The sequence below is a fragment of the Silene latifolia genome, chromosome 3 (assembly GCF_048544455.1).
Source record: "Silene latifolia isolate original U9 population chromosome 3, ASM4854445v1, whole genome shotgun sequence".
Taxonomy (NCBI): domain Eukaryota; kingdom Viridiplantae; phylum Streptophyta; class Magnoliopsida; order Caryophyllales; family Caryophyllaceae; genus Silene; species Silene latifolia.
The window spans coordinates 140,512,238-140,584,326 of NC_133528.1; the positions used below are offsets into that span (position 1 = coordinate 140,512,238).

A 72,089-nucleotide genomic window follows, 5' to 3' on the forward strand; every position below is an offset into this window, starting at 1 on the left:
CAGTCCCGTCTCCTCTAAATGCATGCAAAAAGGACGAAATGGAGCATGGTTTCGCTTCTTTCGTGATTATCCCTACGAAAAGGACAAAATACACCAAAGTAGCCAATTCGGGGCAAAATACTATAAAAACAGTATATAAATGCATAGAAATACGTGCTGAAATAGGCCAAAAAGACCGTACATTAGGCACGTATCAGAGTTCGAGTCGGAGTCGGAGTCGGAGTCAGAGTCGGAGTCTAGAGAAGTCATTAGAGAGTCTACTCCTGTTGTCATCCCCACTCCCTTCGTTTCTCCTAGCCTAGCATCGAGTAGTCACGGTAGTTCGGGGAATACCCCACCATCGTTCCTTTGCCGCCACCGACCATGGATCGGTTGGCTTCTTTGTTTCAACTTTACTCAAATCTTAATATGAATAAATCGGGTTCGCTTACTCTCTCGTGTTCTTTCGAGTGCAATTCTGTTTACGATGATACTGAGGATGACCAAGACCCAGACTTGACCGAAATACCTCCCTACGTAGCCAAAGAAATATTACAGGAAGGGGAAGGAGGACCAGTAATAGAGGACACCGAACCCATCAACGTAGGAACCGAATTAGAACCCAAAGAACTTAGGATAGGGACTACCTTGAGCTCTACCGAAAGGGCCGATTTCATAGACCTCCTAAATGAATTCAAAGACGTTTTCGCTTGGTCCTACAAAGACATGCCAGGGATCGACAGGGATATCGCCGAACATAGGATTCCGATTAAGCCGGGTTTCAAACCTATGAAACAGAAACTTCGACGAATGAGAACAGAATGGGCTCTAAAGATTAAGGAAGAAGTTGATAAGCAATTCAAAGCCGGGTTCATCAAAGTTTCCGAGTACTGATTTGGGTAGCTAACATAGTACCTGTGTCCAAAAAGGATGGGAGAATCCGTGTTTGTGTTGACTTCAGGGACCTAAACAAAGCGAGCCCGAAAGATGACTTCCCTCTACCTCACATTGACATATTGGTAGACAATACTGCAGACCACGCATTACTATCCTTCATGGATGGGTATGCAGGTTATAACCAAATCAAGATGGCCATGGAAGATATGCACAAAACCGCATTCGTCACCCAATGGGGAACATATTGCTATACAGTAATGCCATTCGGATTGATCAACGCCGGAGCTACATACCAACGCACCGCAACTACACTCCTACATGACATGATGCACAAAGAAGTTGAGGTATATGTAGATGACATGATCGTCAAATCCAAGGAAAGAGAGGGACACATTGCAAACCTTCGCAAGTTCTTCGCAAGGCTACGAAAGTACAACATGAGACTTAATCCTCAGAAATGCACATTTGGGGTAACATCCGGAAAACTCCTAGGATATGTCGTTAGCCAACGAGGTATAGAAATAGATCCCTCAAAAATCAAAGCTCTGATCGAAATGACACAACCTCAAACAGAAAAAGAAGTCAGGGGATTCCTGGGAAAGGTACAATACATAAGTCGATTCATATCGAAGCTTACCATGATTTGCGAGCCTATCTTCAAGAAGCTCAAGAAAACAGACCACACCATGTGGGATGATGATTGTCAAAAGGCGTTTGACCGAATCAAGGAGATATTGGCTAAACCACCAGTGCTCATGCCACCACAACGAGATCAACCTCTTGGTTTATATCTCACAGTAACCGAAACTGCCATGGGTGCTATGCTGGCTCAAACCGTAGGAAGTGAAGAAAGAGCTATTTACTACCTAAGTAAGAAATTCTTGGAATATGAGTGCAAATACTCGCAACTCGAAAAGACATGCCTCGCTCTTATGTGGGCAACGAAGAAGCTACGTCACTACATGCTTAGCTACTCCGTCAAGATATATTCCAAAATGGATCCAGTCAAATACCTCTTCGAGAAACCCGTCCTCAACGGACGTCTTGCAAGGTGGACCCTGATGCTCTCAGAATTCGACCTCAAATATGTACCACTAAAAGTCATAAAAGGTCGCGCCGCCGCCGAATTCTTCGCAGAAAATCCTATCAACGACGCGCAAACCATAGACACTTGGTCATTTCCCGACGAGGATATACTCCAAACAGACGTAGACTCGTGGGATCTATACTTTGATGGAGCATCAAACTTAAGAGGATTCGGAATAGGAGTGTTGCTCATTTCTCCTGAAGGTGAGCATACACCAATCGCTGTCAAACTCGACTTCGAGGTGACAAACAACGCTGCAGAGTATGAAGCTTGTCTCATTGGACTACAAGCGGCAGTAAGCTTAGGCATCAAAAACCTCCGAGTACATGGGGATTCATCACTAATCATCAACCAAGTTACTGTGGTCCTGGAAAATCCGCTTAAAGCCTCGCACCCTATCGGCCGGGATAGATCAAGTCGCTCAATTCTTTGATCACGTAACCTACTTACACCTACCTCGGGAGGAAAATCAATTTGCAGACGCTCTTGCGAAACTCGCATCTTTGATAAATATGCCAGACCACATGGTAGAAATGCCTTTGTGTATCGAACGACGGTCAGAGCCGGCTTATGTCCACCAAATCACCAATGAAGAAGAAATCGCACAGGAACCCTGGTTCCAAACAATCCTGAATTTCAAGCTTAATGGTACCTATCCACCGGATATGGACAAAAGGGGACAACGCGCTATACGCCTATTAGCTTCCCAATACATCCTGATGCAAGGAGAATTATACAAAAGAACACCTCTTGGTGTAATCTTACGTTGCCTTGATCATTCACAGGCACGAAAGGTGATGGAAGAAGTCCACGACGGAGAATGCGGTCCTCACATGAGTGGGCCTATGATGGCAAAGAAAATCACACGTTTAGGGTATTATTGGACCACAATGGAATCTGATTGCATCAAATACGTGAGACATTGCCACAATTGCCAAATCTTCGGGAATGTACAACATGTCCCTCCTTCGTTGCTATACACAATGACATCTCCTTGGCCATTTTCCGCATGGGGAATTGACATAATCGGAAAGATAACCCCAGCCGGAACAGGAGGTCACTGTTTCATTCTAGTAGCAATTGACTATTTTACGAAGTGGGTAAAAGCGGCTTCTTACACCGCTCTTACGGCTAAAAATGTGGCAAAATTCATACAGAACAACATCATCTGTCGATATGGTTGCCCACATGAGATCATCAGCGATAATGGGTCGCACTTCCAAGCCGAAACCGAGCAATTGCTAGCCAAATACAAGATTAAGCATCACCACTCTTCGCCCTATAGACCACAGACTAACGGCGCGGTAGAGGCGGCAAACAAGAACGTTGTCACAATTCTCAAGAAAATGACTGACAACTATAGAGATTGGCCAAGCAAGATACCCTTTGCTTTATGGGGATATCGTACATCAGTTAGGACACCCACTGGGGCGACTCCTTTCTATTTGACCTACGGCATGGAGGCCGTACAACCAATCGAGCTAGAAATACCATCCTTGCGTATTCTACTCGAAAGTCAAATCCCTGAAGCCGATTGGAAGAGGGATAGATATGAAGAACTCATCCTCCTGGATGAACGTAGGCTACGCGCCTTACATAATGTCCAAACATATCAAGCACGTATCAAACGAGCTTTCAACAAAAGAGTTAGGCCAAGAAACATCAAAGAAGGAGACTTAGTACTCAAATCGGTTAGAGCTCTTTTACCTGTCGACCCAAGGGGAAAATTCAAACCTAATTGGGCCGGACCATACCTAGTCAAATCCATACTCCCAGGCGGCGCGGTTAGGATCATAGACCTAGATGGGAATGAGTTTTCGAACCCCACAAACCTCGACCAACTGAAACGATACTATGCCTAGAATAGGACAAAAACGCGCCTCGCGTAAACCCATGTGTCGCTCTTGTGACACTAAATAAACGGCCCCTGGCCAAGCCGAAATAAGCTGAGTGTCACTATGCTCTTGCATCTTGACAGGACTGTCATCCTCATATCACCAAATAAACTGAATTCGCACCTTGAGAACAAACAAAAGCTCATGCTTATTTTCTATGTTCATTACAAGCTCTTGCTTCGAACAATTATTCTTTTACATTTACTCGAACTACGCGCAAGGGTTTGATTTCGCTTTTTTAAGTGAATACGTAGGCAATCCTTCACCGGATTCAACCCAATATACCTAAAATGTAAATAGAAGGACATTTGCATTGCATTTGAAATTCGACAAGAATAATAAAAGAAAATCACAGCGGTTTCTTAACCATTCAACCTTTTTTATTCCATTCATTTTCTAATAATAATAGTACGTTACATAATAAAAAAAAATAGAATAGGCTAGGCTAGGATTCTAAAAATCCCTCCTTTTTATTACAACAATAATAATAATAATCAAATAATAAATAAGGACTCGGGCTATTCCTCCATCTTCCCCTTGCCCTTGTCAGTCTTGTCATACTTCCTGTCACGACCTCGAGCTGGGCGCTCTTGCACCACTTCAGACCTAATCACCAACGGTCTTTCTCGAGGCCTGACTCTTCCATTCTTACCAACCACCATTTCCGCAACAGGAGTAGTCTTTGATTTCTTCGAAGGATGAATGACCAAATCCACTTCTTCTTCTCCTTCTGTCTGATGCTTCTCCTTCTCTTTCTCTCCCTCGCGCACCTTGTAGTCGACAGGCTCGCGTTTCCTCAATCTCTCACGCTCTTCCGAAGTCACAGCCTTTCTCCAGCTCAGATAGGAATCCGACACCCACAAAGCATTGGCGGAGAAGCTCAAGAACCACATGTTCCTTTGGGCCCATTTGATAGCCCACTCTCTTCGGCTCTCGGTGGTAAGCGCTACAGCAGTCTGCGGAACGGTATCAAGCCTCGGGATAGTCTGCTTCAGCCCAACCTGCCTCATCAATCTTTCCGGAAAGATAAATACCATGAACTCCAATCCCGGAATGCGCACGGACCTAGTGGGATCCAAAGAAGACACTCCAGTGACAGACTTGAGATGCCACCACGGTACAACCCACCTAATCAACGGGCCATCATCATTCTTCAGCTTGTTCTTCCAATAGTCACAGACCCGGGTGAAGTCCACCATGTACAACCGCGTCCTCATCGCAATCATACGGGAATGATAGGAAAGTGCATGAACTAGGGGCTCGAGCAGTCGGAGCCGTTCCATAAGCCAAACCTACCAAAAGCAGGAATTAGACACCCACCGAAAAAAAAAAAAAAAAAAAAAAAAAAAAAAAAAAAAAAAAAAAAAAAAGGGTGTCTTTTACCTGTAAGATGACGGGACTCCCCAAAAGTGGAAGATCGCGGTTGGATTTCCTATTATCCAAACCCAAGATAATCTCCCCTAAGCACAAGCAAGCTGGGCTCCTGCGCAGCTCCATTTGCTCAATAAGACCCAAAAGACGGGGATCGCCTCGCAAATCTTCGTCAACGTGTCCATGAAAGACATACACATGCAGCAAACAAAAGCCAAATGCTCTCCTCCTAGCAACATAAGAGACTGTGGGGTCAGCTCTGTTGATGAATCGGTCTACAAAGTCCAGCATTCTCACGCCTTTCGGGGTAACCAAGCGATCCACCTCGAGTCTAGTCAATCCAAGCAAGTCTCTGAATTTGGTCTTATACCCTTGTGAAGTGGAAGGAATAGCGGGTAAGTGCTCGGGATCCCACCCACCAATAGCAGCAATTTCCTCCGGAAAAGGACAAATATCACCACCTGGGAACGCGAAAACATGACAATTTGGGTCCCAGTAGTCAAGACAAGCATCCAAGAACGGTTTTACAACCTTAATGAGTTTCAAACTCAATAGAGACCCAAGGTTATGAGCACCCATATCGTGCTTCTCAACATTCGAAAATTCATTAGTCCATTCCTTCAAGCGGACCTCCAAAGCATTCATGATGACAAATTTTCTCTTAAAAATTTATTTTGGGAGTTTTTATGAGATTAACGGAGAAAAGACGGAAGAATTATATGATTTAAAGCTTCGTCGACGCTTCTATTTATACTAATTGCTGTTTCCAAAATCCGCCAGGAGAGACAAACTTGGGAACAGGCGCAGCTCCTGCTGCGCCTATTCAAAGCAACGCAGCTCATGCTGCGCCTATTCCCCAGACTCACTCTCTGAATTCCGCGTTTGAATCTTTCCTAATTCTATAACGAATAATTTCCTATTCCTACGGGATTTTATTTTGGTAAATACGAGCAATTTACCATGTTTCAAACTTCCTAAATTCGCGGGCACGCATTTCAAGGCGACGTCGACACCTTCGCCATTTTCATCGCACTTAATTCTTCTTTTTATTTTCATTTTAATTCATTTATTTATTCTTAGGAAATAAAATTTCACTTTAATTAAAGTTCATAAATTTCATTTTTATTTCATTTTAATTTCATTAGGAAATAATTCTCTTTTGTTTTCATTTCAACATTTTCATTTCTACACTTACAGATTTCTATTTTTTCTTTTTTTAGGGGGTAACCCTCCCTACCGTCCGGTCATTTCCGACAAAATTTTTGCATTTTTGCACTTTTTGTATCCTTTTGAGTCTCTTTTTTGCGCTAATTAAGACCATATGTGTATAAAATGTATGTTTCGCGTGATTTCCATGTAAATTTCGGCAGCATGACGGCGTAAACCGTTGTCTACCAAACCTGTTCAAGAATTAACCTGCAGGTACAAGCAACACAACCCAGCAGAAAAGGCACTCAGGCCATCATATATACAAATGTACAAGCAACCGGGGCTTGCGCCCGAACAAAGTCCAAAGTCCAATAACGGGGCTTGCGCCCCAAACAAGTCCGAAAACGTTCAAAATCAGATGTACAAGTCTACAAAACTACGCCAAACTACCGATGGACACCCTCCAACTCAGCAACCCTCGCCGTAAGAGCAGCAATCTCGGCGTCCCGAAACTCGAGCTCCCTTGACAAGCGAGCCGTCTCCTCCCGAGACTGGGCCAACTCTCGCTCCAGCTCGCGGTCACCCTGTAAAATAACAAATTGGCTCATGTCAATCATCTCAAACAAAACTGAAAATCAAAAATCAAAAGAAATCAAAACGGGGTTCATACCTGACGACCTCGACCACCGACGAGTGCCTCGATGGCGGTAGCTCGTAGCCGGTTGGCCACCCTCCATAGTGCCACGAACCGAGATGGCGCGACCTGCATTTCAAAAAAGAATTCTCAGTAAAGTGAGCAAGTTCAATCAAATGTGTTCTTACACGAAAGATATATAAGCTGGAGGCTCACCCTCCGAATCAGATGCTGCCAGTCGTCTAAGCCAGCATCCGTCACAGCTACGTCGAAGTCACGCAACTCGGAGATCGTCGTCCTCCCAGTCGCGTCAGTGTACTCAAGAGTCTCGGGGTACACTGGGGGCTCGACGCCCGCCGCCTCAACCTCCTGCAAGGACAAATAGCTCTCATTAATCGATGATCTTTCATCGTAATTCTCAAAATCAAATCAAGAAAAGTAAAAGATACTCACCACTACTGGCCAGTACGCCAACCTCCCGTAAAGGAACGCCGAGTAGTCCTCGCCAGGCAAAAGAAGGTCGTCGCCGCTGGCACCAGCCAGGTCCGCTCCCTCTCGGCCTCGCAGGCTCCCTGAACATCGTCCTCGGAGGGTCAATGGGAACCGTCAACGCGCCCCGAGAGCACTGACGAGCCAAACGCTCACCCAGATACCACACAGGACCCATCGACGTCCACAACAGCAGCCGACTCGGGCTCCTAGGTCGAAGGACCTCAGCGACAAAAGGAGGCGCTCCAGCGTACTCCGCCCAAGGTCTGGGCACCCACTGCGACAAGATAAGGCAAAGATCATTCCTATGGTCAAGTGAAAGCAAAGTACAAGAGATGTAAATACGAGTGGGATACTCACGCTACTCAGCTGAAGGGCGTTCACATCCCGCCGGTAGACATTGTGAGAAGAGCGCTTGCTCTTCGTCCTGCACATCACCCAATCCCTCACCACGGGATAGGCCTTCTCCAGCGGCTCTGTCCTCTTCGGCGCGAGACTCGGGAAGTAGGAGTACACCCATGCCTATAAAAGAAAAACAATCAATGACGATCTTTCGTATTTCAATAAAGAAAGGAATTTGCTTTGGAAGGTTCATACCTCCAACAGTAGTCCAGGTCCGACAGCGCCAGGAGAAGTCCCTTTCTCCATCAACTCCGGACGAACCATGGCCCTCATGAAGCGGATGAGGACCGCAAAACCAACAGTGACCCAGTCCCAGCGCCCTAGGGAGCTCAGGTCAGAAAGAAAGGGAAGAAGCTTCGTCGATAGCCTCTCGCCCTTGTCTCCGAGGTAAATCGAAGACAAGAACCACCAAAGCCACAGACGAGCCCTCGCTCACCAGACAGGAGGAGGAGAGATCTCCCTCCCATCGATCGTCACCAGCTCCGGGGTCTTCCCCGCAAAGTAGTCTCGGACATAGGTACTGGGTACCAAACCCGGCACTGCAACAGCCTTCGGCGACAGGTTCCAGCCGATCAATCTCCTCGCCTCGGCCGAATCCGCCCTCATAGCAGTCTCCGGCCACACCATCTCCTCGGCCCCGCACGGCAGACCGGAAATCATGCCGTAGTCCTCCAGAGTAACTCCCACCTCACCAAAAGGCAGGTGAAACGTGGAAGTCGTATCCCAGAATCGATCCAAGAAAGCGCGGACCAGGCTAAGGTTAGCCCGCAGCTTCCTCTTCACGATATCCCTCCAAACCTGAACCAGAGGACCAAACGCTCCACGCTCAATCATGGCCCTCTCCTCCGCCGACAGCCGCTCGTAGTGCTCCATCGCTGTCGTGTAACCCGAGAACGACCTGATGTTCCCGGCCTCCTATTATGATTTGAAACAAGGCTATCTTTAGTTTTGACTGAAATTTGCAAGAAGTTTGGATAAAAAGAATAAAAGAGAATAGGTGATGAGTAGTGAATTCTTATTTACCAAGCTCTTCACCGTCCTGTAGGACAAGTAACCCTCTGCAGCCCACACGAGGTGCCTACTCTCCCAAGTCTCAGCCCACGCAGGAGCTCCCCTCAGCTGACGACCTCCTCGCCTGACGTTGGCCCGCCTCGGGGCCTCCTCCTCCTCCACCTCCTCGTGTGCCTCGTCTCCAGTGGCCATCACCGCATCGGTGAAAGCCTGCTCCAAAGCCTCCTCGACCGCACTGGCGTCTACCTCCATGGAAGTCCTCCCGGAAGTGGAAGCCTCATCACCTGCAATATTGAAGTAAATTTAGGCCGCGTCACGTGACGACAAGCCTTGGTTAAGAAGTTTTCGAGCCTTCAAGGCCCTAAAAGCTGTCCTTTCTGGCCATCTTTGGCCATATTCCCGCCAACCCGATCACTCATGTGATAAATTGGGTCAAGTCAAGTCCAAGTCAAGGCCTAGTTCCGGGTTCAAGTCGAAAATTCGGCAGCATTTCGTTATAACGGCGATTATGCCCTAGAAAGGTGCCCTGAAAAAATTGTCACAAACCAAAATTTCGAAATGACAGGAAGTTTACCCATCATCCAAGGATCCCAAATATCAAATTTCGTCGCCAATGGACAATCCTAAGGCTATTTTCGAAGCAATTTACGGTTCAGCTGTAAAACCGTCTCAAAATTCGCTCAAGGGCTCAAAACTCGATGAAAATTCAAAGTAAATACATGGTTATGTTCCTAACATTGCCTACTATCCATTCCTAACATCAATTTGGCAAAGCAAATCCATTTGGGGGAAAAGCCCCAAATTTTCGATCCAAAGGGTCGAAAACCCTAGTTCTTGCGGCTCAAAATTCGACAAATACGGATGATTAATGCAAGATTAAGACACATACCTCGATTAGTCATGTTTAATGCAAGCTTTTGAATCCAACCTCGACGGAAATGGTGAAGATTTGAGAGAGGAATTAGAGGAAATGTATTTCGAAATAATGAAAAATAAACCTTCTGATTTCGCGTTTTTACGCGGAAATAGCCAATTTGGGGAAAAGACGCAGCAGGCGCTGCGCCTCTTCCAAGGGACGCAGCTCTTGCTGCGCCTCTTCCTTGTGTTCCCTCCATACGAATTTTCAAAAATTCGTTATGAGTTCGTTATTTGTGGACCCATTTGTGGTGCGCCTCTTCTTCAACGCTATTATATTCTTTTGGTCCGTTTCGACGATTTTCTTTCGTTCCGGCCCGCGTTTTATCCAACGCGACAGTATTTTGCAGTATTGTCCGAATTCATTTTATCCCGCGCAGCAGTATTTTGCAGTATTGCTCAATTTATTTTGTCCGGCGCAGTAGTATTTTGCAGTACTGCTCACTCAAGATTCCTCCCATGACGATCAAGATGTTCCTAGTCGTCAATATATTCCCCAGCAAGAGTTCGCTTGAGACCAACGCAAGCGGGTTTCCTCCAGCAGTTTCTACCGACGTCCTGCTGCTTCCAATATTTCTCGTTTCCCCGCGGAGTCCGACAGGGTGTCGTTCTCCAGAAGTTCCTATACCCAAAACTTAGTTACCTCTAGGTTGAACTTATATTTGACCTCCTTCCCGTCAATGCTTTCCTTTAGGGTCCCACACCCTAGCACCAATCCTTATATAACTTTTATGTCTTACCCTTAGCTCCCAAGCTCAAACCTTAGCTCCTACGTAACTCCGAAAGCATCTCGAGAAAGAAGTCTCAGGTATGGCCTCTTCTTATGGCTGGCGAGCCTCCTTACGTAGTCTAATGGACTTTAAACGACCCTCCCCGATAGTCAACAGTCTCTAAAATGTTCCCGACGACAGGTCCTTGGCTCAGACCCCTTGAGCCGCCTCGCGTCGCCATAGTCGTCAGGTTGTAATCTTCGATTGACCTGATGGCTATACTTTGACTTTCGCCTTGTCCAAGCCTCAGTCAAAGTGGGGGCTCTGTAGACACCTCGTTTCTGTACCTCCCGCAAACCACCCGGTGATGATTGGGCCGCATGTTTGATTCGCGGAACGATTTGTGTGATTCGTAAGATTATCGTCAAGTGTTTGCTCAAATATTAATGTCGACCTCTTAGTTGTCATCTACGTCCCGATACGGTCGTTTTGGCAGTAATTAGAGTACATTCGAGTCGGGTCAAAAACCGTCTCCATTTTTCGTAATCGTTAAATCCGAGTCGGAATGTTCGGAATGTTCGGATATTTCTATTCCATATTTCACAAATTTTATCTTTTGGCAAATAATATCCCGTAATATTCAAAAGATAATCGAATTATTTCCGTCCTACCATAACTCAAACACGGAAATCTTTCTTGAGGGGAAACCTCCACGGGAATGTAGGCAAAGAGCGCCTGCGCCTCTTCCAAGGGACGCGATGGGCTCGCTGCGCCTCTTTCCAGGCCCTTCTTTGCATGATTTACGTATCTTTTTTATATCTTTCCGAGATTCACTTCCAAAGAGTCTCCGAAACCCTATTCCTTCACGTGATTAGTATAAATAGGAGCTTTCGTTCCTCATATTTCTCACGCGAGTGTCCGCCCTTCTCTTCTCCCTTTGCATTCTAGACTTCGTTCTTACTAATTGGCGCCTACGTGCTTGGACTTCCGACCACGTAAGCTCGGATCTTTCCGGGTACCAGCCTCTCCGTTGCATGACCGACCAATTTGACCAACTACACCAACAATCAATTTAATTAATCAATCGTTTTCCTCTTACGAGGGCACTCTCTTTGCATTCGCGTCGAGCATTCACTAGTCGATTTCTTAGTTCATCTCGTTCCGTCAACATGTAAGTCTGAGGGTGTACAATTCCTCTTTTTACTTATTGTACTTTATTTATTGTAATCATCGTTGTAAGGTTTATGTCGAAAATACCTCATTAAAACCGATTTCTAAAACCGTCTTTAAAACCTGTTTTTGCGGATTTCCAGTAGACAGACGTCGAGAGAAGACGCAGCAACTGCTGCGCCTCTTCGAAGGAGCGCAGTTCCTGCTGCGCCTCTTCGTGAGGCTGCCGCAGTTCCTGCTTCTTTTCTTCTTCCTCGTCCTCTGTAATTCGTGTGTTTTCTTATTTGTTTTAATATATTTGTTTTAATTCGTTCACATGATAGTTTAATAATCATATGTATATTATTCATTCATCATTAACATGTTTTAATTATTCAAATCCGACTTAAATCCTAAATAATCAATATTTACGGGTTTTTCGTCATTTAATTCAACCCGGATTTTAGAGATTCAATTTGTTCATATTGGGTTTCTGGAATTCGTCATTGATATAATTTCCACATGTTCATTACATATTCATTGTATATTCGCCATATATCGTCATATCTAATGTTAGTTAAATTAATTTTAATAGAGGACTCATTCATTAACATCATTCATCCATGTAATTAATCCGTTTAATTCCGTCTCATTCATGTTTTACTGTTTTCATGACCCATTCATATGTAATTAACCTGTTAAATCACTTTCATCCGAGTCAATTATCTAATCAATCCATAAAATCACCAATTAACATTAACGATTTGCAGTTCCGGCTTCACAGCCAGAACTCACCCTTGGAACAGACACGCAAAGAATCGTTGCGCCTCTTCCGAGGGCGCAGATCTGCTGCTTTGTTCGAGATGGGTTCGTCCCGAACTCCGTTTCTGCCTTGACCTAGTTTAATTAGTCCATGTATTAACTAACTAATATCCGTAATATCGCTAATTCCTGTTCGTTAATTCGTTTGATTTTGTCCTTTTATTCTTTTATTCTTTTTCTCAAATTATCCGTTTTAAAGGTATTTTCGACATAAATCGCCTATCCCAATGTAATTAATGTAATTTTCATTATTGCAATTCATAGTTATTGTATTTCTTTCATTGCTTGTATGCTTTCACATGTAATTGAACATTAAATCCTACTTCGACATTAATTGTTTGCTAATTACGTGTTAACCAACTTAGTAAATCTTCACATGTTAGGATTAATCTATGGATGTTGCATTGCATGCATGTAGCCGACGATATATCAAGTACGAATAAACTCCCTAATCATTAGTAGAGGCCGCTATCGAGGCGGGCGGGATTAGGTGTTCGATTAAAAGAGCTTCCTAATACGTACCCTCACCCCTTACTCCAGATCTCCGTGAGCACCCGTGTTCATTGGCATCCACGAGAGTCATTCTAGACATAGAATGCTAAGGGTAACGATTGCTTAGTGTTCATGTCACTACTTTGTGTCTTGACATGACACGAGGTATTCGAACGGTTCCAATTTCCCATAAAAATTGGTGGCGACTCCTTACAAAATGCAAACGCTTGTCCCCGTTTCTCACCAAGCGCCCCCGTGGGCGGCCCGCTGTCCACAGAACCTCTCAAGAACCTTATCCAAATAAGACTCCTGACTAAGTGATAACGTCCGTCGTGATCTATCTCGATAGATACGGATTCCCAAAATGCGTTGTGCCTCACCCAGATCTTTCATCTGGAAATGGTTCTTCAACCATTCTTTAACCGAAGATAGGAGAGGAATGTCATTCCCAATCAAGAGTATGTCATCGACATACAATATCAAGAATACAATATTGCTCCCACTCGACTTGATTTATAAGCATGGTTCCTCGACCGATCGAATGAAGCCATACTCTTTTATCACTTGGTCGAAACGATGATTCCAACTCCGAGAAGCTTGCTTAAGTCCATAAATGGAACGCTTAAGCTGGCATACTTTCTAAGGATGCACATGATCTATGAAACCTTCGGGTTGCACCATGTACAACTCTTCCTCCAAATAACCGTTTAAGAAGGCGGTTTTCACATCCATTTGCCAAATTTCATAGTCATGAAATGCAGCAATCGCTAAGATTATCCGAATGGAACGTAACATGACTACAGGTGCAAAAATCTCATGATAATGCAATCCTTGCATTTGAGTGAAACCTTTTGCCACAAGTCATGCCTTATAGATATCTTGTTGCGCGTCTACAGAACGCTTTATTTTGTAAAGCCATTTGCACTGTAGAGGTTTTACCTTATGAGGTAAATCAACTAGATCCCATACGTTATTCTCATACATGGAGTCCATTTCGGATTGCATGGCTTCAAGCCATAGCTTTGAGTCGGAACAGGTCATAGCACCTTTATAGGTTGCGGGTTCATTACTTTCTAGAAGTAAAACGTCATTCTCCTCGACCATACCAATGTATCTGTCCGGAGGATGAGAGACTCTACCTGACCTCCTAGGTTCCTCTGTAACATTAACTGTATCATTAGTTGGAGGTACAACTTCCTCCATCCGTTCCTCGGTTGTTGGTTCTGGAATCTCCGACAGCTCGAAGGTTCTATTACTCGTCTTGTTCTCGAGAAATTATTTCTCTAAGAACGTCGCACTAGCCGCAACAAAAACTCGATGTTCGGTAGGCGAATAGAAGTAATGACCAAATGTTCCTTTTGGATAACCTATAAAGTATGTCTTGACCGATCGTGGGCCGAGCTTATCCTCGTGTCTCCACTTGACATAAGCCTCGCAGCCCCAAACCCGAATAAAGGACAAGTTAGGTACCGTTCCCTTCCACATTTCATATGGAGTCTTGTCGATGACTTTAGACGGACTTGGTTAAGTATAAGAGCGGTGACAAAAGAGCATAACCCCATAATGAATCAGGCACTACGGTGTGACTCATCATGGATCGAACCATATCAAGTAAGGTTCGATTTCTCCGTTCGGACACACCATTCAATTGAGGTGTTCCAGGTGGAGTTAACTGCAAAATGATTCCACAGTCTTTTAGGTGTTGATCAACCTCATTTGAAAGATATTCGCCACCCCGATCTGAACGGAGTGCTTTAACCTTTCTACCCAGTTGGTTCTGTACCCTATTCTGGTATTCCTTGAATTTCTCAAAGGACTCACTTTTATGCTTCATTAAGTAGACGTATCCGTATCTACTCAAATCGTCCGTGAAAGTGATAAAATATCTATAGCCATCTCTAGCGGTAATTGACATAGGTCCACATACATCCGTATGTACGAGTCCTAATAGGTCATTAGCGCGCATTCCAACACCTTTGAAGGAAATTTGAGTCATCTTGCCAATGAGACATGATTCACACGTGCCATATGTAGAAAAATCGAATGTGGGAATAGTCCCATTATCGACGAGTTTCTTCACGCGTTTCTCATTTATGTGTCCCATTCGACAATGCCATAGATAGGTTTGATTTTTGTCACCAACCTTTAATTTCTTATTATTCATGTGTAATACTTCCGTGGTTTGATCTAAGATATAATTTCTGTAATACTCCGTATTTATAGTCTTGGGGGTACTCTATCGAGTAGCCCTTACTCTGTCGAGTAAGGGTAAGTGGCAAAGCAAAATAGTTTCTGACCTGTTGGGCACTCGATCGAGTAGCTGGGGCACTCGATCGAGTAGGGGGGTACTCGATCGAGTACCTTGGGTACTCGATCGAGTGTCCGGTTTTACGGGGGAGTTTTCTCGGGTTTTGTAAATTACGCGATTAGGGTATTTAAACATATTCGTAATTGTTCTAAATCACTTTTTACAAAACCTAAAACCTGTTTAAGAGAGAAAGCAACTAGTTCTTCTTCCCAATCGCGTTCTTGACAATTCCCGGAGTTCAGACGGTCGGATTGTATCGTAGTTCGTGTCGTTGGATTCCTTGCGTCGAGGGTAAGCTTTTAATATAATTTCTATAATGTTTTGTTAAGATTGATGAAACCCTACTTTAGGAATTGGGGGTTTTTATGAGTAGTAATTGAATGGTAGCATCTATGTGTTGTATGGTAGGAGGAGAATTCGTAGAGGAGCCGTTTTGATACAGCTGTAGAAACCGTCTGCGTGTTGTGCTTTCCAGGTAGGATTTCCTACTCAGTATTAGTCCCATAATGGGATATTGGTGATGTGCTGTAATTAGTTATTTAATATGACGATTGTGATTGTGATTGTGATTGTGATTGTGATTGGTTTCTATGGCTCTCGAGATGCGTTCTCGGCTGAGTGGGGTCACTTGCGGGAGTGATCTCACGCCCTAGTTTCGCCCTTCGTGGAACCCGCCACGAAAGGGGATGTGCACATTAATGGACAGGGTTATCGCTCGTACGATGAGCGGGGCTTAGGTGGGAACGGCGCGGTCCCCCAGCTGGCGTGGCGGGTCCGGTGGGGATCGTATTGAGATGATGGGAGTTGGTGGCTTTGTGTGTGTGTGTGTGTGATTCATTTGTATGTTGTCTTATTATTGTTGTTTACATTGATTGTGTGATTAGTATCGACCCGGTGTTGTTTTGTAAACTGCGCAGTGATCCATTCGGGGATGGTGAGCGGATATTGAGCGGAGTAAAGAGATGAGTCGGGATATTTGGGATGGCCACGACATGACGATAGAGTCTTCCATTTGTAGTTTAGCATTTATTTCTATTTCGGTTGAGAACAGATAGTTTGGAATAATGTATTGTACTTTCAGTTTGGTTTCGAGGATTGTATCTATTCATTAAACTATTTATAATAAATGTTGTTTCTGTTTTGTCTATTTGATTATCATACCTCGGGCGACCGAGATGGTGATGTCTTCATACCTGAGTGGTCCTGGTAAGGCACTCGGAGTATGGGGGTGTTACAAATGGTATCGAGCGACGATCCCGAAACCTCGTAACCAATGAACTTAATGAACATAGGGAGTCAATTAAAATGAACCCGGGGTAGAAGTTGTAGGAGCTAGTGCAAAGGCTTGGGAGACGTCCTAAAGTCGCGGGGGTCGCCCTACAACTTTGAACCGGACACATGGGGGAAATGTGTGTGTTGAGTCATGTGTGTGCTTAGTAACTTGCGTAATAATGTGATGAATGTGTTGATGGTTGGATGTTCGAGTTGGAAGTTGATGAGATAAAAAGAAAAGTGATGTTATATATATATAGACATTGTTGATGAAATGATAGCATGATGGAATGTTTTATAACGTGGCAATTAATAGCATGATTGTTGTGATATAATGTGATTTATAAAGTTAGCATGTTAGTATATAACGTAATATGCGGGTAGCTCTTACGTATTAGTGGTACTTGATCGAGTGAGGCTGACTCGATCGGGTAGGTTTTTGGCGATTTTGAGTCCGAATCGCGTTTTAGCACTCGATCGAGTAACTAGGGTACTCGATCGAGTAGGTCACTCGATCGAGTAGCCTAGATACTCGATCGAGTGGGTTTGAGATCGAAGGTCCTGTTTGGTTCGGAGTTTGGGTACTCGATCGAGTACATGGGGGCACTCGATCGAGTAGCCCGTTACTCGATCGAGTGGGTTTGGATACTCGATCGAGTAGGTTCCGAGCAACACGTTTTTCGTGTTTTGAGGTCTAGTACGTGTGTTTATGTTTATCCCTTTCTTATATAGCTTCAAGATGCCGCCCAAGAGAAATGCTTTGTATGCGAGAGCTGAGCTTATGACTACGGACGACATCGTCAAGATGTTAGAGCACCAGGATGCTCTTACTGAGACCCTGAAGAGAGTGAATGAGGACAAGGATAAGAGTAAGGAGAAGGAGGTTGACCATGCTAAAGTCAGCCTCTATATTGCGAGGTTTAACCCGAAGGAGTACAAGGGAGTTGAGGAGCCTAACCTTCTTGATAGTTGGCCGAGGGAGATGGAGAACATACTAGATTTAGTTCATTTGTCCGATGAGATGAGAGTGGATCAGCCTGCATTCTATCCGAGGGAGGCGGTGGCAAGTGGTGGGATTCGGTGAAAGTGAGTGCCAAGGAGATATATACCAACCAGGGGTTACCCGCTATACCTTGGGAGGAGTTTCGTAGGGTCGTGAGGAAGGAGTTCGTACCGAACACGTGAGGAGTAAGTTGAGAGAGGAGTTCGACAAGTTTAAGATGACCGCCGAGATGATCGTGGCCGAGTACTACAGAGCGGTTCAATGAGAAATCTAGATATGCGGAGGATATGGGTTTGAGTGAGGAGAATCTGGCTTTGAGGTTTGAGAGAGGGCTAACCACGAAAATTATGGATAAGTTACCCGTGGGAGTCCTTGCGATGTGAAGGAAGCGTATGAGAGGGCGGGAGAGCCGAGAGACTAGTGGAGATGGCTCGGGAGAGGTCGGGTGGAGAGAAGAGGAAGTCGGAGAGCGAGGGTGGTGGCCAATCTAATTTCAAGAAAGGCAACCACAATCAATCTAAGGGATTTTCTTCCGGGTCCGGGTTTAGTTTGGAACTTCCTTTGGGCGAGGCCGTGGGAGTGTGAGCAATAGCCGGGAGTGACTCGCTTTGGTTGTGGTGGCGTAGGCCACAAGAGACATGAGTGCACGAGCGCACCGGGATCTTTTCGAGACCGCACGAGCTTTGCGAGCAAATGACCACTGGATCATGGCCAAACCGGGAGGTCGAGCTACCAGAGTGGAGGCAACCGCAACGGCGGTAATTCTTATCGGAAGACACCGACGAACAACAACAACAACAATCAAGGGTCGGGTGCTAAGCCGACCGCGTCGGCCCAAGATCTTGTCCGGGAGGTGGGGAGAAGACCGATGGCAAGTTGTTCATGATGGACAAGAAGGCGGTGAGGAGGATGCGCACGTTATCACCGGTACTTTCCTTGTTAATGGTATTCCTACCTTTGTTTTGTTTGATTCGGGGGCTTCTCAGTCGTTCGTGTCTTCGAGTCATGTAAAACAATTGGGTTTGAGAGTGTATGAGTCTGTTAGGGAGCAAGTTTTCATACCTTCGGGTGAGTCTGTATCGTGTGGGAGGTTGTTTAGAGATGTATCTTTGATAGTTGGGCAAGTCGATTTCCCTGTAGACTTGCTAGAGTTTCCTTTTAATGGTTTTGAGATGATAGTTGGGATGGATTGGTTAGGAAAGTATAAGGCTAAGATAGACTGTCATCAAAAGAAAGTGTCCCTAAGAGGTCCTAAGGGTGTTAGTGTGTCTTACCGTGGGTTTCTAGTCAAACCCAAAGTTAAGTTGATTGCAATTGTCACCTTGAAGTCGTATACGAGGAAGGGATGTCCTCCGATTTTGTGCCATGTGAGAGATGATCGGATAGAGAGCCGGCGATTGACGAGATACCATGGTGGGGGAGTTTGCAGACGTTTTTCCAGAGGAGATTCCGGGGTTGCCACCGAAGAGGGAGATAGATTTCACCGTTGAGTTGAAGCCAGGGACGGGGCCAATCTCTAAGGCACCGTACCGTATGGGTCCTAGGGAGATGGAGGAACTTAGGAAGCAGTTGGATGATTTGATAGAGAAGGGATACATTAGACCAAGTGTATCGCCTTGGGGAGCACCAGTTCTTTTCGTGAAGAAGAAGGATGGAAGTTTGAGGCTGTGCATAGATTAGGGAGCCGAACAGGTGTGACGATAAAGAACAAGTATCCTTTGCCAAGGATAGATGACCTGTTTGATCGGTTGAGCGGTGCAAAGTCTTTTCTAAGATTGATTTGAGGTCGGGGTACCATCGGGTGAAGATTAGAGAGGTGGACATACCGAAGACAGCTTTCACGTCGAGGTATGGCCATTATGAGTATGTGGTGATGCCGTTTGGGTTGTTTAATGCGCCGGCAGTGTTTATGGATTTGATGAATAGGATCTTCAGACAGTTCTTGGATCAGTTTGTAGTAGTGTTTATCGATGATATCTTAGTCTACTCTAAGACTAAGGAGGAGCATGAGGAGCATCTGAGGATCGTGTTGCAGACTTTGAGGGATCATGAGCTGTATGCTAAGCTGTCCAAGTGTGACTTCTGGTTGGAGAAAGTTGCTTTTCTGGGGCATGTGATCTCTAAAGATGGGGTAGCTGTGGATCCGGCGAAGATTGAGGCAGTGACAAAGTGGGAAGCACCAAAGAATGTTGCTGAGGTGAGGAGTTTCTTGGGTTTGGCTGGATACTACAGACGGTTCGTGAAAGATTTCTCCAAGATAGCTAGACCGATGACGGCGTTGATGAGGAAGGAGAACAGGTTTCGTTGGGATGAGAGTTGTGAGACGGCGTTCCAAACATTAAAGGAGCGTTTGACCACGGCTCTGTCCTAGCATTGCTGAAGGAGCGAGAATTTCGAGGTTTATACAGATGCCTCGAAGAATGGGTTGGGGTGTGTGTTGATGCAGAATGGTAAAGTGATTGCCTATGCTTCTAGGCAGTTGAAGCCTTATGAGGAGAACTACCCTACTCATGATCTGGAGTTGGGTGCAGTGGTGTTTGCTCTCAAGATTTGGAGACATTACCTTTATGGAGCAATCTTTAAGGTATTTTCGGATCACAAGAGTCTCAAGTACATCTTCACGCAAAAGGAGTTGAACATGAGACAGAGGAGGTGGATGGAGTTGATTGGCGATTATGACATGGAAATCATCTACCATGAAGGAAAAGCCAATGTTGTTGCTGATGCTTTGAGTAGGAAGAGTGTACATTCCTTGTGTACAGCTCTATCCTTGATGAGGCTGAGAGATGAGGTAGCGAGCTTTGGGATACATATGATGCAGAAAGGAGATGCCATGGGTGATATGACAGTACAGCTTGAGTTTTATGATGGCATTCGGGATAAGCAGGCTTTGGATCCTAAGATAGTGGAGTGGAGAGCTGGAGTAGAGAAAGGGACAGTGTCCCGGTTTTCCATTCATACAGATGGTAGCTTGAGGTTTGATGGTAGGTGGTGTGTTCCTAATGACGAGGAGTTGAAAAAGACAATCATGACAGAAGCGCATTGCACACCATATTCAGTTCATCCAGGTGGAGACAAGCTATACAAGGATTTGAAGAAAACGTTTTGGTGGCCTGGGATGAAGAAAGAGACAGCTGAGTTTGTGTCCCGTTGTTTGACATGCCAGAGAGTTAAAGGGGAACAGAGAAGACCACAAGGTAAGGTTCAGTCTTTAGAGGTGCCTGAGTGGAAGTGGGAATCCATTTCCATGGATTTCATTGTGGGTTTGCCTAAGAGTCAACAAGGTAACAATATGATTTGGGTGATAGTGGATCGTCTGACCAAGTCAGCTCACTTTGTTCCAATGAAAGATACATGGACTAAGGCACAACTGGCTATGGCCTATCGAAAGAACGTGCTGAAGTTACATGGAGTCCCTAAGGACATAGTATCTGACAGAGATGCGAGGTTTATATCAAGGTTTTGGAAGGAGTTGCAGGAATCGTTGGGAACAGCTTTGAAGATGAGTACAGCATTTTATCCCCGCGGATGGATGGGCAGACCGAGAGAACAATCAAGACCCTTGAGGATATGTTGCGAGCTTGTGTGATGGATTATGGTGGTAGCTGGGAGCAGAGGTTGGACTTGATAGAGTTTTCTTACAATAACAGCTATCACACTAGTATTGGTATGGCACTGTTTGAGGCTTTGTATGGGAGAAGATGTAGGAGTCCAATCTGTTGGGACGATAGTCTTTGGCGAGTGGTTTTGGGACCAGAGATGGTACATAAGATGGTGGAAGCAGTTAAGATGATCAGGGAACGGATGAGAGCAGCCCAGGATCGACAAAAGAGTTATGCAGATCTACATCGTCGGGACATAGAGTTTCAAGTTGGAGACAAGGTTCTTCTGAAAATGTCTCCTATGCGCGGAGTTATGAGATTTGGAAAGAAAGGCAAGCTAAGTCAGAAGTTTATAGGGCCTTATGAGATCTTAGAGCGAGTTGGGGAAGTGGCTTATCGTTTGGCGTTACCAGCTGCATTAGAGAGAGTGCATAATGTGTTTCATGTATCGCAGCTGCGGAAGTATGTGAGTGACCCATCACATGTGTTGGAGGCAGAGAGCTTAGAGCTGGATGAGTCTTTATCATATCTTGAGGTACCTAAGCAGATCCTAGACCGAAAGGTTAGAAAGACCAGGAGTGGTGAGACGGTTTTGCTTAAGATCCTTTGGTCTAACCACGAGACTGAGGAAGCTACATGGGAGGCAGAGGATATCATGAAAGAGCGTTACCCCTTCCTTTTTGATCAGGTATGTGTGGTTACGAGGACGTAACCTTGTTTCTTTTAGGGGGGTAGGAGATGATCGCGAGCAGTTTCTAAGAGTTTTATACACCTTTTTGTATGTCGTGTCGGTAGGTTGTCGGGATGAGTTGAGTAAGTAGCGTGTTTTATATTGAGTTTTGTTTTAGAGTTTTGTTTTGGTTGTTGAGTCGGGAATGTTTTGGAGTACCTTTGTTTTAGTAGTGGTTTGAACTTCGGGGACGAAATTCCTTTTAAGGAGGGAAGACTGTAATACTCCGTATTTATAGTCTTGGGGGTACTCTATCGAGTAGCCCTTACTCTGTCGAGTAAGGGTAAGTGGCAAAGCAAAATAGTTTCTGACCTGTTGGGCACTCGATCGAGTAGCTGGGGCACTCGATCGAGTAGGGGGGTACTCGATCGAGTACCTTGGGTACTCGATCGAGTGTCCGGTTTTATGGGGGAGTTTTCTCGGGTTTTGTTAATTACGCGATTAGGGTATTTAAACATATTCGTAATTGTTCTAAATCACTTTTTACAAAACCTAAAACCTGTTTAAGAGAGAAAGCAACTAGTTCTTCTTCCCAATCGCGTTCTTGACAATTCCCGGAGCTCAGACGGTCGGATTGTATCGTAGTTCGTGTCGTTGGATTCCTTGCGTCGAGGGTAAGCTTTTAATATAATTTCTATAATGTTTTGTTAAGATTGATGAAACCCTAATTTAGGAATTGGGGGTTTTTATGAGTAGTAATTGAATGGTAGCATCTATGTGTTGTATGGTAGGAGGAGAATTCGTAGAGGAGCCGTTTTGATACAGCTGTAGAAACCGTCTGCGTGTTGTGCTTTCCAGGTAGGATTTCCTACTCAGTATTAGTCCCATAATGGGATATTGGTGATGTGCTGTAATTAGTTATTTAATATGACGATTGTGATTGTGATTGTGATTGTGATTGTGATTGGTTTCTATGGCTCTCGAGATGCGTTCTCGGCTGAGTGGGGTCACTTGCGGGAGTGATCTCACGCCCTAGTTTCGCCCTTCGTGGAACCCGCCACGAAAGGGGATGTGCACATTAATGGACAGGGTTATCGCTCGTACGATGAGCGGGGCTTAGGTGGGAACGGCTGCGGTCCCCCATCGCGTGGCTGGTCCGGTGGACATCGATTGAGATGATGGGAGTTGGTGGCCTGTGTGTGTGTGTGTGACAGTTCAGCTGTATGTTGTCTTATTATTGTTGTTTACATTGATTGTGTGATTAGTACTGACCCCGGTGTTGTTTTGTAAACCTGCGGTGATCCATTCGGGGATGGTGAGCAGATATTGAGCAGGTAAAGAGATGAGTACTGGGATAGCTGGGATGGCCACGACATGACGATAGAGTCTTCCGCTGTAGTTTAGCATTTATTTCTATTTCGGTTGAGAACAGATAGTTTGGAATAATGTATTGTACTTTCAGTTTGGTTTCGAGGATTGTATCTATTCATTAAACTATTTACAATAAATGTTGTTTCTGTTTTGTCTATTTGATTATCATACCTCGGGCGACCGAGATGGTGATGTCTTCATACCTGAGTGGTCCTGGTAAGGCACTCGGAGTATGGGGGTGTTACAATTTCCATTCATGGAAACTGCTTTGCCATAAATCATTTTATTAAAAGAGAAAATACAACTATTATCCTTTATTGAAAATGTAAAACCGTCTTTAGCAAGTACGGAAACAGAAATAATGTTCTTAGATAAACTGGGTACATAGTAACAGTTATTTAAAGATAACTCAAAACCACTAGGGAGTTGGATTACATATGTCCCCTTCGAGGCAGCAAAGAACTCGTGCTCCATTCCCGACTCGCGCAGTCCACATCACCTTTTTCGAGAGGTATGATGTTCTTTAGGCCCTGCAAATGATTACACAGATGAGAACCACAACCAGTATCTAGTACCCAAGTTCCAAAACTTGCATGGTTAATCTCAATCATATGAATATAAGATGACATACCAACAGGAACGACGCGGCCTGCCTTGATGTCCTCACGGTAGACGGGACAGTTCCTCCTCCAATGTCCAGTCTTGTGACAATGGTGGCACTCTATGTCACCGCCCTTGCTCTTTGTCTTGCCCTGTGAGCCACTAGTCTCACCAGGTGCACTCTTACCGTTTCCTGGCTTCTTAAACTTTGGCTTACCTACAGTTAGGTCGCCATGAGCCTTGCCCTTACCTTTACCTTTGTAAATCGTGAGAACATCCTGCTTCACGCTCCCACTCAATTTCATATCCTTCTCGGTCTGTACGAGGAGGGAGTGTAGCTCATGAGGACTCTTTTTCAAGTCATTCATATAGTAGTTCGCCCTGAAAAGGGCAAAACCATCGTGAAGAGAATGAAGCATTCGGTCAATGACAATGCTCTCACTGATTTTACAATTCAGTGTCTCCAGCGTCTCGACATTCTCAATCATGTGAAGAATGTGTGGGCTAACCGGTTGGCCCTTCTGGAGTTTCGCATCAAAGAAGTGACAGGTATGCTCATATGTGACGATTCTCGGTGCCTTTGAGAACTCGTTAGTGAGCGTGGTGAAAATCTTGTTTGCACCTTGGGCAATGAAGCGTCTCTGCAAATTGGTTTCCATTGCAAAGATGAGTACGTTCTTTATCGCACCCGCTTCCATAACGAAGTCACTATAAGAGAATGACTCGTCGGCTTCTGCATTTGGGCCTGGGTTGACCGGTATTGGCTCAGTTAAATACCTGAGCTTACCGTCAGCAATGGCAGCATTCCGTAGTGCCGCCTCCCAGTCCGCAAAGTTGGACCCATCATTCTTCAGTCGCGTGGACTGATTCATTTGGTCCATGAACACTTTTAGCCAGGATGAACGATGTAGTGTGGCACTAGGCATTGGGATTGCGTTATTTCCAGCCATTTGTTGTAACAGTATTATTGATAATAAACGTGTTATACACTGCGAAAGAAGAATAAAATAATGAGCATGTGCATCGTTTTAATTTTAAGTCTAATGAGCTAATGTCATAACGCGAAGACTCAAAAACATTTATACAATTGACCTCCCTCAAGAATTATATAAATGACCCCAAGACTCAATTCTCTGTAAATTGATAAGCTAACCTTTTAGCTAATTCTACCGTTAGAATTCTTGGTCGATAAATTTCTGTAAATTCTATCTATAGTCCATCATAATCACGAGAAACTCTTCGGACTATGATGTTGAGGTAAACTAAGTCAACACAACTACTTACCCAACGTAGAAGGGGTCATATTAGGCCTACCGACGAAGAAGGGATTCATAGATGTTTGCCCTTATAAAGACTAATCTCAATTTCCGTTTTAGAGGAAGATCCCATCAACTTTATTTTAATTCATTTTAAGTGAACTATTATCTAGCATGCGAGAATGATTAAACTAAGGTGATGGCTTAAAGACTGTGACATCTGCATGTTCATGAAAACTAACATACAACCTATATGAGTCAATTTTCATGCATTTTAGTAGTAGGTGGTTTGGTTTTAGGCGGAAAATGATGCATAAACTAACATGTGAATGAAAAGCAATAAGAATGAAAAAACGTAAAAACAGTAAAAGTCCTAGTGTGGCCTTTCCTATCAAAATGAACAATAAATACAAGTTTGGAATCCATCCTTGGACCCGAGAAGCTTGTCTTGATGTTCCATCTTGATCCATGTAGCGGGAGTGAGCTTCAATCTCCATCTTTAGTCTTCTTTGAAATTACAATAAATAAAATTACATAATTGACCTATTAATTACATTCTAATTTCAAAAACCCAAAACTAAAATAAAATAAGGAGATTCGAGATCTCATAATTACATAAAAAAAATCATGTTTCCTTCATTACGAAAACATAATTTGACTAAGGCCACACTAAGTATTACAAATTACAACCGATTGCAAAAATAAATACGTAAATAAAATTCATTCATTCGATTCATTCAACAAAATTAGAAGCATCAACTAAAATAAATTAAACATACAAAACACAATGCATTAATTATGTTGATTAATTTATCCAAACCACCTATTCAAATTAAATTAACTGACAATTCCGCAATTTAATCACATTAATTTCATACTTAATCCATATTAAACTTGCAATATGAATTCTATCCGTCTAAATTTTAAACCGCTTTAAAATAACTCGGTATCTTTAAATTGTGAACCGATTCACAATAACTAATTGGCCAAAAAAAAAAAAAACAAAACCAATTAAAATTGGTCTCGGCTGAAAATAAACAACAAATTTTTTTTTTTTTTATTATTTCAGCTCCTACACGGCCGAAAAAAACAGCCTTCCTTTTTTTTTTTTTTTGGTAATTTAGGAAAAACAAAAAAAAACTTACCATATTTTTTTCTCGGCAATATGGCAAAAACAAGAAAACAAAACTTTCCTTTTTTTTCTCTTTATCGGTTTACCAAAAAAAACAAAATATTTTTTTTTTTCTCTCTACGGCAAACCCTAGAACCGTCCTTCCTTTTTTTTTTCTTTTGCGGCAATATGCCCTTAAACAAAATTTGATGACTAAATTGTTTACCTTTGCTATTAGAACATGATTAGCATATGAAATAATATACATGATTAATTTATATGCCAAAAAATATATAGCAAAAACAATCTTTTTATCATAAACATGACGATCCCATTTAATTTTAACTTAATCTGCATTAAATCAAAAACTACCAATTCTTCATATGATAATTTTAACTGATTATAAACTATAATATGAAAAATAAAATGGAAAAATATCATCAAACTAAAAGAAAAAATGGCACAAAAAATTTTTCCCGAACCAAAAAAATCGAAACCCTAAATTTTTTTTTCGAAAATTCTATTGTTCACATACAGATTTATGAAAATCATCAAGATTAAAATCGTGGCCTAGTGCTCTGATACCACTTGTGGGAAATAATCTGTATACTTCCCTTAAACTAGAAGGATAATAACGAGTTTAACAATGATGATCAATGGTCATAAACAAAATACATAAACAAAGTATAAAGGATTTAGAATTAACCTTCGGTCCTAGCAAAATTGGCCTAAGAACAATATCAAAATTGATATTCGCCTATTAGTTGCACCCAAGACGATCTGAGATATGCCCTTTGATTATGCTAGAAATCAATCTAAAGTTTTCTGTAAAATTTAGTTGTTTTGTGTTTTCTGATGAGAGAGAGGAGGCAAGGTCAAGAAAAAGTATTAGGGTAGAAATAATTCTCTCCCTTTCTTTTTATACAGACCGAAATTTGGAGTCAATTAGGAAAGGAAAAAACCTTCCTAATTTTCGGCCAAACTGACCGAAATAGGGAGTCAATTCTCCTTATTTTTGGTCTTTCCAAAAATATATAAAGTGTGTTAAAATCTCATCTAGTGAGGATCGAACTCATGACCTCTTGGCTTGTGTACCCTCACTATTACCACTATGACACATTCAACTTGTTGATATTAAATATAACTGATTATATTTATTTACGAATTAACAGATTAATTCGTCCAACCTAACATTATATACATTTAATTAAATATAACTTATTATATTTAATTTACGAATTGAAAGATTAATTCGTCTCAACTAATATTATTTAATTTTTATTAAATAATTATCTCATCAACACATTGACTAACTTTTTAGTCATATTGGGCATCAATGTAATTATATTTCTATAACCACATTTCTCAAACACATCCTATAGGTGTGACCTTTAGGGACCAGTTGATCACCGCCATATGTATGATAATAACGTCAAACTTTCTAGCAAGCCAACCGTTATTAGGTAAACGTTAATCAACTGATTAAATATACGAAGTATACCCTTGTGAACCTGTAAGAGATTTACAAATGTTATCACACTAATTTGTGGAGGACACAAGCTCCAACAGAAATACCTTATAAAGGAGAGCTTATATGGAAGAACAAATAACAAATAACCAAAAGCTTGAATATCAAATGCTTGAGAATATCTTGAAGTACAAAATATTGAAAGATTAACTAAGGGAATGCTTAACAAAATGTAAACTAAAATGAGAAAACTAATGAGAGAAATTATAATGCTTGAGGCTTATTGTAATAAACTTGGACGTAAAAATGAGATGCCTAAAACCTTGGAATACCTCTCCTATTTATAGGAGAGGAGAAGGAAACGTAAGAAACCAAAGGGCATGCAACCCCGATCGGGGCTGTGTGTTCCTCGGTTATTTGCCTTAATTCTTCTCTTAATTCCTTGGAGAATCCTATGTGGGTGATTAATTGTGCGATTAATCACCCGCTTAATGCTTGCATTTGGCATCTTAAGATCTTTTGGAATCCCATGCTTTCCCCTTGACTTTTGTCTTGCAATTTAGGCTTGACTTGGATGTTTGATCTCATTTGTATTTTGCTAATTGATCTAACAAATTCCCATGCAAAAATTCATGCAACTTGAGGCACAAAGTCCATGCAACATCCAATCCTTAGTCCATTTAGTCTTCTTTCCTCTTAGCTTGCAATTTCTAGTACTTTGTAGTTATTTTAGCTCCAAAAAGCTTATTCCCTACAAAATATGTCAAAGCATCCAAAACAACTAGAAATGCAAATATTAGCTATAAAACACTTAAAATAAGTGCTAAAGACATGTAAAATCAAGCTAATATAGGGGGTTAAAATGTATAAAATATGCACTTATCACCCTTATCTTCCAAACACCTCTACCCGACACTACTACCCCCTCTCCTTCCTCCCCTGTTTCTCCTTCCTCCCCTGTTTCTCCTACCTCTCCCACTGCCACTCCCTCTTCTACACCTGCCCCAACCGAAACCCCCACCTCTGTTCCTGCATCCAACACCGTATCCTCTCCCTCCACCTCCACTACAGTCCCTGCCACTCCCTCTTCTACACCCCCTCCTCCCCCTCCTCCCACCCGCACTATTCAAACCCGAGCCCTTAACAATATCCGTAAGCCCAACCCTAAATACGCCAAGGTAGCCACTGTGTCTCCCTCACACTCGCTCCCTACGTCTGTCAAACAAGCTTTGTCCATTCCTCATTGGCATCAATCTATGCTTGATGAATACAATGCACTTTCTACAAACAAAACCTGGACTCTGGTTCCTCCATCTCCTGACCGAAATATAATTGGGTGTAAATGGGTATTTCGCATCAAATATAATCCCGATAACTCGATCCAAAAGTATAAGGCTCGTTTGGTTGCTAAGGGTTTCACTCAACGTCCGGGTCTTGATTACTCAGAGACTTTCAGCCCGGTTGTTAAGCCTGATACAGTTCGTCTTCTTCTCTCTCTCGCTGTTAGTAATCGTTGGCCCATTCGTCAACTCGACGTTAACAATGCCTTCCTTCAAGGCTCCCTTACTGACAAAGTGTTTATGGCCCAGCCACCGGGCTTTATTGATAAAGGTTCTCCCTCCCATGTGTGTTTACTTTCCAAGGCAATTTACGGTCTCAAACAAGCTCCGCGAGCTTGGTACAATGAACTGAAGTCTGCCCTGCTTTCCTATGGTTTTCGCTCATCACCTGCTGATCCATCGTTCTTCGTGTGTTCTGTCTCATCCTCCCCCATTTATGTGCTTGTTTACGTTAATGATATAATTGTCACCTGTCCATCTCCGTCCTCTATGCAGAAATTTATCAATATCTTATCTGCTCGTTTATCTCTTAAGGGCCTCGGTCCCCTATCTTATTTCTTAGGTGTGGAAGTAATGCCCAACTCTGATGGTCTATTGTTTACTCAGTCCAAGTACATTCTTGATTTGCTGGAACTTCATAAGATGCATGAATCAAAACCGCTTCCGACTCCTATTGCTTCCCATCCTCCCTTGCGTCATGATGATGGTCAGCCGCTCTCTCCTCCTCATGCTACTGATTATCGTGCTGTTATTGGTGGACTTCAGTACCTCTCTCTCACTCGTCTTGATATTTCCTTTACGGTAAATAAACTTGCTCAATTTCTTGCTTCTCCCACAGATGTTCACTGGTCTGCAGCTAAACGGTTGCTACGCTATCTTCATGGTACTGCACATCTTGGCCTTCAATTATATGTTAACTCTCCCTTGCGTCTTCACGCCTTCTGTGACGCGGATTATGGTGGGGACAAGAATGTTTTTGTTTCCACCTCCGGTTATATTGTCTATCTTGGTCGCAATCCGATTGTCTGGTCTTCTCGTAAGCAACGAATTGTTGCTCGCTCCACCACTGAAGCCGAATTTCGTGCCATTGCGGATGTAACATCTGAGCTTGAATGGGTTCACTCTCTCCTTATTGATCTCGGCATTTCTTCTTCTTCCCCTCATGTCATTTATTGCGACAACCTCGGAGCTACTCATTACTCTGCTAATCCCGTTTTTCACTCCCGTATGAAACATGTTGCGATTGCTTTTCATTTTGTTCGGGAGCGTATCAAATCTCAGCAGTTGCGTGTTCAACATATTGCCAGTACTGACCAGCTCGCTGATTTGCTCACTAAGCCTCTTCCACGATCTCGGTTTGTTGTCTTATGTTCCAAGATTGGCCTGTCCTCGGGGACGTCCATCTTGCGGGGGCGTGTTAGTAAATAATATATTGTTCATATCTTTCCGTATATTTGTTCCTTGATCGTTACTTCGTGTATCTAATTAGTTTAGGTATATTTTGATTCATATATTGTCTTTCCTAAATTCATGTATTTGTAAACTATATAAGGTTGTATTCTATTGCAATAATAATCGTCACATTCAAAAACCAATTCTCTTGTTTTCTAACGGATAGCTCATAAATACGGTTATAACCCGAATATTTAGGCCATAATTTTTGGAAATGGATCCTCTCCATTTCCTTTCTCTCCATTTCCTCTCACAATCTCTTTAAATATTAATATCCCCTTTCATTCTCATTTTCTTTTATTTTTATGCGTAAATTTAGAACCGTTAGATATTGTCAAAATACGATCCAGACCACTAATAGGAACTTGTCTCTCCATTTCTTTTTAGGAAATGGAGAGAAATTGTGCCCATAATTTTTACAGCGGAATCTTATTCGTCGATCATTAATCCTCTTAATTAATTAGGAGAAGCGTCGCGAGCGTCTCTTGAACGTAAAAGAAAAAGTCTCTCTACAGGAAGGAGGCGTCAGCTCAATATATAAATAGGGGCCGAGACTTCGATTTAGTATAAACCGGATATCAAGCCTTCAAGGCAACAAGAAACGAGAAACAAAGTAGTTGCATATTTGCATATAGTAGTACGAATTATTTAATTATCCGCAAGAGAAAGTCAGAAGGAGAAGATCTATAGCACTGCTCTTACGTTATAAGTTATCAGTTTCGTGAAGGTAATTATTTCCTCAATTTTATTTCCATTTCTCAAAATATATTCCCTCTGTCCCGGTCATTTGTTGTCTTTTTTCATTTTGGGGTGTTTCAGTTATTTGTTATCCTTTCTATTTTAAGAATGAACTTGATGAGTAATTTGATCATTCACATTCAATTTGTTCCGCTTGTCATTTAGTTATTGACCTTTTCCTCTTTCCTTGGTCTTTGTGCCAAAACGAAAGGACAACAATTGACCGGGACGGAGAGGGTATGACGTAAAATTTTAAAAGTGACGATGAAGAAAGATGGAGGGAATATCATACTCCGTATTTATGATTGTTTTTCTATTGTTACTGGATACACTCTATCTATATATATACTATCCGTCTATAATTGTAGACGGATCAAATATCACATCAAGTTGGATGTCACCACTTTGTCGTAACTGATGACATATTTTACCCGTTTATACTTTAGATAGATATACCGTCTAAAGTGAGACTAATTAATATACGTGGGTTTTTGATAGAAGATTGAGAAGCTTTTAGCCTATTGAGACTTTTTAGTATGTTTGACTAATTAATATGCTGTTTTGGGTGTTTGGTAGACAACATATTAAAATAGCATTGGGTGCAATCTACTATTTTCCATTATGTAGCTCGTGAGCACATATTCACTTTACTAGATTCTAAAAAGAAATGTGTCAACCATTACACATAAATATAACAACCTATTAACTTAAATCCGCTAATTACAAAACACTTTTACTAACGTGGTGGTAAACGTTAGATTGGTAAATTTTCAGCATATTCAAGACTTTTAGCATGTTTGACTCACCAATCTATTAGTTTGAGTGTTTGGTAGATGGTATATTGAAACAATAGATTGAGGCGTTGTTTGGTAAACAACATATTGGCCAATTTTTGGCATATTCAAGGGTTTTAGCATGTTTGACCAATCAATATGCTAATTTTAGTGTTTGGTAAACAACATATTGAAACATCATATTTGGGGTGAATATGTTGCTTACCCCAGCATATTGGTTAGCATATTGGCCCTGTTTGGTAAACAGCGGATTAATATTGGCAGAAGCAGATTGTAAAAGCAGATTGTAATTAGCAGAATTTGTTGGCAGATTTGACTAGCATATTCAATTAGAAGAATTTGTCAAAGGTGTTTGGTAATTAGCAGAATTAAATTAGCAGTTTAGCTCATTCCTTTGTAAAATGACAAAAATGGACATGATTAAATTATTGACTAGTATTTGTCAAAATACATCACACAAACAACTTTAATGACTAATGTCGATTTCTTCTACTAGCCATCAAACTAGAAGTAATGTTATCGGGAACAGTTGATATTTCTTTAGTTCCCGAAGACTCGGTTACAGATTGCGAGGAATGATTAGCCACAAATGAATAAAACTCCTTTGTGCAAGTGTTCACGTAATAACAAAATAGTAACAATGACTTTCAACTTGCTACCAATTACTTAAATTTTGAGTAAAGAAAAATCAAAGCAAAAAAAAAAAAAAAGCGCATGGAGTATGTATTTATGCAAGTCAATATGTATGCAATACTTTAAAGAAAAAGTGAAAAAACAAGTTTGAGAAAAAAAACGTACCTTTTTCCAGAGATGGGAGTGAAGGAGGAACAATGGAGAAATAAAGGTAGGGTTATATTTTTTAAAGGGTAAAAAGGTGAATATTTTTTTTCTCTAATCTACTATTTGAATATGCTAGGGGGAGCAGCATATTCTAAAATAGTAGATTGAGCTCAAATCTACTATTTCAATATGCCGTTTCCCAAACACCCAAAATAGCATATTGATTGGTCAAATATGCTAATTGGGTCAAATATGCTGAAATTTATGCAATATGCTGTTTACCAAACAACGCCATTGTAAAATAGGAAATTTTTCTCCATTTTACAAAGAAAAGTAACAATCTACTAATCGTAATATGTCAATTACCAAACACTCAAATTAATTCTGCTAATTAGAATATGCTAGTCAAACCTTCTGATAAAATCTGTCATTTATAATCTGCTTTTACAATCTACTTATGCTGAAATTAATCCGTTGTTTACCAAACAGGGCCTCAATTCAATCTACTGTTCTCAATATGCTCCTCCACATTAATAGTTATGACATTGTATCAGAATGAATTTAGAATCTTTTATAAATGTAAATGACTTATATTATTGCGGCTTATTGAAAAATTGAAATGTGAGCAAAAAAAACTCGTGCAATGGTTTGAAGCCTTTGAAAGTAACTCCCCCATGGAAACTAATTCTCTATCCATTTATCTCACCAAAGATGCGGACTTGTATATTTTTGTCTCAAAACTCACAAGGTAACAACATTCTCATTTCACTGATTTGAAGCCTTTGAAAAGGAATGAAGCCCAAGCTCAGAAGCTAATGGCAATTGGCATTTTGATGCAAATAAGCTTCTGAATGCCTTGAAATTATGCATTCCATAAGATGATCATGTTTATGATTTAATATGGCTGTAGTTTTACATCATGCTTTTCCTGCATAAAACAGAAGTAAATTGTTTCACGCCTAGTGTTATTACAACACTTTCATTTTACCTTAAAAAACCAAAACAACCAAAACTTGTGATAAAGCAGGAATTAGATACTTTTGAAGCTGAGTTAAAGTAATCATAATAAAAAAAAGTCGACAACTACAAGAGCAAGCTTTATGTTTCCTATTAATTACAGATTTAAGCTTTACAGCCTTGACTATCCCTAGAATCAATTAAAATGGAAGTTAGACTGTGTACAAAACAACTGATCGACCGATATCGAAAATCCCTTGCTTGACAAAGGAACAACATAATATTTAGAAAATTTGATCTAATGTTTTTTCATCTTTCATCTTATCAGTAACTATAATTAATGATAAAAGGGACTTAACCTTTATTATCGAAATTTGATCTAATGTTTTTTCATCTTTCATCTTATCAGTAACTATAAGTTTGCAACCCAGGAATGTAATCGGTGAGTATTATTGATAATATCACAAGGTATATATACAAGAGATGGTTAGCTACTAATTAGGAAGGTTAGCTACTAATTAGGAACTAATTACCTATACAAAACAACTAAGTTAGGTAACTAATATTACGTAAATAATTTACATATTTACTAATATTCTATCACACCCCCGCAGTCGAAACGGGAGGCATCCGAATGTTGAGACTGTCACGGAAATCATCAAAGAGTAGAAGAGGTAGTCCTTTAGTAAAAATATCCGCGATTTGATAACGAGAAGAAATATGGCGGACACGAACTTCACCTCGTTCAAATTTCTCACGAACAAAATGAATATCCATTTCAATGTGCTTAGTTCGTTGATGTTGAACAAGGTTGCCCGAAAGATAAATAGCGCTTACGTTATCGCAATAAACAAGAGTAGCTTTTGGCATGGGAACATGAAACTCGACAAGAAGATCGCGGAGCCAACATGATTCGGCGACGACATTCGCTACCCCACAGTACTCGGCCTCAGCGCTAGACCGTGATAAAGTGGGTTGTCTTTTAAAAGCCCACGAGACTAAATTATTACCATGAAAGACACAATATATAGCCAGACGTAGATCGCCTGGTATCCGGACACCCACCCCAGTCGGGATCAGTATAAGTCGTGAGAAGCGACGGAGCAGATTTTTGAAGCAATAAACCGCGGTGGAGAGTGCCATTTACATAGCGAATAACACGTTTAAGGGCAGCCATATGTGCATTCATCGGATTGGGCATGAACAAGCACACCTGTTGCACCGCATATGTGATGTCGGGTCTTGTAAAAGTAAGGTACTGAAGAGCTCCGGCAAGACTACGGTACAATGTGGGATCGTCACAAGGAACGGACGGTGAAGCACTTAATTTGGCTTTAGTATCAACAGGGGTGGCAGCCGGCTTACAATTCGACATACCAGCGCGCTCAACGATTTCAGTAGCATACCTGGCTTGAGAAAAAAACATACCCGACGACGATCTTGTCACGGAAATACCCAAAAAATAATGGAGAGACCCGAGATCCTTCATAGAAAATTCGGATTGTAAAGCACGCATAATACTCGTTCGAAGAGACTCCGAAGAACAAGTAAGTATGATGTCATCGACATATAGTAACAAATAAGCAAGATGTTGGCCTTGTCGAAGTATAAATAACGAATGATCGACTTTGCTATGAAGAAAACCAAGACGAGCAATATAATCTGCAAACCTTTTATACCAAGCACGAGGTGCCTGTTTGAGACCGTAGAGCGACTTCTTTAGGAGACAAACATGGTTGGGCCGTGATTTGTCTCTAAACCCAATCGGTTGATGCATATAAACCATTTCATTAAGTGTACCGTGTAGAAAGGCGTTTTTCACGTCAAGTTGATTAATGGACCATGATTTTGATAAAGCAAGAGATAGGACCATTCGAATTGTAGCGGGTTTAACCACATGGCTAATCGTTTCCCCACAATCAATACCAACTTGTTGTGTTTTCCCGTCACCTACAAGACGAGCTTTATACCTTTCAAAGGAACCGTCAGAATTAAATTTATGACGGAAAATCCACATAGACCGTATGGCATTCACGTTCAAAGGACGAGGAACCAAGACCCACGTCTTATTATCAATTAGAGCCATATACTCATCATCCATGGCCAGTTTCCAATTTGGGTCACGAAGGGCTAAGGTCGGAGATTTTGGAATAGGCGAGATAGCCACTATGTGAGACAAATTTTGTGGTGAGTTGGGTGTTGAGTATTTGAGGTTTGGTTTATAAATGCCATGATCAGCGCGGGTTGTAGATTTGGAGCGAGTAGGGTTGGGTATGGGTCGACTGGTAGTGGTAGTCGAGGGTTGGGCCGTGTCCGATGGGCCTGGGCGAAGGTGTGAACAGTGGCCTGGTCATGGCTGGGTTGAGCAGCTGTAGTTGTGGCTTGGTCACGGTTAGGCTGGGCTGTAGGGGACACGGGTGGTGTGTTGTTTTGTTGGGCTGGGGTCAAGGTTATGTGTCGAAGGACATAGGGGGAAACTCCATCTTCCAAAAAATCATAGGTATGTGTGTCGGGTCGATGTGAGGACGCAAAAGGGAAGACCGTTTCATCGAATATGACGTGACGACAAATAAGAATTTTATTAGTAGAGAAGTCAAGACACTTATACCCTCTATGATCTTTAGGATACCCAAGAAAAACACACGGAGAGGAACGGGGCTGTAATTTGTGAATGGTTGTAGACGGTTTTAGAGGAAAACATAAACAACCAAAAATTCGGAGATGATTATAAGTCGGAGACCGATTATAAAGGAGTTGAAGAGGAATATTATAGGCAATAGGCTTACTAGGAATTATGTTCAATATATATGTAGCCAAGTCGAGGGCGTGATGCCAAAAATTCACGGGCATTGAAAAAGAAGGGTACGCATGATATTATTAATAGAACGTATTTTGCGTTCGGCTTTCCCGTTTTGGGACGATGTGTGAGGGCAAGAGAGTCGAAAGACTAGCCCTTGATCCGCACAGAAGTTTTTAAACAGGCCGTTTACAAATTCCGTTCCATTATCGCATTGTATCGACTTTATTTTACGCTCAAATTGTGTTTTGACAAGGCATGAAATTTCAAAAGAATGGAGCTGACTTCATTTTTGTGAGAAATGGGAAAGGTCCATAAGAAATTGCAATAGTCATCCAAAATTATCAAATAATACTTGTGACCCATGGAGCTCAAAATTGGAGACGTCCATAAGTCACGGCGAATGATATCAAATGGTAAATAAGTACGTGAAATAGACTTAGCAAATGGTAATCCAATATGTTTTCCTAAAGGGCATGAATGACAAATAGAATTTTTTGAATTCAAATTACAATCAATCAATTTATTTTGTCTAATAATATTAAAAATTGGATCATCGGGATGACCCAAGCGACTATGCCAAGTCGATGAAGCTAAGGCTGCAAAGGTAGATGGTGCGGCTGAATTTGTAGTGGTCGAGATAGGATATAGATCACCCCGACTATCATACCTCATGAGACGAGTCCCCGTCCGCAAGTCCTTCACACAAAAACCAAACGGGTCAAATTCAACGGTGACCTTGTTATCGGTTGTGAATTTTCTAAGGGAAACTAGATTTTTGACTAGGGCAGGGGCATATAATACATTTTTCAAGACGAGAGGTGGGTGTGGTGTGGGTAGGGTGGTATGTCCGTATCCCTTAATCGGAATTGACAGGCCATTTCCGACAATTATACCATTACGAAAACTCGAATTAATTAAAGGCGAAAGAGTACTTTGATCCGACGTCATGTGAGACGTAGCATCAGTGTCCATCACCCACGGCTCAGGGGACGTGAGTCCTAGCGTGTACATCACGGCCTCGATATCCGTCTGAGTAGGCATTGATTGCGTGGCAGCATAGGCCTGATTCGGCCTTGTCCCAAAACTCCAGCCTGGTTGCGTGCAGCATAAGGTGAGCGTACCCACGGACCGGAGGGGTAAGGACAAGGTGGATAACCCCAAGGAGAGGGAGGCCATTGCCATGGTCCATACCCAGCAGGCCACTGTTGCGGTATAGACGACGGAGGAGCGGCAGAAGGCGCAGCAGCAGGAGTCGTATTTGAGGCCAATGCCTTGCCTTTCCCGCCTTTGTTACCCTTCTTCTTGCCATTCGACCCATTTCCACGGCCGCCTTTTCCTGTAGCAGTAACAACCTTGGAGGATGGACCACCTGAATCCGTGTCCATATTGCCCCGAGAGTACAGGGCCTCGGAGGAACCCGTAGCAGCCTGTTTTGCGATCCCTGCTTCTTCAAGCGTTAGCATAGACCGCGCTCGATAGAAAGCCGGAAGAGGATTGCTTTGATGAATAATCGTCCCAACATTCTGGTACGCCGGAGACAGGCCGGAGACTAACTGAAGAACTAATCGACTATTGGAGACGGTAGAGCCGACGTTTTTCAGTTGGTCCGCCAATGATTTTAATCGTTTGCAGTAGGTGGATATGGAGGAAAAATCCTCCATCTCGATGTTCAGAAACTCTTGCTCGAGGGTCACAGCGCGAGAATTGTTGTTATCTTGATATATATCACCGAGACGATCCCAGGCTTCCTTAGCGGTGGATTCGGCCTCGACGATGGTTTCCAAGAGCTCCGTGGTGATGGTGGAATAAATCCACTGTAAGACCGTAGCGTCGAGTGTCTCCCACATTTCTTGCTCGTCGGTCGTGTTTGGTGCCCGAGGAGGAACCATAGGGGTGACGATATGGTGGAGAACACGATTAGACTTCGCGTGATTTGTGAACAACGCAACCCACAACAGATATTGGTCGTTGTCCATGCCGAGTTTGACAGGGATGTGGTTGGTGATGTTGTTCACTGCAAGAGCCGGATGGAATTGCGCCTTTGCATCAGGTGCCATTTTTTTGACGTGAGGTCGGAGGTTGAAGAGAGAGCGGAAGCAGTAGGTTGATCGATTAGGGTTCCTGATACCATAAAGGAATGTAATCAGTGAGTATTATTGATAATATCACAAGGTATATATACAAGAGATGGTTAGCTACTAATTAGTAAGGTTAGCTACTAATTAGGAACTAATTACCTATACAAAACAACTAAGTTAGGTAACTAATATTACGTAAATAATTTACATATTTACTAATATTCTATCACAAAGCTTTATTAGACAAATTGTACTCAGTAATATCACATAAATATCATTACTATGAATTTCAATCAAATATCAAACCTTTGATCACTAATAGCTAAAAGTAATTTGCACAATACCGCATCCAAAAGTTTAATCTGAGGAAATTTCACTTATACCATTAAAGATTTCAAAGAAGGGACCTATTATGCTATATCACTTATTTATCAGATAACATCCTTAAATTTATTGACAACCATTAGAAAACATCCCTCAAATTATAAAGATGATGTAGAAACCACAAATCAATCAATAAGCAAGAAATAAGAAGTAATGCCAAAAAAAAAAAAAAAATCCCACGGAGAATTATAACCTAGAGATCATTTAAAGTAAAAATATGAATAAATCAAAAGAGCAGAGAGTCTTTGAAATCTCATCGAAACAAAGAAGCAATGTGTACCATAGAGCAATAAACCGTCGGATTGCTCTTAGACCTGCAAAAAATATTAAAGAAAATGGGTTTTTTTGTGAGGGAGTACCTAACTTTAGCCTCATTTACCTAAAGGTACCTAAAATTTGTATTCGTTTGTTAATAAATACCAATTGACGAATTATGTCAAAAATAGTCAAAATTCCGTTAAAATTAACAGAAACATAAATAAAAATTGCTTAAACTTATAATTACAATTAAAATATTGTATTATAGCATTGTTAATCACTAACTCACTCACTTCTCATCCTTTCTTCTTCCTCCAAATCTCCCGCTTATAACCCAGGTAGCACGGACACATCTCTTAATCAGTCGTCCCGTATCCGACAGCGTGTCCGACACTGAACTCGTCGGACACACGCCTAAACGTGTCCGACACCTATAAAGCCGTGTCAAACTTTCTACTTTTATATGGGCACGTGTTCGACGCGTGTCCATGGTATTTGCGCACGTGTCCTACTCGTGTCCTTGGTATTTGAATATCATTTTGGGTGAATGATGTTCTTAAGACGAGAAATGAGACGCCGAAAGAGATTGATTAAAATATGGGTTTGGTTGGGAAATGAAAACGAGTTCTAATCAAGGCCAAGTTTCTTTAAATTTAATATCAAATACTTTTACAAAAATAAAATCGAACGTTTGTAACAAAAAAATATATATTTTATTAAATTTAAATAACGTGTCCTGTGTCCTAAATTTCATGGGATGTCATGTCACGTGTTCGTGTCGTGTCCATATCCGTATTCGTTTTTGTGCTACCTAGCTTATAACCCAACTCCGTAACCACCCTCCTCAGTCCTTGCCTATTTTTCGCCCCACACCATGTCATCATTTATCTCTCAATTACCACCATAAAACTCGTTATCCCAGTCTATTTCTTCCTCTTCAAGAACTATTGCAAGATTTGCAACTCATACATACTATTCTTATCAATCTCCATAGTTGTTCTTCATCGTCTTCTTTGCTACTCATTTTCACCTTCTTACTTCTCTAATCATGTTCTCCATATTATTAAAACCTATATTATGGGTATTGTGCTTGTTAGTATTTTTTTTTTCTCATGTTGAATTATTCTTTGGTGGAGGAAATTTGGATTGGTTGGGGGAAATGAAGAGGGGTGGTTAATTAGGATTAGTTGGAGGAAATGAATAAAGGGTTAATTTAATTAGGAATCTATTTAACGAAGCCTCTCGCTGAGGTTGACTACACTGTTTAACATATTTCATGATACCCTGCACCAAACAAGACACACATTATACAAGAGTTTAAGGGAATATAATCAATATCCAATCAATTAAGATGCTCCGATTGAAGACGAATAAGAAAAAAAAACGCTGATTCAAATGGGGTAGATGTTTAGGACTTGAGGAGTGTTTGGGGCTGGAAGAAAAGTGGTGCCCGGAGAGTGTCTGAGAGGGAAATATTTGGGAAAAATGACTCAGGCTGATGAGATGAAATAGGGGAAGTAACTGAAAAGTCATACAACTTAGAGTAATAGACGCGGGGGCAAAATCGTCACTTTATTACCTCTTCCATACCACACCAATGGTAACATTGAGAATTTTGGCACTATTCATGGTCGTAGGGAATCTTCGATATTATTTTTAATCTATAAGACAAAATATAGTCATGTGAGATCTTGTTTGATTTATCGTCATGAGTGTTATAAGAATATCAATTTTTTATAATTTTTAATAATGTGTAACGAAAGATATTCACGTTGCAAAACGTATCTCGACGAGTGTGAAAAAGTCAATGTTACCATTGGTGTGGTATGGAGGGAGTATTTGTTTTGCCTGAAAATGGTGTTGGGTGCAAAATATTACCTGAGGTGGATGCAAAAAAAATGGATGGTGATGTGTATGAGGGTTAATATATACTCCCTCCAAATTTGATCAATCTTCCCCTTTGCTTTTTGCACCAAAAATAAGGAAAACAATAAAAAATGTATAAAGTAGTATGAGTTGTTGAGAGAGAAAATAATAAAAAATGAATAATGAATAAAAAATGAATAAAGTAGTATAAAGTAGGGGAAATTGTTGACTTTTTAGGAGAGAGAATGAATAAAGAATGAATAAAAGATAATCAAAAAAGGAAAGGGGAAGATAAGAAAATAAGCTCAAAAGAGAAATAGGGAAGATTGATCAAACTTGGAGGGAGTATTAAGGTGGGAGTAATTGTAAAATGGTGTTGGGTGCAAAAAATTAACACGGGAGTAATTGTAAGCAAGTAGATTAAGCGTGAGTGTAATTGATAATTTACTCTTAAATTTTATATAGATAAATATAGATGGATGGTGATGTGTATGAGGGTTAATATATATTAAAATGTACTGTAGTACCTTATTAGAGGTAATGAACCTGAGGTAATGGAGAGAAAAACGACCTTCGAAGTTAAGGTGTTTAATACTGTGAATGTTGGGACGTTTTAAATTTATCTATATTCCATCCATCCCATCATTCACAATTCATGGATTATACAACCAGTTATATATGTTATACGGTGTAAAATATGAGTTTTGTGATAAAGTATCCGAGATTTATGTTAAATAATATGAGCTTTATTAGAAAGTATTGAATTCATCCATTCACACATTAAAAACATAAACTTTCAATTAGCTCAGAAAATATATATATATAAGCTCGGATTCTTATACAATAGTTATGATACAACTGAATGTATAATCCTATTTGTGGATCATTTGTTATCTAAATATTCGTTTAGTTAAAATAATACGAAAATAAAGCAAATATCGCATTCGATAAACATAATGATAAATCAGTTAGTCTCGGTGAAGACGGGTCGGAGCAAGTGATGGGTAATGTCACTCACAAAACGGATAGGGGGGACAAGGTGGGGGCACCTCAATGTGCTTCCCTCTCTCCTCTATTTGGGTCATTTGTGAGAGGAAATGGTATCCGTCACTCCAAAGTCACTCCAAAGTGACGGATACCTGCCGTCTTCAATGAGATTTTGTGATGATAAATTAGTCACTGTCTCACATGCCACTTGCTCACTCGTTCTAAACTTATCAAAAATAAAAATAAATACTCCGTAATAATTAAGTAATATACCTAAAACGGGAATAGATAACAATCGACCGCAACCAAAGTGGCTTGAGTGTCGGGTACATGCAATACCCTGCAAGTCACGTGTGTCAGGTAAGACATTCTTTAGGATGACAGGTAACCGCAGCACTCCCGTGTAGGGAGTTGAACCCGGGATTAAACCCCTTGTCAAAAAGGAGTATATACTTATATAATACACGCATTTTTAGCGTGTGGCTAAAATTAACGAGTTTTTGAATGTATAGGTCACGTAGAATAAGAAGCCTCAAATGGAAGATTCATCCATACAATCGGAACAAGATGGTGAGCGACCTGAGCCCCGTAGACAAGTGAACTATTGGAGTTTATTCACTTACTTGAGATTTATTTGGGGAATAATCACTCTAATACGATTAATAGTGTTCTGGGATCCAACTGCCGCCTATGAGCTCTTGTTTAATTTCTTCTGAAATACTTTGCTACGGACTATGGAGTACTATGTGAACAATTAGTTTTATTTTCTCCTCACACAATAAAGCAAACGTAAATTATTCACTGGGACGAAGGAAGTACTATTGAATAATTTAAAGTGGCGAGCGTGATGGGATACTAAGTTCGGTATTATCGGATGCGATATCTCAATTTTGTATTTGTGTTGTTACCTCGTTGTGTACATGATTGAAATGTAATGGTGTGTTAATTGATTTAATTAAATGGCATTCATTTGTGTTTTTGTTTGCCCGCCTTGTTTATACTTCTTGTTAGCACTCAGCAGGTTTAAAATTCCGCTCCAAGGGTCGAGAATGAAGTGACTCTAGTATGTAACTTCAAAGCACAAAAAATATAAGTGGTTTGTACGGAGGTTCTCTCACAAATGGTTTCGTATGCGCAGGAGGTTAAGAATATAAGTGGTATTAAAGTATGTAAACAAGGCCCTGAAATTTCACATTTGTTGTTTGCGGATGATTCGCTCTTTTTTATCCATTGGAATTTTCAGTTTTCAGGATATAAACTATCTCATGAGTATTGTTGAAGAATATTGTGATGCTTCTGGCCAGTGTGACAGTGTCTTAATAAGGATAAATCTTCTTTGCTTTTTAGGCGTAATTGTCCTCTTATTACTGTTAAGGAGTGTTTAACTAACTTCAAAATTTCACAAAAAAAGGACCTTGGTAATTACTTGGGGCTACCAACTGCTATCAGATCATTTAAGAAGAATTTTTTTAAGTTCATTATTGCTAAGACAAAGCGATGGCTTTCTTCATGGAACAATATTTTGCTATCTGTTGCAGGAAGACTGAATCTTATTCGGTCGGTTCTATCTTCACTTTCCATTTATTCTCTATCGGTATTTCGTATACCGGTAAGTGTGGCATCTAAGCTTCAGTCTTTGATGGTGCATTTTTGGTGGGGTGGAACTATGAACGGAAGATCAGTTCACTCGTGTAGTAAAGAGTTTTTAAGTAAACCTGTCAGTGAGGGAGGCCTGGATATTCGTAATATTATTTGCTTTAATTGTGCTCTTATTGCAAAATCGGCCTGGAGGATTCTTCATGATAATAATAGCTTGATAAGTAATATCATTGGTCCCTGGCTTGGGATTGATATCTTGCACTTTGATCAGAATGGCTGTAAAGCTCCTCAGGCCTCCTCTTGGGTACTTAAAAGTTTATGTTGAGGCCTTGATCTTATATACAAGAATATAGGCTGGAATGTTGGCAACCCGAGAGTCTGAGTGCTTGGGACAGTAAGTGGATTGAGGGTGATAGCCTCCGAAAACTTTGTAATAGTCGGGTTCCTAATTTTAGAGATGAGTCTTTAGTAGTGGGAGATTTGCAAGACTCCTCAAGATGCTGGGATCTCTCAAAGTTTGATTTTGACCCGGGTTTTGAAGTCAGGAATAAGATTCTAGGGACCTATATCCCCTTGAACCCGACTTGTGATAACTTCTCCTGAAAACTTTCTAAGCAAGGGGTGTACTCTGTCAAGTCTGGATATTATGCTGCACTTGAATTGTTCACCAATAGAACATGTTCTGAGATTGACTCTATTAGAATGTCCCCAACTATTGTACTCTTCCGTAAAGCAAGATTATGGAAACTCCCTATTTTCCTGAAATGGAGGGTCTTTTTATGGAAATTCCTTGCTAATGCACTATCGTTGGGTGCGGAATTTTCTAAGCGTAATTTAGACTGGTATCCATTGTGCACTCTTTGTGATGGAAATGGGTCTGGTACGGAGACTGAATCCCATCTCTTTAGGGATTGTAGTTTTGCTAAATCATTTTGGTTTGGTTGCCCGCTGGGTTTGAGAATTACTGAAGGGATCGACATTGATGTTAGAATTTGGTTCATTAACTGGGTCGCTTACTTTGCTAAATGCCCTAACTCGGATACTCTTATTTGTCCTCTTGTCGCTACGTTTTGGAGGATTTGGTGCTATCAGAATGATAGAGTCTTTGGAAGGAATCGTCCATCGCCTGCGTTTGTTATTCGTCTTATTCTTGATGATGTTCAATCTATGCATCAGACCATTGCTTGTAAATGTAATGCTTCTAGTGTTGAGCTGGATTGCTCTCTGGACAACGAGCCTGAGTTGAGTTATCATGCTCGTAACTCTTTCCCGATACGGATTATTGGTAATGAGGGTTGTGGGAATGTGTGTACTGTTAAATGTGATGCGGCTTGGAGAACTGATGGAACGGCGGGTACTGGATGGGGTATGTGGGATCCTAATGGTGTCCTTATGGCGGATGGTCATGCTCGGTTTTTTGCGGCTTCACCTCTTCAAGCTGAGGGACTGGCAATGGTTTATGCATTAAGATGGGCTTTGAATGCTGGTTTTCTGCACATTTTGCTTGCTACGGATTGCCTTGACCTTGTTTTGCAGGTGGTCGGAGCGGAATCGATTGTTCCTTCCATTAGCTCGCTTATCCAAGAAATCGAGTCTATTATGTCTAATTTTCATTGTTATTCTCTTAGCTTTTGTCCTAGAGGAGTTAGGCCCTGTTCTTTTGGACTTAAAGTCACTTAATTTAAGTTCACTTCAGATCCTATATGTTGATTCGATTCGATTCGGATCCTATAAGTTCGATTCGATTCGAGATCCTATAAGTTCGATTCGATTCGAGATCTTATAAGTTGATTCGAGATCCTATAAGTTCGATTCGATTCGAGATCCTATAAGTTCGATTCGAGATCCTATACCTCACTTAATTTAAGTTCACTTGAGATCCTATAAGTTCGATTCGATTCAGATCGATCCTATAAGTTCGATTCGAGATCCTATAAGTTCGATTCGATTCGAGATTCTATAAGTTCAGTTCAGTTCAGATCCTATAAGTTCAGTTCAGTTCAGTTTAGATCCTATAAGTTCAGTTCAGTTCAGATCAGATTAGTTTCAGTCCAAAAGAACAAGGCCTTAATAGAGTAGCTCATAATCTTGCTCAACGAGCATTGTTGTAGGTTATTCTATCTCGTTGTAAAAAAAAAAACATCAAATATACACCATCTGTCTCAATTATTTGTTTTTAAGTTTAATTTTTGCACAGATAAAATAAACAAAAATCATTATTGAGTGACAAGCTAGTGGGCCATAGGTTATATGGAATTTTGGATGACTAAATTACCCTTAAAAAATACAGTGAGTCTCCTAAGAGTGTAAAAAATATTGTAAACAATATTGCTCTTACCAAATTTTCTTGTAAACGAAAGATGAATTTCATTAATAATTAGTCATACGATGGACATTGTCTCAGACAACCTAAACTAACTTGGGCTCGACCTCCTAGCCATATTCAAGAATTTTTCAATCACTCAACTAGGTTTGTGATCCGTGAAATTCACGGGTTTATCTATTTTAATATTGATATTTTTATCGTATTGTTAATATTTGTTCGAGCAATTAGTTGTTGATCTATTTAAAAGTGTACAGTCTTGAAATACATAGAAATTAGTTAGTTAATACCTTAATTTTTTGACAACTTTGGTTTATTTTTTTAAATCGAATCCTGCAAGTGACAATGTGGTAGCTATTAATTTTGAGAAACTTGACAACGGAGCAATGACAAAGACGACTCATTTTATATACGTGTGTTTTACTCCACAATATAATAAAGTGGATTTTTATAATATTAAAAGTTGAAACCATCCGTATATAATAAATTCCGTATGGAAAAATCTTCAATGACGCCTTATAAGGTTGTAAACTCAATACCTCAGTATAGTCATCTCCAAATTATTTCCAGACATCTCCATCAACCCTCCCATTGAAATATCTTTGAAGTTTTATCACCACGTGCATGTTTCAAATATTATTTACATCCGAAAAACATTTATTATATCGATAGAAAAATATTAGATACGATTCAACGGTATGGTCGGTATCTACTCCATGTATTACGAAATAAATTTTCATTTCAATTGCTCTATAATCTAAAAAACTATATTCACTAAATTCGAATTCTAAAAGGTTCATAAAATTTTTTAAGTTCCCTATTACTATTTCAAGAATTTGATCCATCTCTTATTATACTTATGTCCACGATCCTATATAAAAATAAAAATAGTATTAAAGATTATAAAATAATCTATTCCGATTTTGAAAAAAAAAACACATAAACTTTAAAATATACGGATTAGAATTTAGAAGCCATACAATTTAATATTTATCTGAAGGTTCACATTCGCTTCCTTTTAGTACGCTTTCTTTTAGTACATGCCTTGATAATAGTTCATATGAAATGAAAAAGAAAAATATATTTTAAAGATGATTATACTCATGAATACAAAAATACAAATTCAATTAGGTTGATCGGGAAAGCATAAAAGTAAAATTGCACAACAATATACGCTTAGTAACAAATTTAAAGAAATATTATAAGATTTTCATTTTGAGATTAACGATCATCTTAATGATTAAAAAAACATAAACCACTTAAAAAAGTAAAGTAAATTTTATAGAAAAACAATCAAAAGGTGAGAGTTGGAGAAAACTTAAATTGGAATAGAAAATGACATATTAAAATGATTGATTAATTATTGTCATGATTGTTCAAAAAGTAAATTGTGAAATTTTAAAGATTTTTCATTCAATTATTTGTACTTATTTATTTATCATTAATTATGAGTAGTTTTTCTTTCTTTTTTCTTTTTTTTTTAAGGAAATTATGAGAGTAAGTTTTATGTACTATTCCTGTTTTGACAAAAAAAAAACATATAAACTTAAGAACATACGAAGTAGAATTTAGAAATCATACTATTAAATATTTATCCGAAAGTTCACTTTTGTTGTGCATTTGCAATTTAGGTGTTACAAGGAGAACGTGAAATGGCTTCTGACAACAAGATGCTTCGGAAGTTTGAACTCCAAGGCATTCTAGCATCCCCATACGGCCTCCCCCAAATTAAGGTCAGTTTTGACATCGATGTAAATGACATTGTCACCGTCTCTGCCACGAACAAGGCCACAGGAAAAGAACAGCAAATTACCATCAAGTCTTCTGGTGGACTATCAGAACAAGAAATTGAAAAGAAAAGATGGTTAGGGAAGCTGAGTTACACGCCCAAAAGGATCAAGAGAGGAAAGGCCTAATCGATGCGAGGAAGACAACCGACACAACCATTTACAGTGTAGAGAAGAGCTTGAGAGAATACAAGGAGGCGATCCCAAGCGAAGTAGCCAAGGAAATAGAAGATGTTGTTTCAGACTTGAGAAATGCCATGAAAAAGAACGATGTGGAGGAAATTAAGGCAAAGACTGATGCCGCCAATAAGGCAGTCTCGAATATTGAACAGCACATGTCCGGTGGTGGGGCTGGTGGTGGTGCTTTATTTTTTGGTGGGAAACAGATCTCAGAAGCCGAGTAAGGAGGCTAATAAGAAGTAGATCAGATTCTAACTGGAGTTTAGTTAGTTGTTGTTGCTTTTATAGTTAGACATTAACTATATCGTTTATTTTCAGATTAGAAGAGCAAGAGGAATACGCGGAACACCTAGTAGGCGGCGGTGGTGCTGATAGCAGTGGTGGTAACGACTGACTGGTAGAGATGAGAATGATGATGAAGAGTTTAATGAACTCAAGGGGAGTAGAAAACATAAGAGAGTTGAGCAGTAATTGTGTAAGATATTCATTAATTGTGTATAGAGAAAATGATACATGAGCTGCTTTATACAACCAAAATATTAGCAGTACAAGGGTTTTAGCTATAACCAGTGGACAAAGGAGGTCACTATTCCTATACTAGCTGATCCTACATTTGCACGCATCATCCTATTTTTGTGTATCATAGGATCCTTTCTTTTGTCTTTGTTTTAGATGAGAGTAGGCTCTACTATTGCCCTTTGACATATTCAAACTTGAATGGTTTGTTCTTCCTTGACTTGTACTTGTGGAGCCTTGACCCTTATCATATTTACACTCCCCCTCAAGATGAGAGTGGAGGCTTGACGTAACTCTCATCTTGGACAGTAGGCGGTTGTGCTGAGAGATAGAGCATAACTTGGTTTACACATCAGCTACCTGATCTTTGGTGTTGACATATGAGGTAGTGAGAAATCCCTGCTGTATCTTTTCTCGGATAAAGTGAGAATCCACTTCAATATGTTTAGTTCGTTCATGATAGACTGGGTTGGCTGCAATAACCAGGGCAGCTTGATTGTCACATTTGAGATGTGCAGGACCCAGGCGAGTTAGTCCTAGATCTTGCTGCAACTGGAATAACCAAGTAACCTCACAGGTGGTTATAGCCATGGCCCTGTATTCTGCTTCAGCAGAAGACCTAGAAACAACAGTTTGTTTCTTATATTTCTAGGAAATAGGAGAATCTCCAAGTAGTATGCAGAAACCAGTGGTGGATTTCCTACTGAATGGGCAAGATGCCCAATCGAGTCACAATAAGTAGTGAGTTGAACTGCAGAGTTGCTGGCAAACAGAATTCCTTGTCCTGATGCATTTTTGAGATATATGAGAACTCGTCTGGCTGCTTGCATATGATCATAGGTAGGGGCATGAAGGAATTGACTCTAGAGTTGAACAGAGTAGGCAATATCAGGCCTAGAAATGGTCAGATAAATTAGCTTACCTACCAGCTTCCTGTAGAGGTCAGAATTAGGCAAGGGGGTGCCTTTGCCTGGTTCAAGTTTGAGAATGGGATTGACAGGGAGCTGGATAGCTCTGGATTTATCAACTCCAAAGTCCTTGAGTAAGTCTAGAGTATATTTCTTTTAAGCAATGAAGATTCCAGCAGTGCTCCTTTCTACTCCCAATCCCAGAAAATCCTTCAATTCTCCCAAGTCCTTCATATAGAATGAGGCATTAAGATGATCTTTAAGGACCTATATCTCAGAGGGACAGTCGCCTGCAATCACCATGTCATCAACATAGATCAAGACAAAAATGGTGTTGCCATGTTTCTGTTTGATGAACAGAGAGTGATCAGCATGAGATTGTCTAAATCCACACTGATGTAGGACCTGTGACAACTTAGAGAACCATTGCCTAGGAGCTTGTTTTAAGCCATAGAGAGATTTGATTAGTTTGCAGACCTTGCCTTCAGGATTTCCAATCTCCCCCTGGCCAATGGGATGTAGGATTCCATCACAATACCCCTGAGGTAGCTTCATATATACCTCTTCTAGAAGATCACCATGGAGGAAGGCATTAGCAACATCCATCTGACAGATTTCCCAGTTGTTGATAGATATAACAGCTAGGAGTGCCCTAACTGTGGACATCTTGGTAACTGGTGCAAATGTCTCATCATAATCTATCCCATACATTTGCCTGAAACCTTGAACAACCAGCCTAGCTTTATGTCTTTCAATGGAGCCATCATAATTGTATTTGGTTTTGTACACCCACTTGCAGCCAATGGCCTTCCTTCCTTGGGGTAGGTCAGTGAGAAGCCAGGTATTGTTGTCATGGAGAGCCTGCAATTTAAGATTCATGGCATGAATCCACTTTGTTTCCTTGATGGCCTCTTGATATGTGAGTGGATCAGGTGTAGTCTGAGCGAGTGTGACATGGCCAGTAAAGGGCTTGGACACCAGATGCAGTTGAACCATGTTGGCAATTGTGGAGGGTGTCATCACAGGATTGTTCACAACAAAATCTTTTGCCCACTCAGGTGCTCTCCTATCTTTCCTTGGTCTTTCCTGCAGTATAGGGACCTCTGTGACAGGAGCTGCTTCCTGAGCAACATTCTGAGTCTCCTCAGTACTGTCATCAAGGAGAGGTTGAGTGACAGGGGGGTCGTTCCTGTAGATGTTTCCTGATCAATAAAATCTGATGTGTCTCCTTCACTTGAAGGCCATGGGGATTGATACTTCTCAGTGTAGAGGCTTGGAATAAATTGAGAGAAGTTCTTGATCTTGCAAGGGAACACATTTTCAAAGAATTTGATATCTCTGGACACAAAGACATTCTTTTTGACTATAACATAGACCTTGTAACCCTTCTGTGATAAAGGATACCCTATAAAGATGCAAGGGACACCCCTGGGCATGAATTTGTCTTTGTCCCTGATTGGGTTATAGGCCATAGCAAGGCACCCAAACACTCTCATCATGTTATAATTAGGTGTCTGGTGAAACAGTACCTCATAGGGAGTCTTATTGTGCAGGAGAGGAGTGGGTAATCTGTTGATTATAAATGCTGCAGTGAGCACACAGTCACCCCAAAAAGTAAGAGGTAGCCCAGAGCTGAATCTGATGGCCCTGCTTACCTCAAGTAAGTGTCTATGCTTTCTTTCAACCACCCCATTCTGTTGAGGCCTGTCAACACAACTGGTTTGTTGCCAGATTCCTTTGGATAGAAGGAATTGCTTACTGTCACCTTCTGTAAATTCAAGGCCATTATCATACCTAAAAGTTTTAATGGTTTTTCCAAACTGATTTTCAGCAAAGTTATAAAAGTGGACAAGTAGTTGAGCTACTTCAGACTTATGCTTCATTAAGTAAACCCAAGTTGTCCTATTGTGGTCATCAACTAAAGTCAGAAAGTATTTGTGTTTATTTCTTGTCTCCTTTCTGTAGGGTCCCCAAATATCTATGTGGACCAAATCAAACAAGCCCTTGGCATTCTCAGTTCTGATGGGAAATGGAAGTTTTGTGAATTTTACCATGGAACATGGTATGCAGATTCCTTTTGGATTTAATTTTTGAACATTTGGAATATGTTTCAGTTTAATGTCAGAGGCATGGCCCAATCTTAAATGCCAAAGATCAGAGTTCTTATCATTAAATGCAGGTAAGTCATTACACATATTATCAGGTGCACTACAAAATGGAGTGGATGTGCCTCCTGAAACCTTCTTTTGACTAGTAGTAAGAACAGATACATTTGTAATACAGGCACCAGGATAACTATTCCTGGTGGAATTACCATCTACCTTAGGATGTTTAGTAACATCATTATTCATTAAGTAGTACACACCCTTGTTCTCTCTTCCAAGTCCCCTAGTTGTCTTGGTTTGAGAGTCCTGTATAACACACCATTTTTCATAAAACAGTACATAACATTGTTCATCTTGAGTTAGTTTTTGTACTGACAATAGATTATGCTTGAATGCATGAACAAAGAAAACATTCTTCAGAGTTAGGCCATTAGTGAATGTGTGTGTACCCACATGAGAAACAATGGATGTTTCTCCATTTGGTAAGTTTATTTTGAGTTTGTTCTTTAATTCTCTTATGTTACTCATAATGGTTATATCAGACACCATGTGATCTGATGCCCCAAAATCTATGATCCATTCTTGGGTGGTATTGGAAGCATAACTACAATTTAAGTAGGCCATACCTGCAAAGTTTGCCTTTAATTCATCCCCAGTTTCTGGATAGTAGCTAGCTCCCTTACCTTTGTGATTGTTCATGAGCTGTTCAAACTGTTGAGTGGTGAGAGTTATGCTTCCTTCACTAGCACCTTCTCCCATACTAGCATTTCCTATAAATTTTCCATGCTTGGAGTTGAAAGACTGCTTCCCTTTGTTTGGCACACCTTTGTAACCTTTGGATCCTGAACCCTGATATCCACCTGATCCCTGGTATCCACCTTTGAGTTTGTACTCTTGAGATTTTTCAGAAAATCTCTTGGATACAGGGTGGTCAGCTGGATATCCTATGATTTTCCAGCACGTGTCCTTAGTGTGTCTCATTCTAGGACAGAGAGGACATGAGGGAATGGTGTCAGGTTCCTTCTGACCAGCAAAGAAGGCAGAGTTATCCACTTCCATCTTATCAGGGATCTTGTAGTTTCTCCTCTGAGCCTCCTCATGCTGGAAAAGAGTTGCTGCCTCTTCCATAGTGGGCAAGGGAGTCATCATCAGCACATTTGTTCTCATGGTGGTGTAGGATGGATGCAGTCCATTCAAAAATTGAAAGAGCTTCCTCTCTTCTTGTTCTTTCAACTGAGCATCAAGCCAGGCATTAACTTCAGGAGTCATCTGAATGACTGGAGGCCAATCAGTCATGATCTCTAGATTCTGCCATAAGATCCTCAGATTTGTGAAATAATCACAGATGCTCCTTTCTCCTTGTTCCAGGTCTTCAAGTTCTTTGTTGAGTCGAAACTTTCTTGCACCATTGCTGACAGAGAACTGCGCAGTTCTCACATACAAGATAGATCTCTTGATGGGTTGTTCCACATTATGGAAAATCCAGGATATGAGTAAGCTGTTGCAGGTGTCCCAAGCTTCTGCTTTGACAGGATCATCAACTGGTCTCTTAACAACTCCAGTTAAGAACCCAAGTTTTCTTTTGGAGTAGATGGCAATTTCCATCTGCCTTTTCCATTCAAGGTAGTTCTCAATTCCTGATAGTTTAGTGTCTACTACCAAGGGATGAGTGCTCTCTGCAGGATGCAAATAGAGAGGGTCAGTTGGTTCCATGAGGGAAGGTGTTTTGGATAGAGTTTCTGTGTTTGCAAAGGGTTTTTCCATGGGTATGAATGAGTGTTGTTGTGAATAAATATGTTGATGGATTGTGTTATAAATAGGCGAGTGAAGAGAAAAGTTGGTTGAGAAGAGTAAATGCTCAACTCATCTGGTTATCAGTCTCCTCGTCCTTGAGAGCTCTGATACCATGAAGAGTTTAATGAACTCAAGGGGAGTAGAAGACATAAGAGAGTTGAGCAGTAATTGTGTAAGATATTCATTAATTGTGTATAGAGAAAATGATACATGAGCTGCTTTATACAGCCAAAATATTAGCAGTACAAGGGTTTTAGCTATTAACTAGTGGACAAAGGAGGTCATTATTCCTATACTAGCTGATCCTACATTTGCATGCATCATCCTATTTTTGTGTATCATAGGATCCTTTATTTTGTCTTTGTTTTAGATGAGAGTAGGCTCTACTATTGCCCTTTGACATATTCAAACTTGAATGGTTTATTCTTCCTTGACTTGTACTTGTGGAGCCTTGACCCTTATCATCTTTACACTCCCCCTCAAGATGAGAGTGGAGGCTTGACGTAACTCCCATCTTGGACAGTAGGCGGTTGTGCTGAGAGATAGAGCATGACTTGGTTAACACATCAGCTACCTGATCTTTGGTGTTGACATATGAGGTAGTGATAAATCCCTAATGTATCTTTTCTCGGATGAAGTGACAATCCACTTCAATATGTTTATTTTCAATAGTTTTCTTAGCAGAACAGAGCGCCATCTACTTTCATGTTGCTTCCACAGCCTGCCTTAATACACCAGATATGTGATTGAGAACTCCTCAAGGCTTTCGGAACTTCTCAAGGCTTCCCGTAATAGTTAAATTAAGTTCCTAATGCCAGTTGCCAGTTGTTTTAGCAAGATTTTTCTGAAAGGATCCGGCTTGAATGTTTAATAATAAGGGTATCTAGCTCAAATGAATTTAGAATAATAGTGTGAGTAAATAATAGGAAAGGATTAAGTATAAATAATATTGTTTGTATTTCTTTGATATGGTAACCACAAACTCGTGTGTACAATTGAATATTTGAGAAAGAATAAGAAATAAGTTGTAATGCTATTGATGAATAATAATGTGTCCTTTACAATTGTTTGATCATGCTATTTATAGATCCTCAGATGTTAACGTTGTATTCAATCTCAACGTTCATCTTAATTGTCGGAGTTGTTGCCTGATTAATAGGGCACATTCCCTATTAATCCGGTTGACTCGTTCTTCCTTAACTAATCTTTGGCTTTTCTCCTTTTACACGTCTTGATTCATGGGAATGGGGTAGTCTTGTAGTTAGACTTGGTCTTCCTTGAGAATAGGATGTGAGCATTTATCTTTATATAACCGTCTTGTTGCTCCTCAACTTGATCCAGCCTACTTAAGTTTCCTGCCAGGCTATTCTGCACTTACCATCAGGCTTTTCTTCCAGGATTTAGTAGCTTGCTTATCTTGTGGTACTCTTCATCTGCCAAGTAGTAGTTAGATTTGTCCGGTCCTTGGTTGCCTCAATCAGCCTAGTAAGGTCAGGCCAAGTTAGAGTCAGACCAGGCTAAATTGGGCCTAACAATTGCCCCTTGACATTTTACCCGTGCTGGATCAGGCCAGGGGTGAGATGTCAATTTACCGGGTTAAAAAATAAAAAGAATCATATTTACTCATGGACTCTTAGACTTCTAGTGACCGTTAATCATTGCAACGGCTAACTGCATGATGTCATGCTGACAGTTTTGCGTTTTCTAGGGTTTTTGCACCGTTACTCTTCTTCTATAAATACGGTATTTGTGATGAGTTTATTTTTCACCAAAATTCTTCCACTTTCCTTGCTAAATCTTCTCTAAAATTCTTCCCTATTTCCCAGGAATTTCAGTTTGCCAACTATAATTTCTTATTAAGTAAAATTTATCACGATAAATAAAACAATCAAGGATATGGGAGCCAAAAAGCGTCCTGCTTCCCAAAAAGTTGCTGCTGAGCCTGAACCCACAGAGGTTCATGAGGAGGAAGTGGTTGAAATTGATCCTCCTGCTCGTGCTATTGCGTTTAAATATCAGGATTCTATCTTTTCTGCTCTTCAATCTCTGGATCCTTATTTCCCTGAAGAAAACTTATTGAAAACGAACTATGATAGGGTTTTAAGGGAGAAAAAATTAATTCCTGATTCGACTGAGGTTTGGATTCCTGAATTTTGTCCAGCCAGGGCTAACTGGGTATCACCTGGTTGGTTCTGTATTTATGAGTGGGCGTTCAAAGCAGGTTGTAAGTTACCTTTTACTCCTTTAATGATTGATACTATTCGTGCCATGGAAGTATCACCTTTCCAAATCATGCCAATGGTTTGGAAACTTGTCCACTCTATTGAAAATTTATGTGCTAAACATAAACTCATAATTACTATTAATGATATCAAGGCAATATATCATATGAAAAATCCTTCTACTTGTCGTTTCAATTTGAGAATTAAGTCAAAAATGTCTCCATTAATTACTAACCTGGACTCTGGAGATGATAAAGGCTGGGCAAAGACTTTCTTGTTTATCCGGACTGAAAGTCTGGGGTCAGGCTTTGATTACTTGAGATATCCTCCTTTGGAGAGTGGTAGGTTTCCTGTATTCTTAATTTGCATTTTATATTATACGAAATTTGGAATATTTAAGTTTTACCTGTGCATTTTTGGTGATATTTGTAGCTCCTGATTGGAACTTCGACCCTCTTGACGAGGAGGCTATTTCAAGGATAGAGGCCTTTCTTTCTATTCCCGAGGAAGAGAGGGCTTGGCCTGCTAGTCTGGGTAGGGATTTATTGCCCCGGTATATGAAGACTAAGCTGAGTGTGGTTAGAGTACCCAAAGGCAAGCGTAGCTCCACTGCTCTTTCCTGTATGTCTTCTATATGTCTCTGTGTTGATTGTTGTCTTCTTATCGCTTCTCTTCTGATATTTATGTGCATTTTTTATACATTCAGTATTCAGGTCTTCTGCTAGGTTAGCCAGTTTTACTGCAAAAGACTTAAAATCTGGGGTCGCTAGGATTGCTGAACAGTCCAAGAGCCAGGAGGCTAGTGGGAGTGACAAGATGCTTGACGTTTTGGTTTCTGATGTCCAGCCTCCCCAGGAACCGCCCAGGCCAATATCACCAAAGGTCGTTCAGGCTTAAAAAAGGAGAAGGGAAGCTGATATTCCTGAAGAAGAGGGGAGAGAGAAAGAGCCTATTCAGGCTCAACCAATCAGGAGTGTCAGGCAAGTATCTGTTAGGATGGACGATATGGACGCTGCCCGGGTACAGATAAATGATTTTTCTGCTAGTATGAGCGGCCAGCTTTTATCTGCTAATACCCTTGAGTCTTCTACTAAAGTGGTTTCTATCTTGTCTTCTCTTGTGACAAAGGCTGCTGAACTTGCTTCTCAGGCTAAGGAGGTTAGTTGTAAGGGGATATTTTAATTCTTATGTGTTCTTTGTGTTGCTTTATGTTTGGCTGATTGACTTTCTTTTGTTTTTCTATAGAGATTGGACGCCGGGTTGGCTACTGCTTGTCAACTCAGGGATGCCCAGGCTAGGATTTCTGGCTTGGAGGAGAAGTTAGATAAAGTTAACCATGAGCTGCACACATCCAGGGGTAATGAGGTAGTACTTAAATCTCAGCTGGAGTCAGCTAGAGAGGCGTCCAGGGCTGTTGTGGTTTGTGAGGTGGTTGCAAAAAACGCTGAGAAAGTTGTCAGGCAAGAGTTGGAGGCTGCAAGGGAAGAGCTGAAGACTGTCAAGGAAGAGCTGGCTGCCGAGAAGCAGGCAATGCAGGATCAACTGAGGAAAAATGAAGAGCTTGGTGCTGAAAAGGAGCTAGTGGAGGCACGACTTGCTGATGCTGCTCAGTACTTCTTTGGGAAAGGCCGGGTTGATGCTATGAGGGATCCGGAATCTGACCGGGCTAATTGGGATCCGGATCGGGATGAGACAGCTCTGGACACCCAGTATCCTGATTTGGCCAATATGGGTCAAGAAGAAGAAGTGGATTCTCCTCCTTCCAAGGAGAAGTCTGGTGATCAGGAAATGGTGGATGGTTGTGAGTCGGTTACTGGTTCAAAGCCTGCTTAGATTTTATGTTTTACGTTTTCGTTTTGGCCCATCCAGGGGGGATGTTCCTGGAATGAATAATTATTCGGTATGTGGTAAGGCCGGCTTTTTTAGATGAATATTTTGTTTCAGTTTTGAATAAATATTTGGTCTTTGTTGGTTTCTTTTTGTGTTTTGATAAGGTACATTTGTAGTGTTGGATGTGTATTGGATCTGGCCAGTTATTTGACTGGATCAGGCCAGTTGTTTTTGCACTGGATCTGGCCAGTTCTTTGTGTCATGGGTGGGGTTATTGCCTGTCTGGAGGGCTTATGTCCCCTGCCTGTCTGGAGGGCTTATGACCCATCTGTGTTACACAAGCCAGGAAAAGATTTTCCAAGTTTGTATATTAAATTGAGCTCAATATTTTAAGGCCTGTTTTTGCAACTGAAAGTTGGGTATCAGTTGGATATCAGTGGGGTGGTCCCCAATCTTTAAAATTTGTTTTAAGTAAAGTACAGCATGTAAAACAAATATTGAAGATTCTACTCGGTAAAGGGAAATATTGACAAGAATATTGACAAGTACTTGGGCACATAATGGAAGAAATTATATAAGGCATTTATTCATATAACGGCAAATATTATACATTTAGTTTCATATCAGGTCAGGCAGGAAATGGTAAGATGAAGATTATACCTGGACTGGGAGATATATTTTATATGTGAAATAGTTTTAAGTGTGTAATATTCCAAACTCTTGGGATCATTTCGCCATCCAGGGTTTGTAGTCTATAAGCTCCCTGGCCGACTATTGAGTCAATCAGGTAGGGACCTTCCCAGGTTGGGGCCAATTTGCCAGCATTATTCTCTTTTGTGTTTTGAAAAACTTTTCTGAGAACAAGGTGTCCTACCCTGAATACTCCCGCTTTGACAGTCTTGTTGTAGCTTTTTGCAACCCTTTGCTGATATGCTGCCATTCTAATGCTGGCTGCATCTCTTAGCTCTTCCGTCAAGTCCAGGTTATCTTCCATTAGAGGTATATTGCTTATTATCATATTCAGGCTGCATCTGGCTGATGGAATGTCGACCTCAGCTGGGATTACTTCTTCACATCCATAGACCAAGGAGTAGGGGGTTTGGCCTGTGGATGTTTTAGGCGTGGTTCTGTCAGCCCAGATGACCAAGGGGAGCTCTTCAGCCCATCTACCTTTCCTTCTTTCTAGCTTCTTCTTTATGCAACTGATTATTACTTTGTTACTAGATTCTGCCTGGCCGTTAGCTTTTCGATATCCTGGTGTGGAGGTTACCAGGTTGATGTTCCATTGAGCACAGAAGGCTGCTGTTCTTTTTCCCACAAATTGCGTGTCATTGTCGCATACTATTTCAGAGGGGATGCCATATCTACATATGATGTTGTGTTTGATGAATGCTATGACATCCTTTTCTTTGAATTGCCTGTATGAATCAGCTTCTATCCACTTGGAGAAGTAGTCAGTCATTGCTAGCATAAAAAAACTTTTTACCTGGGTGCTTGAGGTAGTTTCCCTACTATATCCATGCCCCACTTCATAAATGGCCAGGGTGCGGATATGGAATATAGTTCCTCAGATGGCTGGTGGATATATGGTCCATGAACGGCAAGCTTCGCATTTAGAGTGAATTCCAGCAATCGGCCCTCAAAGTGGGCCAATAATATCCCGTTCGAGTACCTTGCTTTCCAGGCTCCTTCCGCCTTTATGGTTTCCACAAAGATCCTCCATGGATTTTCGATAGTATCTGTTCAGACTTCTTGTGGTTCCAGGCATCTGAGGTACGGTCCTGCCTGCGATTTCTTAAAAAGCACGTTGTTAATAATAGTATATAAAGCAGCTTTTATTTTGAGTGCCCTGGCATCTTGCTTATTCAGGGGGAGGATTCCCTGTTGTAGCCAATGGTAGTAAGGTTTTGTCCAAGAATTAACAACATATATTGGGAAAATTTCATCTTGTTTATTTATTGCAGGTTCTAATAAATGTACGATAGGTATTTTGTCAAAGTCAGGGGGACTGAAGTTGGATCCTAGGCCGGCTAGGGCATCGGCCTGGGTATTCATGTCCCTGGGAATTTGATCAATATTAAAATTGCGGAATTTTGATTTTAAATTTTGGACAACTTCCAAATAAAGCATCATTTTTGAGTCTTTTGCAGTATATATTCCATTTACTTGGTTTGAAATAAGGAGGGAATCAGTACGTACCTTTAGGTTTTATACACCGAGGTCAATACATACCTTTAGTCCGGCTATTAGGGCTTCATATTCTGCCTCATTGTTGGTAGCTTTAAATGCACAGCTTATAGCTTGTACTATCTTATCCCCCTGTGGCGATTTTAGTACTACCCCTAGGCCTGTGCCCCTCATGTTGGCTGAACCATCGACAAATAGGGTCCATTCTAGGTCTGTCTGGTCATTGGTCAATCTATTTACTTCTTTTATTAGGTCGGGTTCTAGGGCTGGACTAAAATCAGCCACAAAGTCTGCCAGTGCTTGTGACTTAATTGCTGTCCTTGGTTCAAATGTTATGTTGTATGTGCTTAGCTGGACTGACCATTTGCACATTCGTCCGGACAATTATGGTTTCCTAAGTACAGACTTGATAGGAAGATTGGTTCTGACTATTATAGGGTGGCTTTCAAAGTATGGTCTTAATTTTGTGCAACTCATAATTAAAGCTAAAACGTATTTTTCAAGTAGGCCATACCTGATCTCTGCATCTAGTAGACTTTTACTTACGTAGTAGACAGGGTGTTGTTGTCCGTCCTCTTCTTTGACCAGGATCGCACCGACAAAGATTTGTGGATCGATGTGTATCTTGTCGTGGTTCGTCTTTGACTGGTTTTGCCAACAAGGGAGGAGAGGATAGATATGTTTTCAGATCTTCAAAGGCAGCCTGATGATCAGGGGTCCATTGAAAGTCCTTGTTTTTCCTTAGCAGATTATAGAATGATTTGCACCTTTCTGACGATCTTGAAATGAACCTGTTCAGGGGCTGTTATTCTTCCTGTCAGCTTTTGTATGTCTTTAACTGTCTTTGGTGGTTCTAGCTCTAGGATTGCTTTGATCTGTTCAGGGCTGGCTTCTATTCCTCTTTTTGTCACCATATAGCCCAAGAATTTGCCTGCTGAGACTCCAAAATGGCATTTCTGTGGATTGAGCTTCATATTGAATTTCTCCAGTATTTGGAAGGCTACCTCCAGGTCTTTAATGTGGTCTTCTGCCTTTTTTGACTTGACTACCATATCGTCTATGTAGACTTCCATGGTATCTCCTATTTGATCTTTGAACATCATGTTGACTAACCTTTGATAGGTTACACCTGCATTTTTTAATCCAAAGGGCATAGCAGTATAACAATATATTCCTCTTTCAGTGATGAAGGCTGTACTTTCCTTATCTGCGGGGTACATCTTTATTTGGTTGAATCCACTGGAGGCATCCATGAATGTTAGCATCTCGTGGCCTGCAGTGGCATCCACCATTGCATCGATATGTGGCAGGGGAAATGGATCTTTGGGGCAGGCCTTGTTTTGGTCGGTGTAGTCTACACAGACTCTCCATTTGCCGTTTTTCTTTTGGACGACTACTACATTTGCAAGCCAGTCGGGGTACATTACTTCCCTGATCATTCCCATGTCCAATAGCTTGTCAATTTCTTGGCTGATGATTTCATGCCTCTCTGCAGCAAATTTTCTCCTTTTCATGTGACATGGCTTAAAGGATTTGTCAATATTTAACTTATGGGTTATAATATCAGCATTTATACCAGTCATATCAAAATGTGACCAAGCAAAACAAGACATTTTAGTTTTGAGAAAGTTGACCAGATTGGGTCCGACCGAATCAGTGCATCCGACCCTACAAGTACCTTTCTGTCGGGGAAGTGGGTCCGAATGACCTCTCCTGTTTCCATCTCGTGGATCGTGCAATATATTCTTTCCTGACTGGTGACTTTAATTACTATGCAAGGGACTTACCTGACTTTGAGGGTTTCAAAGCCTGGGTGTAGCATTCCTGAGCCGTCCTTTGTTCTCCCCTGATGGTGGTTATCCCCATTCGGTTGGTATTTTCACACATTGATGGTATGTTGAAGGGATTGCTTTGACGTTGTGGATCCATGGTCTGCCCAGGGTTACGTTATACGAGGATAGGCAGTCCATTACCCCGAATCTTTCATAGGAAGCCACACCTTCCACATAGGTTGGCAGCCTAATTTCTCCTAGGGTGTTCTTTGTTTCTCCACTGAATCCAACCAGGACACTGGATTTTTTGATGATTTTCTCTTCATCTATCCTCATAGCTTTGAGGACGTCAAGCATCACTAAGTTGATTGAACTGCCCCCGTCTATCAGGATTCTTGATACCTTAGCTGTGCCAATTTGCATGGTAATTACCAAGCTATCATGGTGTAGATTTGATATCCCCTGCAAGTCCGAGTCATCAAAAGTAATGGCAGGTAATGATTTAGATCTAAGAGGGGGTTGAAGTTTAGACTCCCTGGATACTTTTTTGGCAGCCGAGCTGGTTAAGCCACAAATTTCTGATCCTCCATTTCTGAACTTCACTTCATAGATGGGGGGAGGAGGAGGAGGATCTCTTCTGTTCCCCGAATCTCTCTTGTTTTGTCCTTCATCTCTGTTCTTTGGCTGGTGGATTAAGTCCTTCAGATAGCCCTTCTTTAGGAGGTATGCCACTTGTTTCCTGAGTTGGATACATTCCTCTGTGGTGTGCCCAATGTCCTGGTGGAAGTCACACCATCTCGTTGGATCTTTCCTGGGGTTGTCGGATTTTTTGGGCCATCTGACCGTATCTCCCAAGCTTTCCAGGCGTTTGATTAATCCTGCAGTATTTATAGAGAAGTTATATTCAGGAATAGTCGGTAGGCTAGAAAGGTTACCTTTGTGCTCTTGTGCCATGTTTACTTCAGATCGTTCGGGCCTGGAATAGGGTCCGATCCGGGGTTGCCTCCTTTCGGTAGGAGCTTTTCCTGTTAGTGTGTCCATAGCCTTGCTTTCCTCCGGACGAGTTTGTTCTGAAGTTGAGATCTTCCTCCAAACGACATGTTCTAAGGCGATGGATTGAACAGTGGCAAAGGTTGGGCATGCTTTTTTGGTTAAGTCTCGCATAGATGTCATTTGTCAAGTAGGACTCCTTGCCTGAAGGCTTCTACCGCTGTCTCTTCGTCACACCTGGGAATGGCTACCTTCTCTTTGACAAATCTTGTCAGGAATTCTTTGAGAGATTCTTCAGAAAGTTGTTTCACCCTGAACAGGTTACTGGGTCTCTTGGCCATGTCTCTGCTGCTTGCGAATTGCTGATTGAAAGCATTGATCAGTTCTGCAAAATTCTTGATGCCTCCATTTGGAAGATTGATGAACCATTGTAATGCTGCGCCAGTCAGGGTTGTACCAAATCCTTTACACATGCAGACCTGTCTGAGTTCACTGGGTATTGAGGCGGCTAACATCTTCTGTTTGAATATGGCAACGTGATTTTGTGAATCAGAGGTTCCATCATAAGTTCTCATGGATGGGACGGTAAATTTCTTGGGGAGATCAATCTTTGCAATTTCATCTGCAAAGGGTGAATCAGTGAAGCTGTCAACTTCTACTTCAGCCACATGGTCTGGCACTCCAGGTATATTCTCTATTTTGTTGTGGAGTTTTTGGATTTCCTGAAGCATAGCCATCATTATTACTGCTTCAGTTTTGTTTGTTTCATCATTGGAAATGATTTGGGTGCCGGATAAGGTATCCTTCTCCGAAGTCCCAAAATTAGAAAAGTCAATGTTTTTGATAATGGATGAGAATGGAGTTCCTGGTTCGAATCTGGTCTTGGAGCCTGATGCCTGATTTTCCAATTTCTTTCTCAGGTTAGACTCAGATTTCTTTAGTCTACTGATTTCAGCTTCTGCTTGGGCTGCCTTTTCTTGAATTGTCTCCAGTTCTTTGATCTTAGCTAAGGCAGCCGCCAATTGTTGTTCTAGGGTGAGTTCTACCATTTTTGTATGTGAATATTAAATGAAGAATGGTAAAAGGAATTTTTTTTATTAACGAACTAGATGCCCTACGGTGGGCGCCAATTGTTTTAGCAAGATTTTTCTGAAAGGATCCGGCTTGAATGTTTAATAATAAGGGTATCTACCTCAAATGAATTTAGAATAATAGTGTTAGTAAATAATAGGAAATGATTAAGTATAAATAATATTGTTTGTATTTCTTTGATATGGTAACCACAAACTCGTGTGTACAATTGAATATTTGAGAAAGAATAAGAAATAAGTTGTAATGCTATTGATGAATAATAATGTGTCCTTTACAATTGTTTGATCATGCTATTTATAGATCCTCAGATGTTAACGTTGTATTCAATCTCAACGTTCTTCTTAATTGTCGGAGTTGTTGCCTGATTAATAGGGCACATTCCCTATTAATCCGGTTGACTCGTTCTTCCTTAACTAATCTTTGGCTTTTCTCCTTTTACACGTCTTGATTCGTGGGAATGGGGTAGTCTTGTAGTTATACTTGGTCTTCCTTGAGAATAAGATGTGAAAATTTATCTTTATATAACCGTCTTGTTGCTCCTCAACTTGATCCAGCCTGCTTAAGTGTCCTGCCAGGCTATTCTGCACTTACCATCAGGCTTTTCTTCCAGGATTTAGTAGCTTGCTTATCTTGTGGTACTCTTCATCTGCCAAGTAGTAGTTAGATTTGTCCGGTCCTTGGTTGCCTCAATCAGCCTAGTAAGGTCAGGCCAAGTTAGAGTCAGACCAGGCTAAATTGGGCCTAACACCAGTAATAGTTGAGTGCCATCAATTTACTGATTAGTTCCTAATGATAGTAAATATCGACATTTGAGGCTTTCAACACCAGATAAATGCCAGCTTCCGGTAATAGTTGTAAACTGCATCTGTTAAACTTCCCTAACAATGTGAATGGAGATTTTTCCTGTTAAGGACGGACCAAAATGCAAAATAAACCGGATATGGCACGAGCTGCAAAGTCGACAACATATCTTAATGGCGGTGCATGACTAGGAAGACCATGCGCTTGACATGTTACTTATTTTCTTTAGAACCCTGTATCTCATTCTCTAACGTTCTTTTCATTTTGTGGGAGAGATTGTTCCCCAATTGCTTCAGCATGGTTGTCATCATCTCAAGGCTCTTTTTCATCTGATCAAGGGATGGTGCTTCACCTGAAACTGAAAGAGCACCAGGGGAAAGATTGGTATACAACGGGCACATTGGAGTAGGTGGGGTGAGGCCCCCATTTCGAAGACAAGCCTCCAATGAAATGGGTTTTGAGTTGGGCATGCTAGTACTCGGTATTAACATTGTGAAAATCATCAGCAGAAGTTCCATCCTTTTCTCCTCCTTCGTCTCTTCTTTTTCTAGGGATTTCCATCTGGGTTTTTTTTTGCGAGAACCGTCCTTTTCTTCCTTTCCTGCTTTTGTGGCTCAAGCATACCAGTAAGAGCAAACGGGCCTTCCGATTGAGAACCAGCCGCTAGCCCATTGCTGGTCAAAGAATTACCATTTAAATAGGGCATAGAAACTGCTTCCTTGTTTTCAAAAGACAAAAAATATTGTCATTTTTGAATCCTGAGAGAAGTCTACTGTTGGTGAATCTTTCTGTGAGAAATCCATGAAATTTGGAGTAGTTGGTTTAGGCGCCACCCATAACTGGGACCCCACCGGTGCGTAATTTACTGTGAATGGCGTAGTAGGAGCAACATCTACATCATCATCATCATCATCATCATTGAAAGAAGCAGGAATCAAATTGAAGTTGAGCCATGGGTTGGTTTATCCGCTTCTTTGGTTCAGGATTAATTTCCTTATGACTAGCATTCTCTTTATTTTTCCCACCACCAACTCCTTTTCATCGATATAGTCTTCAGGAGTCTTCGCCCTTGGCTTATGGGTGCTCTCAAATCTATTCTTGGTGACATTCAGTGTATGAGTGTATGAATGAGGTTGCGTGCAATAAGGATGCTAGCCTCCTTCAAGCGTCTTTGTTGGACTTCTCTTCTGATTTTGGATTAGCAAAGAGGATTAAAAACTCATTTCCTTATTGGATTGTTGGTGGAGCTGTGTGCAGAAGTGTTGTGATGCTGCTTGGAGGGCTGATAGATGTTCTGGCATGGGGTGGTGCTTGTTGGATGGTGATGGGACCATAAAGGAGTACTGCGCATGCTTGGTCGTTTGCCTCTTTTGGCCTGCAAGCCGAAGGTCAGGCTGCTATCAAGGCGCTAAAATGGGATTTGGATGAAGGGTATCTTCATGTAAGATTGGTTACGGATTGTCTTGTCTTGATTATCCAGGATATTAAGGCGCTGTTTGGTAAACAGCATATTGGCCAATTTTTAGCATATTCAAGAGTTTTAGCATGTTTGACCAATGAATATGCTAATTTTAGTGTTTGGTAAACAGCATGTTGAAACAACATATTTTGGGTCAATATGCTGTTTTACAATATGCTGCTTACCCCAGCCATATTGGTTAGCATATTGTAAAATAGGAAATTTTTCTCCATTTTCCAAAGAAAAGTAACGATCTACTAATCGTAATCTGCCAATTACCAAATACTCAAATTAATTCTGCTAATTATAATATGCTAGTCAAACCTTCTGATAAAATCTGTCATTTATAATCTGCTTTTGCAATCTGCTTATGCTAAAACTAATCCGCTGTTTACCAAACAGCGCCTAAGTCTATTGCGTCTAATTTTCACTGTTGCTCTTTTAGTTTCTGTGCTAGGGGAGTGAATAGGATAGCTCATAATCTTGCTCAGGAAGCTCTGTTGTAAGTTATGCTATTTGTTGCTGTCCAAAAAAAAAAAAACTCCTTTTCATCTCTCTTGTCCGCCTCAAAATTAGATTTGTCTCGGAAAACAGAAGAGCCAAAAAAAGTTGAGAATATCTCGACATGATCAAAATGCTTCTTCTCACAATGATAGAGATAATCTAATGCGGCTAAATGCAATTCTGGAGCAATTCGCCAGAAGATGCACTTATCTCCTGCAAATTTTTCGATGAGACGACAGGTTTTATCGACAGTTTTGTCTTTTTTTTTTTTTTTTTTACCTTTGCTTCCACTCTTTGAAGCAGGAGGGGATGACCCTTGCGAGAGACTAACCTCCTTGTCTCCAAGAACGGCATCATTTTCTTCATCACAGCCATTGACACCTTTGCTCAGGTTTACATAGAGCGGAGGTAGACATTTACTCTGTTTCCGTTCTCTTGACATCACAAGCCAAATTTTGAGTCCCAATCAAATAATAAAAGGGGTATGATAAAATGATAGTTTCAATAACTTCGTTTGAAATCAACACAATCTCGGGATAGCATACTTCGAGTCTTGTTGGGTCGGGTTATTTTGGGTTTGGGTCATTTTAGAGCCAATTATGGTCAAGTTATATATGGATAACCATCAATATGCAACAATAATTGTGCATGATTATATGGATGATCATGTACGTATTCAGTCATATAGTAATTATCGTTCTCCCAGTCCCAATTATTTGCTTACTTTCCTTTATATTTTCTTTAAAAGTATTTTAATTGATGTTAAACAAATGAATATTAGTTTACATAACCAACATGTGAGTCAAGTCGGGTCATAGCCATGTGGGTTGGGTCGGGTCGGGTCAGGCGCATGTGCAGTTGGGTTAGATTAGACCCAATAAACTAGGGTTAGGTCAGACTCATTGGGATCGAGTCGGGTCAGGTTAATTCACGTTTTTCGGGACAAGTAAAACCGAATATTATTTAATTTTATAAAACAAATTAAAAAATAACTTTTTTTTAATGATTTCAATCAAATAAAATTAGAAGTAAAAACCCGAATCTGCAATTACGTATAAAAGTTACAATTCAGAATAGGAATAACGAACATCCATGCAAAATAGAATATTAGTTTTATAACCAACATGTGAGTCAGGTCGGGTCACAGCCATGTGGGTTAGGTCGGGTCGGGTCAGACGCATGTGCAATTGGGTTAGATTAGACCCATTAAACTAGGGTTAAGTTAGACTCATTGGGATCGAGTCGGGTCGGGTTAATTCACGTTTTTTGGGACAAGTAAAATCGAATATTATTTAATTTTATAAAACAAATTAAAAAACAAATTTTTTTTAATGATTTCAGTCAAATAAAATTAGAAGTAAAATAGCCTATTTATTTAAATAAATTAATTAAAAAGTCCACATGTGAAAAATTCAACAATATCACCCTAGATCTATTTATTGTGTGCATTAAAATTGATAGAAAAATTAAAACAAGTCGCAAAATTTGATATAAATTAAGAATCAACAATAATACATCAGATCTGATTATTGAGAGAATTAATCCATAAAATTAAAAAAAGTATAATTTTTTTTGTTTTAATTAAATTAACAATAAAATAAAATTAAAATGTGTATGTATATAATAGATATACGAATTTTTTTACTTGGTAAAAAAAGCCACAAATAGGATTATACATCCAGTTGTACCATAAGCATTGTACAACCAAGGTATAAGAATCCGAGCTTAAATGTATTTTTTCTGAGCTAATTCAAAGTTTATGGTTTTAATGTGTAAATAGACGAGTTCAATTTTTTTTTTAATAAATCTCATATTATTTAACATAAAGCTCGGATACTTTATCACAAAGCTCAGATTCTACACCGTACAACATATACAACTGGTTGTATAATTCATGAATTGAAAAAAAAGGACCCTCTCTATTTAGTAAAAAATAGGACCCTATTTTGAAGGTGTTATGTCTGAAATATACATTGCATGTCGGAATAGATCGTTATTTTCAACTAAAGTTATGGTTAATTTACGGATCCTTACTTGCATGTCATTCAAATATTAAAATTCATGTGAACAAATAATTAAAAAACGAAAAAGTTCAAAGATCTTAACACTAACTATAATAATTACTCAGATCATTTTCAATGGTAAAATGGCATAAAAATTAAAAAAAAAACATCAAAAAATACAACGATATACACTTTGCATGTTATTAAGAATACAAATAGGCCGAGTATAAGATTTTACCGTCACCGTCATCGTCTTCATCTCGATTTGATTGCACATCTTTTTTTTTCTGCTTCATCTTTATCCCTTCATACATGGTTTGCGTTTTGTGAACAAAACCATGGAATACATCTGATTATATTGTTTAAAACAAAGTAATGATGTTTTTATGAGGATTTGTTGTGGGATGATACAAGAGTCGGATATTGAAGGGATGAGAAAAGAGGCCGACTAAGTTGACGATGGATGAATTGATCAGATTTGCGGAGTGTGTGAATATGAGTGAGGCGGCGGAGATTGAGAGGATGAGTAGGGTTTGATTGAGAGGATGAGTAGATGACTGTTACGGAGAAGCGTTTGGCATATGAGCCTTTATATAAGACGAAAACGGAATGGGCATGATTAATGGATTCGGCCCATTGTAATTTAACATATTGCTCATGAAAGACATTTAAGAGTATGGGTCATTTGTTTTTATTATTTGTTTGTCCGGCCCATCTCACACAATCCGACATTTATGTGTTTGTTCCATTCAGATGAAATCATGTTAGCATATTTCGTTTATTAATTTAATCGGGCTTTTTTTACCAATATTAACATATATTCGGGTTATAAATTTTTTTTTCATGCAAATCATCATTTAATTTTGATTATTATAGTTGATTCGAGCAACCAAATAAGACTCGTGATTGGTGACACTACTCAACATCGATATTCAAATTCCCGAACCTCAAGGCAAGTAATTAGAAGAAGCGTCGCTATTTAGCTATATGTTATTTTCATTACATTGCATTTAATATATTTATACCATGTTGAACACTGAATTCGTGCATTTTTTTCACGGATTTAAAACATGTGTAAGTTTCAAACCCGGACAATTTTTACACATGTTTTAGCCTATTATTATTATAAAAGAAATAGAGTATAAAATATTCATGTATATTAATATATTTTAAATGTCAATTATTATATAAATGTTCTTCAAAATATACACGTGTAATTTTGCACGGGTTGAAAACTAGTATACTTTTATGTTAAACCGCACTACAATTTTTTTTTATAGTTGAGTTTATTCTAGAATTTTTACTAAATGGTATCAAATAGTCTTTACAAAAGTCTATTTCCTTAATGTTTAAGAGCCATAATTTGGTGAACAAAGTTGCCTACTCTTTTAATTTATTTATTCAATACGAAATAAATAATACTTGTTTATCTTTTCCTCCGATACAATGGATGTCATACAAATATTTGGCATATACCGAGTAGTTTTGACACTTAATTTTATTATCTCTATATTTCGTGGTATTGCCATCGAGTTTTCTCATTTATGTTTATAGGGTGTACTAATATACCAACACTTCATTGTTGTCGTAACTAATACTCCCTCTATTAGATTCAAATTAAAAAGCTTAACAAAAGGATCCTCCTTCTCTCTAAAAAAACAAAACCCTAAATCCTCCTCCTTTGCTGCCGCCGTTCTCCTCCTTCCTCCCACCGCCACCCATCAACCCCCTACCATGTCGCCGGGGATGGGGTCTCTCAAAACCTTTCTCCGGCGACCCGTCTCCTCTCTTCCGATTAACCCTCCTCCCCTTTCTTACCCACACCCGGTTCTAGATCGTACGGGTCTGCCCGTTCCTCTCGGTCTGCGTGGTGTATGTGGGATGTTCGGGTCTTATCAGACGAGTTTGTTGAGGTGGTGTGGCAGGGTGGTGCTTGGATCTGGCGGTGTTGTGGGTTGGTAGGGAGGCGGTGGTTTCCGTTTTTTTCCTGTGTTCCGCTTTGTTTCCTTTATGTTTTTGTTTAATTTCCGCTTTCGTTTTTGTTTCGTCTCACTTTCTGAGGGCTCTGTCCCCGTCTATCGGGGGTGTCCTTCTCTCAGTTTGACAGCTTTCGTTTTCTGGTTCATTTGCAGTTTTCTAATAAGTCAGCAGAAGATCAGCGTTGTTATAGATCGTTATATGGTTCTACATATTTTGTCCGATTCATGGCTACAATCAATCACGTCAGAAGAAATGGATACTCGTCAAGGAAGATTCGGAGACCCTCTTATGGATGAAAGCCTTTTGCGGCGAATCGATGATAGAGACTCTGTTGCAGTGTTTCATTCTTTGAACAAGAATTTATTTCTTATGGTTGTAATCGGTTTGTATCCGATTGAGCTTGGCATATGTTGTAGATGTCGTATGACTTTTTATTAATGATAATGATCTTTTCTCGAAAAAAAAAATACTCCCTCTATTAGGATAATATATCTTTTGATATTATCCGATATATTATCCGATTTCATATGGTTACATTACGATATTATTACGATTGTATTTTGATATTATTACGATTGTACTCCGATCTCATTTGTAACCTATATAAGCCGGACTATGGCTGAATGATTAGTAACACACATATTCTCTACAAAATACATCTCATTAGTTTATCATGGTATCAGAGCTTCACATCATGTTACGGGAGATTTTAGCTGTTTATCCGACTCTTATTCTATACCCCCTCACCCGGTTAGTTTATCACTCTCCGTACCACACCAAAGGTAACACTTACTATAAACGGACGTACCACACCAAAGGTAACATTCCTTATTTGGCCCACAACAATACCAACTTATCCTTATAACCATTTGATATTTACACAAAATGTCATTACATACCCCACCTACCAACCCACAATTAAACACCCAATTACATACCCCACCTATTTATTCCCTCTTTACCCTTACTTTTTCCACTTTTTCTTAAATACTCAAATTTTCCCTACATTACTTTTGGTGTGGTACGGAGGGAGTATGATTATACTCTTAAAAACATGTAAATAAATTACTATAGTTAGTCATTAGTCATTACTACTTGAATTGGGAAAAATTGGGTGAGAATTCCATGTGTAGCGTTTGTGACTTGTGAGTGTATGAGGTTAGTTTGCGCACCAAGACAAGCCATGTTTTTGTGCATCAAATTTTCCTATGCTCTTTTCTTCTTTTAGTATATTCTCTATGCCATCACAAGGAAAAGGCAACTCTTACGTACGTGGTCAAGGACCAAGGCTCCCTAAAAGATCATTACAAATTCTTGGGTACGGTCCTTACACCGGTCTTAGATAAGATGTTTGTAAAATCAATATATTACAACGGTTTTACATAAGAATAATTTTAATTATGATAAAATGTACTTCCTTAGTCTCGGTTATTTGTTGTCCTATTTTATTTTAGAGTGTCTCAGTTAATTATTGTTCTTTTTATTTTAAGAATGAACTTAATGAACAATTTGATTATTCACACTCAATTTGTTCTACTTGTCATTTAGTAATGGAAAATGAGATGACGACACTGGGTAGTACCGAGTTTGAGTAACACCGAGGGTTTAATTGTAAATTCGTTGTCATTTTTAGCCTCATCCTCAAACATTCAAATTTCAAATCGATAAACTTAAAAAGGTATTATGGGAACTTAATATTACTCAAATTAAATTAAAAACACATTAATTTTGTTTCTTTACTGAATTACTTTGGCAAAATAGTTGTTGAACTTGTTATGGAGTCTATCTTTAGCATATGTTGGATCGTTGGTATTGTTACTATGTTGGATAGTTTATGGAGAAAAGAGAAAGAAAATGTTTGTTATGTCTCGCAAATCAATGTGCTATGTGCTATGTAATCAATCATTCACCAAAGTTTCCAGAGAATGCAAATTATAAAC

The 72,089-nt window shown here is 40.4% G+C and overlaps 2 protein-coding genes across 2 annotated transcripts; both read left to right on the top strand.

The window, feature by feature from the left end:
• Positions 1-30,938: 30,938 nt before the first annotated feature.
• Positions 30,939-45,803, top strand: LOC141646340 (uncharacterized). The gene is made up of 3 exons (XM_074454260.1): positions 30,939-31,182; positions 42,610-45,340; positions 45,761-45,803. Exons 2-3 carry the CDS (start codon positions 44,399-44,401, stop codon positions 45,773-45,775), a joined length of 957 nt encoding a protein of 318 aa, XP_074310361.1. The 5' UTR covers positions 30,939-31,182; positions 42,610-44,398; the 3' UTR covers positions 45,776-45,803.
• A 1,868-nt stretch (positions 45,804-47,671) lies between these two features.
• On the top strand, positions 47,672-48,380 carry LOC141649806 (heat shock 70 kDa protein, mitochondrial). Its single transcript, XM_074458483.1, has 3 exons — positions 47,672-47,883; positions 47,973-48,206; positions 48,305-48,380. The coding sequence occupies exons 1-3, from the start codon at positions 47,672-47,674 to the stop codon at positions 48,378-48,380; spliced, it is 522 nt and encodes a 173-aa protein (XP_074314584.1).
• The last annotated feature ends 23,709 nt before the right edge of the window (positions 48,381-72,089 follow it).

Coding starts and splice junctions, on each gene's coding strand:
- LOC141646340 (XM_074454260.1), top strand. CDS start 44,399: ATGTCCCCAACTATTGTACTCTTCCGTAAAGCAAGATTATGGAAACTC.
- LOC141649806 (XM_074458483.1), top strand. CDS start 47,672: ATGGCTTCTGACAACAAGATGCTTCGGAAGTTTGAACTCCAAGGCATT. Junction 47,884..47,972: donor GAAATTGAAAAGAAAAGATG/GTTAGGGAAGCT, acceptor AACCATTTACAG/TGTAGAGAAGAGCTTGAGAG. Junction 48,207..48,304: donor AAACAGATCTCAGAAGCCGA/GTAAGGAGGCTA, acceptor GTTTATTTTCAG/ATTAGAAGAGCAAGAGGAAT.